This window comes from Schistocerca nitens, chromosome 9 (assembly GCF_023898315.1).
Source record: "Schistocerca nitens isolate TAMUIC-IGC-003100 chromosome 9, iqSchNite1.1, whole genome shotgun sequence".
Classification (NCBI taxonomy): domain Eukaryota; kingdom Metazoa; phylum Arthropoda; class Insecta; order Orthoptera; family Acrididae; genus Schistocerca; species Schistocerca nitens.
In genome coordinates, this window is record NC_064622.1 from 482,857,338 (window position 1) to 482,929,426 (window position 72,089).

A 72,089-nucleotide genomic window follows, 5' to 3' on the forward strand; every position below is an offset into this window, starting at 1 on the left:
GAAATTTATTTGAAAACTCTAGGAACTCATCGTTGTAATAACTCAGACAACGTTAAGCTGGACATGTTGTGGCATATTGCTTCTGCTGGAATGAACACAGAACGAATTAAAGAGAGGAAAGATTCAAAAAAGGGGGAGAAGCTGGCCGCAGTAACTATGACTCTCTTAAAATAGCCAAATGCCTCGTTATCCGGCGAAGTACATTTGCTAACTCGAGAAACTCGTAGTGGGAGTAACTGTGACGACGTTCAGATGGACATATAGTGGCATATCGGGTCTGTAGGACTGGCCATAGCAAGAATGATAAAGGCCTAGCCATAGTAAGAATGATAAAGGCCTAAAGATGTGGGAGCTGCAGACACGAGTAACTATGACACTCTTAAGGTAGCCAAATGCCTCGTCACTCTGCGAAATTTATTTGAAAACTCGAAGATATCGTCGTTGCAGTAACTCAGACAACGTTAACGTGGACATGTTGTAGCATTTCGCTTCTGCACGAGTGGCCATAGCAAGAAGGATATAGAGAAAGGGCTTAAAAAAGTGGGAGCAGCTGCAGGAGTAACTATGTCTCGCTTAAAGTGATCAAATGCCTCGTCGCTCCGCGAAATTTTTTGAAATCTCGTGGAGCTTGTCGTTGGAATAATTGAGACAACGTTAAGGTGGACATGTAGTGGCATATCCCTTCTGAAGGACTGCCACAGTACGAATTAAAGAAAGGAAAATTTCAAAGAAGGGGAAGCAGCCGACAGCAGTAACTTTGACCCTCTTAAGGTACCCTAATGCCTCGTCACGCCGTGAAATTTATTTGAAAACTCTAGGAACTCATCGTTGTAATAACTCAGACAACGTTAAGCTGGACATGTTGTGGCATTTTGCCTGTGCTGGAATGAACACAGAACGAATTAAAGAGAGGAAAGATTCAAAGAAGGGGGAGAAGCTGGCCGCAGTAACTATGACTCTCTTAAGGTAGCCATATGCCTCGTTATCCGGCGAAGTACATTTGCTAACTCGAGAAACTCGTAGTGGGAGTAACTGTGACGACGTTCAGGTGGACATATAGTGGCATATCGGGTCTGTAGGACTGGCCATAGCAAGAATGATAAAGGCCTAGCCATAGTAAGAATGATAAAGGCCTAAAGATGTGGGAGCAGCCGACACGAGTAACTATGACTCTCTTAAGGTAGCCAAATGCCTCGTCACTCTGCGAAATTTATTTGAAAACTCGAGGATATCGTCGTTGCAGTAATTCAGACAACGTTAACGTGGACATGTTGTAGCATTTCGCTTCTGCACGAGTGGCCATAGCAAGAAGGATATAGAGAAAGGGCTTAAAAAAGTGGGAGCAGCTGCAGGAGTAACTATGTCTCGCTTAAAGTGATCAAATGCCTCGTCGCTCCGCGAAATTTATTTGAAATCTCGTGGAGCTTGTCGTTGGAATAATTGAGACAACGTTAAGGTGGACATGTAGTGGCATATCCCTTCTGAAGGACTGCCACAGTACGAATTAAAGAAAGGAAAATTTCAAAGAAGGGGAAGGAACCGACAGCAGTAACTTTGACCCTCTTAAGGTACCCTAATGCCTCGTCACGCCGTGAAATTTATTTGAAAACTCTAGGAACTCATCGTTGTAATAACTCAGACAACGTTAAGCTGGACATGTTGTGGCATATTGCCTCTGCTGGAATGAACACAGAACGAATTAAAGAGAGGAAAGATGGAAAGAAGGGGGAGAAGCTGGCCGCAGTAACTATGACTCTCTTAAGGTAGCCAAATGCCTCGTCACTCTGCGAAATTTATTTGAAAACTCGAGGATATCGTCGTTGCAGTAACTCAGACAACGTTAACGTGGACATGTTGTAGCATTTCGCTTCTGCACGAGTGGCCATAGCAAGAAGGATATAGAGAAAGGGCTTAAAAAAGTGGGAGCAGCTGCAGGAGTAACTATGTCTCGCTTAAAGTGATCAAATGCCTCGTCGCTCCGCGAAATTTATTTGAAATCTCGTGGAGCTTGTCGTTGGAATAATTGAGACAACGTTAAGGTGGACATGTAGTGGCATATCCCTTCTGAAGGACTGCCACAGTACGAATTAAAGAAAGGAAAATTTCAAAGAAGGGGAAGCAGCCGACAGCAGTAACTTCGACCCTCTTAAGGTACCCTAATGCCTCGTCACGCCGTGAAATTTATTTGAAAACTCTAGGAACTCATCGTTGTAATAACTCAGACAACGTTAAGCTGGACATGTTGTGGCATATTGCTTCGGCTGGAATGAACACAGAACGAATTAAAGAGAGGAAAGATTCAAAGAAGGGGGAGAAGCTGGCCGCAGTAACTATGACTCTCTTAAGGTAGCCAAATGCCTCGTTATCCGGCGAAGTACATTTGCTAACTCGAGAAACTCGTAGTGGGAGTAACTGTGACGACGTTCAGGTGGACATATAGTGGCATATCGGGTCTGTAGGACTGGCCATAGCAAGAATGATAAAGGCCTAGCCATAGTAAGAATGATAAAGGCCTAAAGATGTGGGAGCAGCCGACACGAGTAACTATGACTCTCTTAAGGTAGCCAAATGCCTCGTCACTCTGCGAAATTTATTTGGAAACTCGAGGATATCGTCGTTGCAGTAACTCAGACAACGTTAACGTGGACATGTTGTAGCATTTCGCTTCTGCACGAGTGGCCATAGCAAGAAGGATATAGAGAAAGGGCTTAAAAAAGTGGGAGCAGCTGCAGGAGTAACTATGTCTCGCTTAAAGTGATCAAATGCCTCGTTGCTCCGCGAAATTTATTTGAAATCTCGTGGAGCTTGTCGTTGGAATAATTGAGACAACGTTAAGGTGGACATGTAGTGGCATATCCCTTCTGAAGGACTGCCACAGTACGAATTAAAGAAAGGAAAATTTCAAAGAAGGGGAAGGAACCGACAGCAGTAACTTTGACCCTCTTAAGGTACCCTAATGCCTCGTCACGCCGTGAAATTTATTTGAAAACTCTAGGAACTCATCGTTGTAATAACTCAGACAACGTTAAGCTGGACATGTTGTGGCATATTGCCTCTGCTGGAATGAACACAGAACGAATTAAAGAGAGGAAAGATGCAAAGAAGGGGGAGAAGCTGGCCGCAGTAACTATGACTCTCTTAAGGTAGCCAAATGCCTCGTTATCCGGCGAAGTACATTTGCTAACTCGAGAAACTCGTAGTGGGAGTAACTGTGACGACGTTCAGATGGACATATAGTGGCATATCGGGTCTGTAGGACTGGCCATAGCAAGAATGATAAAGGCCTAGCCATAGTAAGAATGATAAAGGCCTAAAGATGTGGGAGCAGCAGACACGAGTAACTATGACTCTCTTAAGGTAGCCAAATGCCTCGTCACTCTGCGGAATTTATTTGAAAACTCGAGGATATCGTAGTTGCAGTAACTCAGACAACGTTAACGTGGACATGTTGTAGCATTTCGCTTCTGCACGAGTGGCCATAGCAAGAAGGATATAGAGAAAGGGCTTAAAAAAGTGGGAGCAGCTGCAGGAGTAACTATGTCTCGCTTAAAGTGATCAAATGCCTCGTCGCTCCGCGAAATTTATTTGAAATCTCGTGGAGCTTGTCGTTGGAATAATTGAGACAACGTTAAGGTGGACATGTAGTGGCATATCCCTTCTGAAGGACTGCCACAGTACGAATTAAAGAAAGGAAAATTTCAAAGAAGGGGAAGCAGCCGACAGCAGTAACTTTGACCCTCAAGGTACCCTAATGCCTCGTCACGCCGTGAAATTTATTTGAAAACTCTAGGAACTCATCGTTGTAATAACTCAGACAACGTTAAGCTGGACATGTTGTGGCATATTGCTTCTGCTGGAATGAACACAGAACGAATTAAAGAGAGGAAAGATTCAAAGAAGGGGGAGAAGCTGGCCGCAGTAACTATGACTCTCTTAAGGTAGCCAAATGCCTCGTTATCCGGCGAAGTACATTTGCTAACTCGAGAAACTCGTAGTGGGAGTAACTGTGACGACGTTCAGGTGGACATATAGTGGCATATCGGGTCTGTAGGACTGGCCATAGCAAGAATGATAAAGGCCTAGCCATAGTAAGAATGATAAAGGCCTAAAGATGTGGGAGCTGCAGACACGAGTAACTATGACACTCTTAAGGTAGCCAAATGCCTCGTCACTCTGCGAAATTTATTTGAAAACTCGAGGATATCGTCGTTGCAGTAACTCAGACAACGTTAACGTGGACATGTTGTAGCATTTCGCTTCTGCACGAGTGGCCATAGCAAGAAGGATATAGAGAAAGGGCTTAAAAAAGTGGGAGCAGCTGCAGGAGTAACTATGTCTCGCTTAAAGTGATCAAATGCCTCGTCGCTCCGCGAAATTTATTTGAAATCTCGTGGAGCTTGTCGTTGGAATAATTGAGACAACGTTAAGGTGGACATGTAGTGGCATATCCCTTCTGAAGGACTGCCACAGTACGAATTAAAGAAAGGAAAATTTCAAAGAAGGGGAAGGAACCGACAGCAGTAACTTTGACCCTCTTAAGGTACCCTAATGCCTCGTCACGCCGTGAAATTTATTTGAAAACTCTAGGGACTCATCGTTGTAATAACTCAGACAACGTTAAGCTGGACATGTTGTGGCATATTGCCTCTGCTGGAATGAACACAGAACGAATTAAAGAGAGGAAAGATGGAAAGAAGGGGGAGAAGCTGGCCGCAGTAACTATGACTCTCTTAAGGTAGCCAAATGCCTCGTCACTCTGCGAAATTTATTTGAAAACTCGAGGATATCGTCGTTGCAGTAACTCAGACAACGTTAACGTGGACATGTTGTAGCATTTCGCTTCTGCACGAGTGGCCATAGCAAGAAGGATATAGAGAAAGGGCTTAAAAAAGTGGGAGCAGCTGCAGGAGTAACTATGTCTCGCTTAAAGTGATCAAATGCCTCGTCGCTCCGCGAAATTTATTTGAAATCTCGTGGAGCTTGTCGTTGGAATAATTGAGACAACGTTAAGGTGGACATGTAGTGGCATATCCCTTCTGAAGGACTGCCACAGTACGAATTAAAGAAAGGAAAATTTCAAAGAAGGGGAAGCAGCCGACAGCAGTAACTTCGACCCTCTTAAGGTACCCTAATGCCTCGTCACGCCGTGAAATTTATTTGAAAACTCTAGGAACTCATCGTTGTAATAACTTAGACAACGTTAAGCTGGACATGTTGTGGCATATTGCTTCGGCTGGAATGAACACAGAACGAATTAAAGAGAGGAAAGATTCAAAGAAGGGGGAGAAGCTGGCCGCAGTAACTATGACTCTCTTAAGGTAGCCAAATGCCTCGTTATCCGGCGAAGTACATTTGCTAACTCGAGAAACTCGTAGTGGGAGTAACTGTGACGACGTTCAGGTGGACATATAGTGGCATATCGGGTCTGTAGGACTGGCCATAGCAAGAATGATAAAGGCCTAGCCATAGTAAGAATGATAAAGGCCTAAAGATGTGGGAGCAGCCGACACGAGTAACTATGACTCTCTTAAGGTAGCCAAATGCCTCGTCACTCTGCGAAATTTATTTGGAAACTCGAGGATATCGTCGTTGCAGTAACTCAGACAACGTTAACGTGGACATGTTGTAGCATTTCGCTTCTGCACGAGTGGCCATAGCAAGAAGGATATAGAGAAAGGGCTTAAAAAAGTGGGAGCAGCTGCAGGAGTAACTATGTCTCGCTTAAAGTGATCAAATGCCTCGTTGCTCCGCGAAATTTATTTGAAATCTCGTGGAGCTTGTCGTTGGAATAATTGAGACAACGTTAAGGTGGACATGTAGTGGCATATCCCTTCTGAAGGACTGCCACAGTACGAATTAAAGAAAGGAAAATTTCAAAGAAGGGGAAGGAACCGACAGCAGTAACTTTGACCCTCTTAAGGTACCCTAATGCCTCGTCACGCCGTGAAATTTATTTGAAAACTCTAGGAACTCATCGTTGTAATAACTCAGACAACGTTAAGCTGGACATGTTGTGGCATATTGCCTCTGCTGGAATGAACACAGAACGAATTAAAGAGAGGAAAGATGCAAAGAAGGGGGAGAAGCTGGCCGCAGTAACTATGACTCTCTTAAGGTAGCCAAATGCCTCGTTATCCGGCGAAGTACATTTGCTAACTCGAGAAACTCGTAGTGGGAGTAACTGTGACGACGTTCAGATGGACATATAGTGGCATATCGGGTCTGTAGGACTGGCCATAGCAAGAATGATAAAGGCCTAGCCATAGTAAGAATGATAAAGGCCTAAAGAATTGGGAGCAGCAGACACGAGTAACTATGACTCTCTTAAGGTAGCCAAATGCCTCGTCACTCTGCGGAATTTATTTGAAAACTCGAGGATATCGTAGTTGCAGTAACTCAGACAACGTTAACGTGGACATGTTGTAGCATTTCGCTTCTGCACGAGTGGCCATAGCAAGAAGGATATAGAGAAAGGGCTTAAAAAAGTGGGAGCAGCTGCAGGAGTAACTATGTCTCGCTTAAAGTGATCAAATGCCTCGTCGCTCCGCGAAATTTATTTGAAATCTCGTGCAGCTTGTCGTTGGAATAATTGAGACAACGTTAAGGTGGACATGTAGTGGCATATCCCTTCTGAAGGACTGCCACAGTACGAATTAAAGAAAGGAAAATTTCAAAGAAGGGGAAGCAGCCGACAGCAGTAACTTTGACCCTCTTAAGGTACCCTAATGCCTCGTCACGCCGTGAAATTTATTTGAAAACTCTAGGAACTCATCGTTGTAATAACTCAGACAACGTTAAGCTGGACATGTTGTGGCATTTTGCCTCTGCTGGAATGAACACAGAACGAATTAAAGAGAGGAAAGATTCAAAGAAGGGGGAGAAGCTGGCCGCAGTAACTATGACTCTCTTAAGGTAGCCAAATGCCTCGTTATCCGGCGAAGTACATTTGCTAACTCGAGAAACTCGTAGTGGGAGTAACTGTGACGACGTTCAGGTGGACATATAGTGGCATATCGGGTCTGTAGGACTGGCCATAGCAAGAATGATAAAGGCCTAGCCATAGTAAGAATGATAAAGGCCTAAAGAATTGGGAGCAGCAGACACGAGTAACTATGACTCTCTTAAGGTAGCCAAATGCCTCGTCACTCTGCGGAATTTATTTGAAAACTCGAGGATATCGTAGTTGCAGTAACTCAGACAACGTTAACGTGGACATGTTGTAGCATTTCGCTTCTGCACGAGTGGCCATAGCAAGAAGGATATAGAGAAAGGGCTTAAAAAAGTGGGAGCAGCTGCAGGAGTAACTATGTCTCGCTTAAAGTGATCAAATGCCTCGTCGCTCCGCGAAATTTATTTGAAATCTCGTGCAGCTTGTCGTTGGAATAATTGAGACAACGTTAAGGTGGACATGTAGTGGCATATCCCTTCTGAAGGACTGCCACAGTACGAATTAAAGAAAGGAAAATTTCAAAGAAGGGGAAGCAGCCGACAGCAGTAACTTTGACCCTCTTAAGGTACCCTAATGCCTCGTCACGCCGTGAAATTTATTTGAAAACTCTAGGAACTCATCGTTGTAATAACTCAGACAACGTTAAGCTGGACATGTTGTGGCATTTTGCCTCTGCTGGAATGAACACAGAACGAATTAAAGAGAGGAAAGATTCAAAGAAGGGGGAGAAGCTGGCCGCAGTAACTATGACTCTCTTAAGGTAGCCAAATGCCTCGTTATCCGGCGAAGTACATTTGCTAACTCGAGAAACTCGTAGTGGGAGTAACTGTGACGACGTTCAGGTGGACATATAGTGGCATATCGGGTCTGTAGGACTGGCCATAGCAAGAATGATAAAGGCCTAGCCATAGTAAGAATGATAAAGGCCTAAAGATGTGGGAGCAGCAGACACGAGTAACTATGACTCTCTTAAGGTAGCCAAATGCCTCTTCACTCTGCGAAATTTATTTGAAAACTCGAGGATATCGTCGTTGCAGTAACTCAGACAACGTTAACGTGGACATGTTGTAGCATTTCGCTTCCGCACGAGTGGCCATAGCAAGAAGGATATAGAGAAAGGGCTTAAAAAAGTGGGAGCAGCTGCAGGAGTAACTATGTCTCGCTTAAAGTGATCAAATGCCTCGTCGCTCCGCGAAATTTATTTGAAATCTCGTGGAGCTTGTCGTTGGAATAATTGAGACAACGTTAAGGTGGACATGTAGTGGCATATCCCTTCTGAAGGACTGCCACAGTACGAATTAAAGAAAGGAAAATTTCAAAGAAGGGGAAGCAGCCGACAGCAGTAACTTTGACCCTCTTAAGGTACCCTAATGCCTCGTCACGCCGTGAAATTTATTTGAAAACTCTAGGAACTCATCGTTGTAATAACTCAGACAACGTTAAGCTGGACATGTTGTGGCATATTGCCTCTGCTGGAATGAACACAGAACGAATTAAAGAGAGGAAAGATTCAAAGAAGGGGGAGAAGCTGGCCGCAGTAACTATGACTCTCTTAAGGTAGCCAAATGCCTCGTTATCCGGCGAAGAACATTTGCTAACTCGAGAAACTCGTAGTGGGAGTAACTGTGACGACGTTCAGGTGGACATATAGTGGCATATCGGGTCTGTAGGACTGGCCATAGCAAGAATGATAAAGGCCTAGCCATAGTAAGAATGATAAAGGCCTAAAGATGTGGGAGCAGCCGACACGAGTAACTATGACTCTCTTAAGGTAGCCAAATGCCTCGTCACTCTGCGAAATTTATTTGAAAACTCGAGGATATCGTCGTTGCAGTAACTCAGACAACGTTAACGTGGACATGTTGTAGCATTTCGCTTCTGCACGAGTGGCCATAGCAAGAAGGATATAGAGAAAGGGCTTAAAAAAGTGGGAGCAGCTGCAGGAGTAACTATGTCTCGCTTAAAGTGATCAAATGCCTCGTCGCTCCGCGAAATTTATTTGAAATCTCGTGGAGCTTGTCGTTGGAATAATTGAGACAACGTTAAGGTGGACATGTAGTGGCATATCCCTTCTGAAGGACTGCCACAGTACGAATTAAAGAAAGGAAAATTTCAAAGAAGGGGAAGGAACCGACAGCAGTAACTTTGACCCTCTTAAGGTACCCTAATGCCTCGTCACGCCGTGAAATTTATTTGAAAACTCTAGGAACTCATCGTTGTAATAACTCAGACAACGTTAAGCTGGACATGTTGTGGCATTTTGCCTCTGCTGGAATGAACACAGAACGAATTAAAGAGAGGAAAGATTCAAAGAAGGGGGAGAAGCTGGCCGCAGTAACTATGACTCCCTTAAGGTAGCCAAATGCCTCGTTATCCGGCGAAGTACATTTGCTAACTCGAGAAACTCGTAGTGGGAGTAACTGTGACGACGTTCAGGTGGACATATAGTGGCATATCGGGTCTGTAGGACTGGCCATAGCAAGAATGATAAAGGCCTAGCCATAGTAAGAATGATAAAGGCCTAAAGATGTGGGAGCAGCAGACACGAGTAACTATGACTCTCTTAAGGTAGCCAAATGCCTCTTCACTCTGCGAAATTTATTTGAAAACTCGAGGATATCGTCGTTGCAGTAACTCAGACAACGTTAACGTGGACATGTTGTAGCATTTCGCTTCCGCACGAGTGGCCATAGCAAGAAGGATATAGAGAAAGGGCTTAAAAAAGTGGGAGCAGCTGCAGGAGTAACTATGTCTCGCTTAAAGTGATCAAATGCCTCTTCGCTCCGCGAAATTTATTTGAAATCTCGTGGAGCTTGTCGTTGGAATAATTGAGACAACGTTAAGGTGGACATGTAGTGGCATATCCCTTCTGAAGGACTGCCACAGTACGAATTAAAGAAAGGAAAATTTCAAAGAAGGGGAAGCAGCCGACAGCAGTAACTTTGACCCTCTTAAGGTACCCTAATGCCTCGTCACGCCGTGAAATTTATTTGAAAACTCTAGGAACTCATCGTTGTAATAACTCAGACAACGTTAAGCTGGACATGTTGTGGCATATTGCCCTGCTGGAATGAACACAGAACGAATTAAGGAGAGGAAAGATTCAAAGAAGGGGGAGAAGCTGGCCGCAGTAACTATGACTCTCTTAAGGTAGCCAAATGCCTCGTTATCCGGCGAAGAACATTTTCTAACTCGAGAAACTCGTAGTGGGAGTAACTGTGACGACGTTCAGGTGGACATATAGTGGCATATCGGGTCTGTAGGACTGACCATAGCAAGAATGATAAAGGCCTAGCCATAGTAAGAATGATAAAGGCCTAAAGATGTGGGAGCAGCCGACACGAGTAACTATGACTCTCTTAAGGTAGACAAATGCCTCGTCACTCTGCGAAATTTATTTGAAAACTCGAGGATATCGTCGTTGCAGTAACTCAGACAACGTTAACGTGGACATGTTGTAGCATTTCGCTTCCGCAAGAGTGGCCATAGCAAGAAGGATATAGAGAAAGGGCTTAAAAAAGTGGGAGCAGCTGCAGGAGTAACTATGTCTCGCTTAAAGTGATCAAATGCCTCGTCGCTCCGCGAAATTTATTTGAAATCTCGTGGAGCTTGTCGTTGGAATAATTGAGACAACGTTAAGGTGGACATGTAGTGGCATATCCCTTCTGAAGGACTGCCACAGTACGAATTAAAGAAAGGAAAATTTCAAAGAAGGGGAAGGAACCGACAGCAGTAACTTTGACCCTCTTAAGGTACCCTAATGCCTCGTCACGCCGTGAAATTTATTTGAAAACTCTAGGAACTCATCGTTGTAATAACTCAGACAACGTTAAGCTGGACATGTTGTGGCATATTGCTTCTGCTGGAATGAACACAGAACGAATTAAAGAGAGGAAAGATTCAAAGAAGGGGGAGAAGCTGGCCGCAGTAACTATGACTCTCTTAAGGTAGCCAAATGCCTCGTTATCCGGCGAAGAACATTTGCTAACTCGAGAAACTCGTAGTGGGAGTAACTGTGACGACGTTCAGGTGGACATATAGTGGCATATCGGGTCTGTAGGACTGGCCATAGCAAGAATGATAAAGGCCTAGCCATAGTAAGAATGATAAAGGCCTAAAGATGTGGGAGCAGCCGACACGAGTAACTATGACTCTCTTAAGGTAGCCAAATGCCTCGTCACTCTGCGAAATTTATTTGAAAACTCGAGGATATCGTCGTTGCAGTAACTCAGACAACGTTAACGTGGACATGTTGTAGCATTTCGCTTCCGCAAGAGTGGCCATAGCAAGAAGGATATAGAGAAAGGGCTTAAAAAAGTGGGAGCAGCTGCAGGAGTAACTATGTCTCGCTTAAAGTGATCAAATGCCTCGTCGCTCCGCGAAATTTATTTGAAATCTCGTGGAGCTTGTCGTTGGAATAATTGAGACAACGTTAAGGTGGACATGTAGTGGCATATCCCTTCTGAAGGACTGCCACAGTACGAATTAAAGAAAGGAAAATTTCAAAGAAGGGGAAGCAGCCGACAGCAGTAACTTTGACCCTCTTAAGGTACCCTAATGCCTCGTCACGCCGTGAAATTTATTTGAAAACTCTAGGAACTCATCGTTGTAATAACTCAGACAACGTTAAGCTGGACATGTTGTGGCATTTTGCCTCTGCTGGAATGAACACAGAACGAATTAAAGAGAGGAAAGATTCAAAGAAGGGGGAGAAGCTGGCCGCAGTAACTATGACTCTCTTAAGGTAGCCAAATGCCTCGTTATCCGGCGAAGTACATTTGCTAACTCGAGAAACTCGTAGTGGGAGTAACTGTGACGACGTTCAGGTGGACATATAGTGGCATATCGGGTCTGTAGGACTGGCCATAGCAAGAATGATAAAGGCCTAGCCATAGTAAGAATGATAAAGGCCTAAAGATGTGGGAGCAGCAGACACGAGTAACTATGACTCTCTTAAGGTAGCCAAATGCCTCTTCACTCTGCGAAATTTATTTGAAAACTCGAGGATATCGTCGTTGCAGTAACTCAGACAACGTTAACGTGGACATGTTGTAGCATTTCGCTTCCGCACGAGTGGCCATAGCAAGAAGGATATAGAGAAAGGGCTTAAAAAAGTGGGAGCAGCTGCAGGAGTAACTATGTCTCGCTTAAAGTGATCAAATGCCTCTTCGCTCCGCGAAATTTATTTGAAATCTCGTGGAGCTTGTCGTTGGAATAATTGAGACAACGTTAAGGTGGACATGTAGTGGCATATCCCTTCTGAAGGACTGCCACAGTACGAATTAAAGAAAGGAAAATTTCAAAGAAGGGGAAGCAGCCGACAGCAGTAACTTTGACCCTCTTAAGGTACCCTAATGCCTCGTCACGCCGTGAAATTTATTTGAAAACTCTAGGAACTCATCGTTGTAATAACTCAGACAACGTTAAGCTGGACATGTTGTGGCATATTGCTTCTGCTGGAATGAACACAGAACGAATTAAAGAGAGGAAAGATTCAAAGAAGGGGGAGAAGCTGGCCGCAGTAACTATGACTCTCTTAAGGTAGCCAAATGCCTCGTTATCCGGCGAAGAACATTTGCTAACTCGAGAAACTCGTAGTGGGAGTAACTGTGACGACGTTCAGGTGGACATATAGTGGCATATCGGGTCTGTAGGACTGGCCATAGCAAGAATGATAAAGGCCTAGCCATAGTAAGAATGATAAAGGCCTAAAGATGTGGGAGCAGCCGACACGAGTAACTATGACTCTCTTAAGGTAGCCAAATGCCTCGTCACTCTGCGAAATTTATTTGAAAACTCGAGGATATCGTCGTTGCAGTAACTCAGACAACGTTAACGTGGACATGTTGTAGCATTTCGCTTCCGCAAGAGTGGCCATAGCAAGAAGGATATAGAGAAAGGGCTTAAAAAAGTGGGAGCAGCTGCAGGAGTAACTATGTCTCGCTTAAAGTGATCAAATGCCTCGTCGCTCCGCGAAATTTATTTGAAATCTCGTGCAGCTTGTCGTTGGAATAATTGAGACAACGTTAAGGTGGACATGTAGTGGCATATCCCTTCTGAAGGACTGCCACAGTACGAATTAAAGAAAGGAAAATTTCAAAGAAGGGGAAGCAGCCGACAGCAGTAACTTTGACCCTCTTAAGGTACCCTAATGCCTCGTCACGCCGTGAAATTTATTTGAAAACTCTAGGAACTCATCGTTGTAATAACTCAGACAACGTTAAGCTGGACATGTTGTGGCATTTTGCCTCTGCTGGAATGAACACAGAACGAATTAAAGAGAGGAAAGATTCAAAGAAGGGGGAGAAGCTGGCCGCAGTAACTATGACTCTCTTAAGGTAGCCAAATGCCTCGTTATCCGGCGAAGTACATTTGCTAACTCGAGAAACTCGTAGTGGGAGTAACTGTGACGACGTTCAGGTGGACATATAGTGGCATATCGGGTCTGTAGGACTGGCCATAGCAAGAATGATAAAGGCCTAGCCATAGTAAGAATGATAAAGGCCTAAAGATGTGGGAGCAGCAGACACGAGTAACTATGACTCTCTTAAGGTAGCCAAATGCCTCTTCACTCTGCGAAATTTATTTGAAAACTCGAGGATATCGTCGTTGCAGTAACTCAGACAACGTTAACGTGGACATGTTGTAGCATTTCGCTTCCGCACGAGTGGCCATAGCAAGAAGGATATAGAGAAAGGGCTTAAAAAAGTGGGAGCAGCTGCAGGAGTAACTATGTCTCGCTTAAAGTGATCAAATGCCTCGTCGCTCCGCGAAATTTATTTGAAATCTCGTGGAGCTTGTCGTTGGAATAATTGAGACAACGTTAAGGTGGACATGTAGTGGCATATCCCTTCTGAAGGACTGCCACAGTACGAATTAAAGAAAGGAAAATTTCAAAGAAGGGGAAGGAACCGACAGCAGTAACTTTGACCCTCTTAAGGTACCCTAATGCCTCGTCACGCCGTGAAATTTATTTGAAAACTCTAGGAACTCATCGTTGTAATAACTCAGACAACGTTAAGCTGGACATGTTGTGGCATTTTGCCTCTGCTGGAATGAACACAGAACGAATTAAAGAGAGGAAAGATTCAAAGAAGGGGGAGAAGCTGGCCGCAGTAACTATGACTCCCTTAAGGTAGCCAAATGCCTCGTTATCCGGCGAAGTACATTTGCTAACTCGAGAAACTCGTAGTGGGAGTAACTGTGACGACGTTCAGGTGGACATATAGTGGCATATCGGGTCTGTAGGACTGGCCATAGCAAGAATGATAAAGGCCTAGCCATAGTAAGAATGATAAAGGCCTAAAGATGTGGGAGCAGCAGACACGAGTAACTATGACTCTCTTAAGGTAGCCAAATGCCTCTTCACTCTGCGAAATTTATTTGAAAACTCGAGGATATCGTCGTTGCAGTAACTCAGACAACGTTAACGTGGACATGTTGTAGCATTTCGCTTCCGCACGAGTGGCCATAGCAAGAAGGATATAGAGAAAGGGCTTAAAAAAGTGGGAGCAGCTGCAGGAGTAACTATGTCTCGCTTAAAGTGATCAAATGCCTCTTCGCTCCGCGAAATTTATTTGAAATCTCGTGGAGCTTGTCGTTGGAATAATTGAGACAACGTTAAGGTGGACATGTAGTGGCATATCCCTTCTGAAGGACTGCCACAGTACGAATTAAAGAAAGGAAAATTTCAAAGAAGGGGAAGCAGCCGACAGCAGTAACTTTGACCCTCTTAAGGTACCCTAATGCCTCGTCACGCCGTGAAATTTATTTGAAAACTCTAGGAACTCATCGTTGTAATAACTCAGACAACGTTAAGCTGGACATGTTGTGGCATATTGCTTCTGCTGGAATGAACACAGAACGAATTAAGGAGAGGAAAGATTCAAAGAAGGGGGAGAAGCTGGCCGCAGTAACTATGACTCTCTTAAGGTAGCCAAATGCCTCGTTATCCGGCGAAGAACATTTGCTAACTCGAGAAACTCGTAGTGGGAGTAACTGTGACGACGTTCAGGTGGACATATAGTGGCATATCGGGTCTGTAGGACTGGCCATAGCAAGAATGATAAAGGCCTAGCCATAGTAAGAATGATAAAGGCCTAAAGATGTGGGAGCAGCCGACACGAGTAACTATGACTCTCTTAAGGTAGACAAATGCCTCGTCACTCTGCGAAATTTATTTGAAAACTCGAGGATATCGTCGTTGCAGTAACTCAGACAACGTTAACGTGGACATGTTGTAGCATTTCGCTTCCGCAAGAGTGGCCATAGCAAGAAGGATATAGAGAAAGGGCTTAAAAAAGTGGGAGCAGCTGCAGGAGTAACTATGTCTCGCTTAAAGTGATCAAATGCCTCGTCGCTCCGCGAAATTTATTTGAAATCTCGTGCAGCTTGTCGTTGGAATAATTGAGACAACGTTAAGGTGGACATGTAGTGGCATATCCCTTCTGAAGGACTGCCACAGTACGAATTAAAGAAAGGAAAATTTCAAAGAAGGGGAAGGAACCGACAGCAGTAACTTTGACCCTCTTAAGGTACCCTAATGCCTCGTCACGCCGTGAAATTTATTTGAAAACTCTAGGAACTCATCGTTGTAATAACTCAGACAACGTTAAGCTGGACATGTTGTGGCATATTGCTTCTGCTGGAATGAACACAGAACGAATTAAAGAGAGGAAAGATTCAAAGAAGGGGGAGAAGCTGGCCGCAGTAACTATGACTCTCTTAAGGTAGCCAAATGCCTCGTTATCCGGCGAAGAACATTTGCTAACTCGAGAAACTCGTAGTGGGAGTAACTGTGACGACGTTCAGGTGGACATATAGTGGCATATCGGGTCTGTAGGACTGGCCATAGCAAGAATGATAAAGGCCTAGCCATAGTAAGAATGATAAAGGCCTAAAGATGTGGGAGCAGCCGACACGAGTAACTATGACTCTCTTAAGGTAGCCAAATGCCTCGTCACTCTGCGAAATTTATTTGAAAACTCGAGGATATCGTCGTTGCAGTAACTCAGACAACGTTAACGTGGACATGTTGTAGCATTTCGCTTCCGCAAGAGTGGCCATAGCAAGAAGGATATAGAGAAAGGGCTTAAAAAAGTGGGAGCAGCTGCAGGAGTAACTATGTCTCGCTTAAAGTGATCAAATGCCTCGTCGCTCCGCGAAATTTATTTGAAATCTCGTGGAGCTTGTCGTTGGAATAATTGAGACAACGTTAAGGTGGACATGTAGTGGCATATCCCTTCTGAAGGACTGCCACAGTACGAATTAAAGAAAGGAAAATTTCAAAGAAGGGGAAGCAGCCGACAGCAGTAACTTTGACCCTCTTAAGGTACCCTAATGCCTCGTCACGCCGTGAAATTTATTTGAAAACTCTAGGAACTCATCGTTGTAATAACTCAGACAACGTTAAGCTGGACATGTTGTGGCATTTTGCCTCTGCTGGAATGAACACAGAACGAATTAAAGAGAGGAAAGATTCAAAGAAGGGGGAGAAGCTGGCCGCAGTAACTATGACTCTCTTAAGGTAGCCAAATGCCTCGTTATCCGGCGAAGTACATTTGCTAACTCGAGAAACTCGTAGTGGGAGTAACTGTGACGACGTTCAGGTGGACATATAGTGGCATATCGGGTCTGTAGGACTGGCCATAGCAAGAATGATAAAGGCCTAGCCATAGTAAGAATGATAAAGGCCTAAAGATGTGGGAGCAGCAGACACGAGTAACTATGACTCTCTTAAGGTAGCCAAATGCCTCTTCACTCTGCGAAATTTATTTGAAAACTCGAGGATATCGTCGTTGCAGTAACTCAGACAACGTTAACGTGGACATGTTGTAGCATTTCGCTTCCGCACGAGTGGCCATAGCAAGAAGGATATAGAGAAAGGGCTTAAAAAAGTGGGAGCAGCTGCAGGAGTAACTATGTCTCGCTTAAAGTGATCAAATGCCTCTTCGCTCCGCGAAATTTATTTGAAATCTCGTGGAGCTTGTCGTTGGAATAATTGAGACAACGTTAAGGTGGACATGTAGTGGCATATCCCTTCTGAAGGACTGCCACAGTACGAATTAAAGAAAGGAAAATTTCAAAGAAGGGGAAGCAGCCGACAGCAGTAACTTTGACCCTCTTAAGGTACCCTAATGCCTCGTCACGCCGTGAAATTTATTTGAAAACTCTAGGAACTCATCGTTGTAATAACTCAGACAACGTTAAGCTGGACATGTTGTGGCATATTGCTTCCGCTGGAATGAACACAGAACGAATTAAAGAGAGGAAAGATTCAAAGAAGGGGGAGAAGCTGGCCGCAGTAACTATGACTCTCTTAAGGTAGCCAAATGCCTCGTTATCCGGCGAAGAACATTTGCTAACTCGAGAAACTCGTAGTGGGAGTAACTGTGACGACGTTCAGGTGGACATATAGTGGCATATCGGGTCTGTAGGACTGGCCATAGCAAGAATGATAAAGGCCTAGCCATAGTAAGAATGATAAAGGCCTAAAGATGTGGGAGCAGCCGACACGAGTAACTATGACTCTCTTAAGGTAGCCAAATGCCTCGTCACTCTGCGAAATTTATTTGAAAACTCGAGGATATCGTCGTTGCAGTAACTCAGACAACGTTAACGTGGACATGTTGTAGCATTTCGCTTCCGCAAGAGTGGCCATAGCAAGAAGGATATAGAGAAAGGGCTTAAAAAAGTGGGAGCAGCTGCAGGAGTAACTATGTCTCGCTTAAAGTGATCAAATGCCTCGTCGCTATGCGAAATTTATTTGAAATCTCGTGCAGCTTGTCGTTGGAATAATTGAGACAACGTTAAGGTGGACATGTAGTGGCATATCCCTTCTGAAGGACTGCCACAGTACGAATTAAAGAAAGGAAAATTTCAAAGAAGGGGAAGCAGCCGACAGCAGTAACTTTGACCCTCTTAAGGTACCCTAATGCCTCGTCACGCCGTGAAATTTATTTGAAAACTCTAGGAACTCATCGTTGTAATAACTCAGACAACGTTAAGCTGGACATGTTGTGGCATTTTGCCTCTGCTGGAATGAACACAGAACGAATTAAAGAGAGGAAAGATTCAAAGAAGGGGGAGAAGCTGGCCGCAGTAACTATGACTCTCTTAAGGTAGCCAAATGCCTCGTTATCCGGCGAAGTACATTTGCTAACTCGAGAAACTCGTAGTGGGAGTAACTGTGACGACGTTCAGGTGGACATATAGTGGCATATCGGGTCTGTAGGACTGGCCATAGCAAGAATGATAAAGGCCTAGCCATAGTAAGAATGATAAAGGCCTAAAGATGTGGGAGCAGCAGACACGAGTAACTATGACTCTCTTAAGGTAGCCAAATGCCTCTTCACTCTGCGAAATTTATTTGAAAACTCGAGGATATCGTCGTTGCAGTAACTCAGACAACGTTAACGTGGACATGTTGTAGCATTTCGCTTCCGCACGAGTGGCCATAGCAAGAAGGATATAGAGAAAGGGCTTAAAAAAGTGGGAGCAGCTGCAGGAGTAACTATGTCTCGCTTAAAGTGATCAAATGCCTCTTCGCTCCGCGAAATTTATTTGAAATCTCGTGGAGCTTGTCGTTGGAATAATTGAGACAACGTTAAGGTGGACATGTAGTGGCATATCCCTTCTGAAGGACTGCCACAGTACGAATTAAAGAAAGGAAAATTTCAAAGAAGGGGAAGCAGCCGACAGCAGTAACTTTGACCCTCTTAAGGTACCCTAATGCCTCGTCACGCCGTGAAATTTATTTGAAAACTCTAGGAACTCATCGTTGTAATAACTCAGACAACGTTAAGCTGGACATGTTGTGGCATATTGCTTCCGCTGGAATGAACACAGAACGAATTAAAGAGAGGAAAGATTCAAAGAAGGGGGAGAAGCTGGCCGCAGTAACTATGACTCTCTTAAGGTAGCCAAATGCCTCGTTATCCGGCGAAGAACATTTGCTAACTCGAGAAACTCGTAGTGGGAGTAACTGTGACGACGTGCAGGTGGACATATAGTGGCATATCGGGTCTGTAGGACTGGCCATAGCAAGAATGATAAAGGCCTAGCCATAGTAAGAATGATAAAGGCCTAAAGATGTGGGAGCAGCCGACACGAGTAACTATGACTCTCTTAAGGTAGCCAAATGCCTCGTCACTCTGCGAAATTTATTTGAAAACTCGAGGATATCGTCGTTGCAGTAACTCAGACAACGTTAACGTGGACATGTTGTAGCATTTCGCTTCCGTAAGAGTGGCCATAGCAAGAAGGATATAGAGAAAGGGCTTAAAAAAGTGGGAGCAGCTGCAGGAGTAACTATGTCTCGCTTAAAGTGATCAAATGCCTCGTCGCTATGCGAAATTTATTTGAAATCTCGTGCAGCTTGTCGTTGGAATAATTGAGACAACGTTAAGGTGGACATGTAGTGGCATATCCCTTCTGAAGGACTGCCACAGTACGAATTAAAGAAAGGAAAATTTCAAAGAAGGGGAAGCAGCCGACAGCAGTAACTTTGACCCTCTTAAGGTACCCTAATGCCTCGTCACGCCGTGAAATTTATTTGAAAACTCTAGGAACTCATCGTTGTAATAACTCAGACAACGTTAAGCTGGACATGTTGTGGCATTTTGCCTCTGCTGGAATGAACACAGAACGAATTAAAGAGAGGAAAGATTCAAAGAAGGGGGAGAAGCTGGCCGCAGTAACTATGACTCTCTTAAGGTAGCCAAATGCCTCGTTATCCGGCGAAGTACATTTGCTAACTCGAGAAACTCGTAGTGGGAGTAACTGTGACGACGTTCAGGTGGACATATAGTGGCATATCGGGTCTGTAGGACTGGCCATAGCAAGAATGATAAAGGCCTAGCCATAGTAAGAATGATAAAGGCCTAAAGATGTGGGAGCAGCAGACACGAGTAACTATGACTCTCTTAAGGTAGCCAAATGCCTCTTCACTCTGCGAAATTTATTTGAAAACTCGAGGATATCGTCGTTGCAGTAACTCAGACAACGTTAACGTGGACATGTTGTAGCATTTCGCTTCCGCACGAGTGGCCATAGCAAGAAGGATATAGAGAAAGGGCTTAAAAAAGTGGGAGCAGCTGCAGGAGTAACTATGTCTCGCTTAAAGTGATCAAATGCCTCTTCGCTCCGCGAAATTTATTTGAAATCTCGTGGAGCTTGTCGTTGGAATAATTGAGACAACGTTAAGGTGGACATGTAGTGGCATATCCCTTCTGAAGGACTGCCACAGTACGAATTAAAGAAAGGAAAATTTCAAAGAAGGGGAAGCAGCCGACAGCAGTAACTTTGACCCTCTTAAGGTACCCTAATGCCTCGTCACGCCGTGAAATTTATTTGAAAACTCTAGGAACTCATCGTTGTAATAACTCAGACAACGTTAAGCTGGACATGTTGTGGCATATTGCTTCTGCTGGAATGAACACAGAACGAATTAAAGAGAGGAAAGATTCAAAGAAGGGGGAGAAGCTGGCCGCAGTAACTATGACTCTCTTAAGGTAGCCAAATGCCTCGTTATCCGGCGAAGAACATTTGCTAACTCGAGAAACTCGTAGTGGGAGTAACTGTGACGACGTTCAGGTGGACATATAGTGGCATATCGGGTCTGTAGGACTGGCCATAGCAAGAATGATAAAGGCCTAGCCATAGTAAGAATGATAAAGGCCTAAAGATGTGGGAGCAGCCGACACGAGTAACTATGACTCTCTTAAGGTAGCCAAATGCCTCGTCACTCTGCGAAATTTATTTGAAAACTCGAGGATATCGTCGTTGCAGTAACTCAGACAACGTTAACGTGGACATGTTGTAGCATTTCGCTTCCGCAAGAGTGGCCATAGCAAGAAGGATATAGAGAAAGGGCTTAAAAAAGTGGGAGCAGCTGCAGGAGTAACTATGTCTCGCTTAAAGTGATCAAATGCCTCGTCGCTCCGCGAAATTTATTTGAAATCTCGTGCAGCTTGTCGTTGGAATAATTGAGACAACGTTAAGGTGGACATGTAGTGGCATATCCCTTCTGAAGGACTGCCACAGTACGAATTAAAGAAAGGAAAATTTCAAAGAAGGGGAAGCAGCCGACAGCAGTAACTTTGACCCTCTTAAGGTACCCTAATGCCTCGTCACGCCGTGAAATTTATTTGAAAACTCTAGGAACTCATCGTTGTAATAACTCAGACAACGTTAAGCTGGACATGTTGTGGCATTTTGCCTCTGCTGGAATGAACACAGAACGAATTAAAGAGAGGAAAGATTCAAAGAAGGGGGAGAAGCTGGCCGCAGTAACTATGACTCTCTTAAGGTAGCCAAATGCCTCGTTATCCGGCGAAGTACATTTGCTAACTCGAGAAACTCGTAGTGGGAGTAACTGTGACGACGTTCAGGTGGACATATAGTGGCATATCGGGTCTGTAGGACTGGCCATAGCAAGAATGATAAAGGCCTAGCCATAGTAAGAATGATAAAGGCCTAAAGATGTGGGAGCAGCAGACACGAGTAACTATGACTCTCTTAAGGTAGCCAAATGCCTCTTCACTCTGCGAAATTTATTTGAAAACTCGAGGATATCGTCGTTGCAGTAACTCAGACAACGTTAACGTGGACATGTTGTAGCATTTCGCTTCCGCACGAGTGGCCATAGCAAGAAGGATATAGAGAAAGGGCTTAAAAAAGTGGGAGCAGCTGCAGGAGTAACTATGTCTCGCTTAAAGTGATCAAATGCCTCGTCGCTCCGCGAAATTTATTTGAAATCTCGTGGAGCTTGTCGTTGGAATAATTGAGACAACGTTAAGGTGGACATGTAGTGGCATATCCCTTCTGAAGGACTGCCACAGTACGAATTAAAGAAAGGAAAATTTCAAAGAAGGGGAAGGAACCGACAGCAGTAACTTTGACCCTCTTAAGGTACCCTAATGCCTCGTCACGCCGTGAAATTTATTTGAAAACTCTAGGAACTCATCGTTGTAATAACTCAGACAACGTTAAGCTGGACATGTTGTGGCATTTTGCCTCTGCTGGAATGAACACAGAACGAATTAAAGAGAGGAAAGATTCAAAGAAGGGGGAGAAGCTGGCCGCAGTAACTATGACTCCCTTAAGGTAGCCAAATGCCTCGTTATCCGGCGAAGTACATTTGCTAACTCGAGAAACTCGTAGTGGGAGTAACTGTGACGACGTTCAGGTGGACATATAGTGGCATATCGGGTCTGTAGGACTGGCCATAGCAAGAATGATAAAGGCCTAGCCATAGTAAGAATGATAAAGGCCTAAAGATGTGGGAGCAGCAGACACGAGTAACTATGACTCTCTTAAGGTAGCCAAATGCCTCTTCACTCTGCGAAATTTATTTGAAAACTCGAGGATATCGTCGTTGCAGTAACTCAGACAACGTTAACGTGGACATGTTGTAGCATTTCGCTTCCGCACGAGTGGCCATAGCAAGAAGGATATAGAGAAAGGGCTTAAAAAAGTGGGAGCAGCTGCAGGAGTAACTATGTCTCGCTTAAAGTGATCAAATGCCTCTTCGCTCCGCGAAATTTATTTGAAATCTCGTGGAGCTTGTCGTTGGAATAATTGAGACAACGTTAAGGTGGACATGTAGTGGCATATCCCTTCTGAAGGACTGCCACAGTACGAATTAAAGAAAGGAAAATTTCAAAGAAGGGGAAGCAGCCGACAGCAGTAACTTTGACCCTCTTAAGGTACCCTAATGCCTCGTCACGCCGTGAAATTTATTTGAAAACTCTAGGAACTCATCGTTGTAATAACTCAGACAACGTTAAGCTGGACATGTTGTGGCATATTGCTTCTGCTGGAATGAACACAGAACGAATTAAGGAGAGGAAAGATTCAAAGAAGGGGGAGAAGCTGGCCGCAGTAACTATGACTCTCTTAAGGTAGCCAAATGCCTCGTTATCCGGCGAAGAACATTTGCTAACTCGAGAAACTCGTAGTGGGAGTAACTGTGACGACGTTCAGGTGGACATATAGTGGCATATCGGGTCTGTAGGACTGGCCATAGCAAGAATGATAAAGGCCTAGCCATAGTAAGAATGATAAAGGCCTAAAGATGTGGGAGCAGCCGACACGAGTAACTATGACTCTCTTAAGGTAGACAAATGCCTCGTCACTCTGCGAAATTTATTTGAAAACTCGAGGATATCGTCGTTGCAGTAACTCAGACAACGTTAACGTGGACATGTTGTAGCATTTCGCTTCCGCAAGAGTGGCCATAGCAAGAAGGATATAGAGAAAGGGCTTAAAAAAGTGGGAGCAGCTGCAGGAGTAACTATGTCTCGCTTAAAGTGATCAAATGCCTCGTCGCTCCGCGAAATTTATTTGAAATCTCGTGCAGCTTGTCGTTGGAATAATTGAGACAACGTTAAGGTGGACATGTAGTGGCATATCCCTTCTGAAGGACTGCCACAGTACGAATTAAAGAAAGGAAAATTTCAAAGAAGGGGAAGGAACCGACAGCAGTAACTTTGACCCTCTTAAGGTACCCTAATGCCTCGTCACGCCGTGAAATTTATTTGAAAACTCTAGGAACTCATCGTTGTAATAACTCAGACAACGTTAAGCTGGACATGTTGTGGCATATTGCTTCTGCTGGAATGAACACAGAACGAATTAAAGAGAGGAAAGATTCAAAGAAGGGGGAGAAGCTGGCCGCAGTAACTATGACTCTCTTAAGGTAGCCAAATGCCTCGTTATCCGGCGAAGAACATTTGCTAACTCGAGAAACTCGTAGTGGGAGTAACTGTGACGACGTTCAGGTGGACATATAGTGGCATATCGGGTCTGTAGGACTGGCCATAGCAAGAATGATAAAGGCCTAGCCATAGTAAGAATGATAAAGGCCTAAAGATGTGGGAGCAGCCGACACGAGTAACTATGACTCTCTTAAGGTAGCCAAATGCCTCGTCACTCTGCGAAATTTATTTGAAAACTCGAGGATATCGTCGTTGCAGTAACTCAGACAACGTTAACGTGGACATGTTGTAGCATTTCGCTTCCGCAAGAGTGGCCATAGCAAGAAGGATATAGAGAAAGGGCTTAAAAAAGTGGGAGCAGCTGCAGGAGTAACTATGTCTCGCTTAAAGTGATCAAATGCCTCGTCGCTCCGCGAAATTTATTTGAAATCTCGTGGAGCTTGTCGTTGGAATAATTGAGACAACGTTAAGGTGGACATGTAGTGGCATATCCCTTCTGAAGGACTGCCACAGTACGAATTAAAGAAAGGAAAATTTCAAAGAAGGGGAAGCAGCCGACAGCAGTAACTTTGACCCTCTTAAGGTACCCTAATGCCTCGTCACGCCGTGAAATTTATTTGAAAACTCTAGGAACTCATCGTTGTAATAACTCAGACAACGTTAAGCTGGACATGTTGTGGCATTTTGCCTCTGCTGGAATGAACACAGAACGAATTAAAGAGAGGAAAGATTCAAAGAAGGGGGAGAAGCTGGCCGCAGTAACTATGACTCTCTTAAGGTAGCCAAATGCCTCGTTATCCGGCGAAGTACATTTGCTAACTCGAGAAACTCGTAGTGGGAGTAACTGTGACGACGTTCAGGTGGACATATAGTGGCATATCGGGTCTGTAGGACTGGCCATAGCAAGAATGATAAAGGCCTAGCCATAGTAAGAATGATAAAGGCCTAAAGATGTGGGAGCAGCAGACACGAGTAACTATGACTCTCTTAAGGTAGCCAAATGCCTCTTCACTCTGCGAAATTTATTTGAAAACTCGAGGATATCGTCGTTGCAGTAACTCAGACAACGTTAACGTGGACATGTTGTAGCATTTCGCTTCCGCACGAGTGGCCATAGCAAGAAGGATATAGAGAAAGGGCTTAAAAAAGTGGGAGCAGCTGCAGGAGTAACTATGTCTCGCTTAAAGTGATCAAATGCCTCTTCGCTCCGCGAAATTTATTTGAAATCTCGTGGAGCTTGTCGTTGGAATAATTGAGACAACGTTAAGGTGGACATGTAGTGGCATATCCCTTCTGAAGGACTGCCACAGTACGAATTAAAGAAAGGAAAATTTCAAAGAAGGGGAAGCAGCCGACAGCAGTAACTTTGACCCTCTTAAGGTACCCTAATGCCTCGTCACGCCGTGAAATTTATTTGAAAACTCTAGGAACTCATCGTTGTAATAACTCAGACAACGTTAAGCTGGACATGTTGTGGCATATTGCTTCCGCTGGAATGAACACAGAACGAATTAAAGAGAGGAAAGATTCAAAGAAGGGGGAGAAGCTGGCCGCAGTAACTATGACTCTCTTAAGGTAGCCAAATGCCTCGTTATCCGGCGAAGAACATTTGCTAACTCGAGAAACTCGTAGTGGGAGTAACTGTGACGACGTTCAGGTGGACATATAGTGGCATATCGGGTCTGTAGGACTGGCCATAGCAAGAATGATAAAGGCCTAGCCATAGTAAGAATGATAAAGGCCTAAAGATGTGGGAGCAGCCGACACGAGTAACTATGACTCTCTTAAGGTAGCCAAATGCCTCGTCACTCTGCGAAATTTATTTGAAAACTCGAGGATATCGTCGTTGCAGTAACTCAGACAACGTTAACGTGGACATGTTGTAGCATTTCGCTTCCGCAAGAGTGGCCATAGCAAGAAGGATATAGAGAAAGGGCTTAAAAAAGTGGGAGCAGCTGCAGGAGTAACTATGTCTCGCTTAAAGTGATCAAATGCCTCGTCGCTATGCGAAATTTATTTGAAATCTCGTGCAGCTTGTCGTTGGAATAATTGAGACAACGTTAAGGTGGACATGTAGTGGCATATCCCTTCTGAAGGACTGCCACAGTACGAATTAAAGAAAGGAAAATTTCAAAGAAGGGGAAGCAGCCGACAGCAGTAACTTTGACCCTCTTAAGGTACCCTAATGCCTCGTCACGCCGTGAAATTTATTTGAAAACTCTAGGAACTCATCGTTGTAATAACTCAGACAACGTTAAGCTGGACATGTTGTGGCATTTTGCCTCTGCTGGAATGAACACAGAACGAATTAAAGAGAGGAAAGATTCAAAGAAGGGGGAGAAGCTGGCCGCAGTAACTATGACTCTCTTAAGGTAGCCAAATGCCTCGTTATCCGGCGAAGTACATTTGCTAACTCGAGAAACTCGTAGTGGGAGTAACTGTGACGACGTTCAGGTGGACATATAGTGGCATATCGGGTCTGTAGGACTGGCCATAGCAAGAATGATAAAGGCCTAGCCATAGTAAGAATGATAAAGGCCTAAAGATGTGGGAGCAGCAGACACGAGTAACTATGACTCTCTTAAGGTAGCCAAATGCCTCTTCACTCTGCGAAATTTATTTGAAAACTCGAGGATATCGTCGTTGCAGTAACTCAGACAACGTTAACGTGGACATGTTGTAGCATTTCGCTTCCGCACGAGTGGCCATAGCAAGAAGGATATAGAGAAAGGGCTTAAAAAAGTGGGAGCAGCTGCAGGAGTAACTATGTCTCGCTTAAAGTGATCAAATGCCTCGTCGCTCCGCGAAATTTATTTGAAATCTCGTGGAGCTTGTCGTTGGAATAATTGAGACAACGTTAAGGTGGACATGTAGTGGCATATCCCTTCTGAAGGACTGCCACAGTACGAATTAAAGAAAGGAAAATTTCAAAGAAGGGGAAGCAGCCGACAGCAGTAACTTTGACCCTCTTAAGGTACCCTAATGCCTCGTCACGCCGTGAAATTTATTTGAAAACTCTAGGAACTCATCGTTGTAATAACTCAGACAACGTTAAGCTGGACATGTTGTGGCATATTGCTTCTGCTGGAATGAACACAGAACGAATTAAAGAGAGGAAAGATTCAAAGAAGGGGGAGAAGCTGGCCGCAGTAACTATGACTCTCTTAAGGTAGCCAAATGCCTCGTTATCCGGCGAAGAACATTTGCTAACTCGAGAAACTCGTAGTGGGAGTAACTGTGACGACGTTCAGGTGGACATATAGTGGCATATCGGGTCTGTAGGACTGGCCATAGCAAGAATGATAAAGGCCTAGCCATAGTAAGAATGATAAAGGCCTAAAGATGTGGGAGCAGCCGACACGAGTAACTATGACTCTCTTAAGGTAGCCAAATGCCTCGTCACTCTGCGAAATTTATTTGAAAACTCGAGGATATCGTCGTTGCAGTAACTCAGACAACGTTAACGTGGACATGTTGTAGCATTTCGCTTCCGCAAGAGTGGCCATAGCAAGAAGGATATAGAGAAAGGGCTTAAAAAAGTGGGAGCAGCTGCAGGAGTAACTATGTCTCGCTTAAAGTGATCAAATGCCTCGTCGCTCCGCGAAATTTATTTGAAATCTCGTGCAGCTTGTCGTTGGAATAATTGAGACAACGTTAAGGTGGACATGTAGTGGCATATCCCTTCTGAAGGACTGCCACAGTACGAATTAAAGAAAGGAAAATTTCAAAGAAGGGGAAGGAACCGACAGCAGTAACTTTGACCCTCTTAAGGTACCCTAATGCCTCGTCACGCCGTGAAATTTATTTGAAAACTCTAGGAACTCATCGTTGTAATAACTCAGACAACGTTAAGCTGGACATGTTGTGGCATATTGCTTCTGCTGGAATGAACACAGAACGAATTAAAGAGAGGAAAGATTCAAAGAAGGGGGAGAAGCTGGCCGCAGTAACTATGACTCTCTTAAGGTAGCCAAATGCCTCGTTATCCGGCGAAGAACATTTGCTAACTCGAGAAACTCGTAGTGGGAGTAACTGTGACGACGTTCAGGTGGACATATAGTGGCATATCGGGTCTGTAGGACTGGCCATAGCAAGAATGATAAAGGCCTAGCCATAGTAAGAATGATAAAGGCCTAAAGATGTGGGAGCAGCCGACACGAGTAACTATGACTCTCTTAAGGTAGCCAAATGCCTCGTCACTCTGCGAAATTTATTTGAAAACTCGAGGATATCGTCGTTGCAGTAACTCAGACAACGTTAACGTGGACATGTTGTAGCATTTCGCTTCCGCAAGAGTGGCCATAGCAAGAAGGATATAGAGAAAGGGCTTAAAAAAGTGGGAGCAGCTGCAGGAGTAACTATGTCTCGCTTAAAGTGATCAAATGCCTCGTCGCTCCGCGAAATTTATTTGAAATCTCGTGGAGCTTGTCGTTGGAATAATTGAGACAACGTTAAGGTGGACATGTAGTGGCATATCCCTTCTGAAGGACTGCCACAGTACGAATTAAAGAAAGGAAAATTTCAAAGAAGGGGAAGCAGCCGACAGCAGTAACTTTGACCCTCTTAAGGTACCCTAATGCCTCGTCACGCCGTGAAATTTATTTGAAAACTCTAGGAACTCATCGTTGTAATAACTCAGACAACGTTAAGCTGGACATGTTGTGGCATTTTGCCTCTGCTGGAATGAACACAGAACGAATTAAAGAGAGGAAAGATTCAAAGAAGGGGGAGAAGCTGGCCGCAGTAACTATGACTCTCTTAAGGTAGCCAAATGCCTCGTTATCCGGCGAAGTACATTTGCTAACTCGAGAAACTCGTAGTGGGAGTAACTGTGACGACGTTCAGGTGGACATATAGTGGCATATCGGGTCTGTAGGACTGGCCATAGCAAGAATGATAAAGGCCTAGCCATAGTAAGAATGATAAAGGCCTAAAGATGTGGGAGCAGCAGACACGAGTAACTATGACTCTCTTAAGGTAGCCAAATGCCTCTTCACTCTGCGAAATTTATTTGAAAACTCGAGGATATCGTCGTTGCAGTAACTCAGACAACGTTAACGTGGACATGTTGTAGCATTTCGCTTCCGCACGAGTGGCCATAGCAAGAAGGATATAGAGAAAGGGCTTAAAAAAGTGGGAGCAGCTGCAGGAGTAACTATGTCTCGCTTAAAGTGATCAAATGCCTCTTCGCTCCGCGAAATTTATTTGAAATCTCGTGGAGCTTGTCGTTGGAATAATTGAGACAACGTTAAGGTGGACATGTAGTGGCATATCCCTTCTGAAGGACTGCCACAGTACGAATTAAAGAAAGGAAAATTTCAAAGAAGGGGAAGCAGCCGACAGCAGTAACTTTGACCCTCTTAAGGTACCCTAATGCCTCGTCACGCCGTGAAATTTATTTGAAAACTCTAGGAACTCATCGTTGTAATAACTCAGACAACGTTAAGCTGGACATGTTGTGGCATATTGCTTCCGCTGGAATGAACACAGAACGAATTAAAGAGAGGAAAGATTCAAAGAAGGGGGAGAAGCTGGCCGCAGTAACTATGACTCTCTTAAGGTAGCCAAATGCCTCGTTATCCGGCGAAGAACATTTGCTAACTCGAGAAACTCGTAGTGGGAGTAACTGTGACGACGTTCAGGTGGACATATAGTGGCATATCGGGTCTGTAGGACTGGCCATAGCAAGAATGATAAAGGCCTAGCCATAGTAAGAATGATAAAGGCCTAAAGATGTGGGAGCAGCCGACACGAGTAACTATGACTCTCTTAAGGTAGCCAAATGCCTCGTCACTCTGCGAAATTTATTTGAAAACTCGAGGATATCGTCGTTGCAGTAACTCAGACAACGTTAACGTGGACATGTTGTAGCATTTCGCTTCCGCAAGAGTGGCCATAGCAAGAAGGATATAGAGAAAGGGCTTAAAAAAGTGGGAGCAGCTGCAGGAGTAACTATGTCTCGCTTAAAGTGATCAAATGCCTCGTCGCTATGCGAAATTTATTTGAAATCTCGTGCAGCTTGTCGTTGGAATAATTGAGACAACGTTAAGGTGGACATGTAGTGGCATATCCCTTCTGAAGGACTGCCACAGTACGAATTAAAGAAAGGAAAATTTCAAAGAAGGGGAAGCAGCCGACAGCAGTAACTTTGACCCTCTTAAGGTACCCTAATGCCTCGTCACGCCGTGAAATTTATTTGAAAACTCTAGGAACTCATCGTTGTAATAACTCAGACAACGTTAAGCTGGACATGTTGTGGCATTTTGCCTCTGCTGGAATGAACACAGAACGAATTAAAGAGAGGAAAGATTCAAAGAAGGGGGAGAAGCTGGCCGCAGTAACTATGACTCTCTTAAGGTAGCCAAATGCCTCGTTATCCGGCGAAGTACATTTGCTAACTCGAGAAACTCGTAGTGGGAGTAACTGTGACGACGTTCAGGTGGACATATAGTGGCATATCGGGTCTGTAGGACTGGCCATAGCAAGAATGATAAAGGCCTAGCCATAGTAAGAATGATAAAGGCCTAAAGATGTGGGAGCAGCAGACACGAGTAACTATGACTCTCTTAAGGTAGCCAAATGCCTCTTCACTCTGCGAAATTTATTTGAAAACTCGAGGATATCGTCGTTGCAGTAACTCAGACAACGTTAACGTGGACATGTTGTAGCATTTCGCTTCCGCACGAGTGGCCATAGCAAGAAGGATATAGAGAAAGGGCTTAAAAAAGTGGGAGCAGCTGCAGGAGTAACTATGTCTCGCTTAAAGTGATCAAATGCCTCGTCGCTCCGCGAAATTTATTTGAAATCTCGTGGAGCTTGTCGTTGGAATAATTGAGACAACGTTAAGGTGGACATGTAGTGGCATATCCCTTCTGAAGGACTGCCACAGTACGAATTAAAGAAAGGAAAATTTCAAAGAAGGGGAAGCAGCCGACAGCAGTAACTTTGACCCTCTTAAGGTACCCTAATGCCTCGTCACGCCGTGAAATTTATTTGAAAACTCTAGGAACTCATCGTTGTAATAACTCAGACAACGTTAAGCTGGACATGTTGTGGCATTTTGCCTCTGCTGGAATGAACACAGAACGAATTAAAGAGAGGAAAGATTCAAAGAAGGGGGAGAAGCTGGCCGCAGTAACTATGACTCTCTTAAGGTAGCCAAATGCCTCGTTATCCGGCGAAGAACATTTGCTAACTCGAGAAACTCGTAGTGGGAGTAACTGTGACGACGTTCAGGTGGACATATAGTGGCATATCGGGTCTGTAGGACTGGCCATAGCAAGAATGATAAAGGCCTAGCCATAGTAAGAATGATAAAGGCCTAAAGATGTGGGAGCAGCCGACACGAGTAACTATGACTCTCTTAAGGTAGCCAAATGCCTCGTCACTCTGCGAAATTTATTTGAAAACTCGAGGATATCGTCGTTGCAGTAACTCAGACAACGTTAACGTGGACATGTTGTAGCATTTCGCTTCCGCACGAGTGGCCATAGCAAGAAGGATATAGAGAAAGGGCTTAAAAAAGTGGGAGCAGCTGCAGGAGTAACTATGTCTCGCTTAAAGTGATCAAATGCCTCGTCGCTCCGCGAAATTTATTTGAAATCTCGTGGAGCTTGTCGTTGGAATAATTGAGACAACGTTAAGGTGGACATGTAGTGGCATATCCCTTCTGAAGGACTGCCACAGTACGAATTAAAGAAAGGAAAATTTCAAAGAAGGGGAAGGAACCGACAGCAGTAACTTTGACCCTCTTAAGGTACCCTAATGCCTCGTCACGCCGTGAAATTTATTTGAAAACTCTAGGAACTCATCGTTGTAATAACTCAGACAACGTTAAGCTGGACATGTTGTGGCATTTTGCCTCTGCTGGAATGAACACAGAACGAATTAAAGAGAGGAAAGATTCAAAGAAGGGGGAGAAGCTGGCCGCAGTAACTATGACTCTCTTAAGGTAGCCAAATGCCTCGTTATCCGGCGAAGAACATTTGCTAACTCGAGAAACTCGTAGTGGGAGTAACTGTGACGACGTTCAGGTGGACATATAGTGGCATATCGGGTCTGTAGGACTGGCCATAGCAAGAATGATAAAGGCCTAGCCATAGTAAGAATGATAAAGGCCTAAAGATGTGGGAGCAGCCGACACGAGTAACTATGACTCTCTTAAGGTAACCAAATGCCTCGTCACTCTGCGAAATTTATTTGAAAACTCGAGGATATCGTCGTTGCAGTAACTCAGACAACGTTAACGTGGACATGTTGTAGCATTTCGCTTCCGCAAGAGTGGCCATAGCAAGAAGGATATAGAGAAAGGGCTTAAAAAAGTGGGAGCAGCTGCAGGAGTAACTATGTCTCGCTTAAAGTGATCAAATGCCTCGTCGCTATGCGAAATTTATTTGAAATCTCGTGCAGCTTGTCGTTGGAATAATTGAGACAACGTTAAGGTGGACATGTAGTGGCATATCCCTTCTGAAGGACTGCCACAGTACGAATTAAAGAAAGGAAAATTTCAAAGAAGGGGAAGCAGCCGACAGCAGTAACTTTGACCCTCTTAAGGTACCCTAATGCCTCGTCACGCCGTGAAATTTATTTGAAAACTCTAGGAACTCATCGTTGTAATAACTCAGACAACGTTAAGCTGGACATGTTGTGGCATTTTGCCTCTGCTGGAATGAACACAGAACGAATTAAAGAGAGGAAAGATTCAAAGAAGGGGGAGAAGCTGGCCGCAGTAACTATGACTCTCTTAAGGTAGCCAAATGCCTCGTTATCCGGCGAAGTACATTTGCTAACTCGAGAAACTCGTAGTGGGAGTAACTGTGACGACGTTCAGGTGGACATATAGTGGCATATCGGGTCTGTAGGACTGGCCATAGCAAGAATGATAAAGGCCTAGCCATAGTAAGAATGATAAAGGCCTAAAGATGTGGGAGCAGCAGACACGAGTAACTATGACTCTCTTAAGGTAGCCAAATGCCTCTTCACTCTGCGAAATTTATTTGAAAACTCGAGGATATCGTCGTTGCAGTAACTCAGACAACGTTAACGTGGACATGTTGTAGCATTTCGCTTCCGCACGAGTGGCCATAGCAAGAAGGATATAGAGAAAGGGCTTAAAAAAGTGGGAGCAGCTGCAGGAGTAACTATGTCTCGCTTAAAGTGATCAAATGCCTCGTCGCTCCGCGAAATTTATTTGAAATCTCGTGGAGCTTGTCGTTGGAATAATTGAGACAACGTTAAGGTGGACATGTAGTGGCATATCCCTTCTGAAGGACTGCCACAGTACGAATTAAAGAAAGGAAAATTTCAAAGAAGGGGAAGCAGCCGACAGCAGTAACTTTGACCCTCTTAAGGTACCCTAATGCCTCGTCACGCCGTGAAATTTATTTGAAAACTCTAGGAACTCATCGTTGTAATAACTCAGACAACGTTAAGCTGGACATGTTGTGGCATATTGCTTCTGCTGGAATGAACACAGAACGAATTAAAGAGAGGAAAGATTCAAAGAAGGGGGAGAAGCTGGCCGCAGTAACTATGACTCTCTTAAGGTAGCCAAATGCCTCGTTATCCGGCGAAGAACATTTGCTAACTCGAGAAACTCGTAGTGGGAGTAACTGTGACGACGTTCAGGTGGACATATAGTGGCATATCGGGTCTGTAGGACTGGCCATAGCAAGAATGATAAAGGCCTAGCCATAGTAAGAATGATAAAGGCCTAAAGATGTGGGAGCAGCCGACACGAGTAACTATGACTCTCTTAAGGTAGCCAAATGCCTCGTCACTCTGCGATATTTATTTGAAAACTCGAGGATATCGTCGTTGCAGTAACTCAGACAACGTTAACGTGGACATGTTGTAGCATTTCGCTTCCGCAAGAGTGGCCATAGCAAGAAGGATATAGAGAAAGGGCTTAAAAAAGTGGGAGCAGCTGCAGGAGTAACTATGTCTCGCTTAAAGTGATCAAATGCCTCGTCGCTCCGCGAAATTTATTTGAAATCTCGTGCAGCTTGTCGTTGGAATAATTGAGACAACGTTAAGGTGGACATGTAGTGGCATATCCCTTCTGAAGGACTGCCACAGTACGAATTAAAGAAAGGAAAATTTCAAAGAAGGGGAAGCAGCCGACAGCAGTAACTTTGACCCTCTTAAGGTACCCTAATGCCTCGTCACGCCGTGAAATTTATTTGAAAACTCTAGGAACTCATCGTTGTAATAACTCAGACAACGTTAAGCTGGACATGTTGTGGCATTTTGCCTCTGCTGGAATGAACACAGAACGAATTAAAGAGAGGAAAGATTCAAAGAAGGGGGAGAAGCTGGCCGCAGTAACTATGACTCTCTTAAGGTAGCCAAATGGCTCGTTATCCGGCGAAGTACATTTGCTAACTCGAGAAACTCGTAGTGGGAGTAACTGTGACGACGTTCAGGTGGACATATAGTGGCATATCGGGTCTGTAGGACTGGCCATAGCAAGAATGATAAAGGCCTAGCCATAGTAAGAATGATAAAGGCCTAAAGATGTGGGAGCAGCAGACACGAGTAACTATGACTCTCTTAAGGTAGCCAAATGCCTCTTCACTCTGCGAAATTTATTTGAAAACTCGAGGATATCGTCGTTGCAGTAACTCAGACAACGTTAACGTGGACATGTTGTAGCATTTCGCTTCCGCACGAGTGGCCATAGCAAGAAGGATATAGAGAAAGGGCTTAAAAAAGTGGGAGCAGCTGCAGGAGTAACTATGTCTCGCTTAAAGTGATCAAATGCCTCGTCGCTCCGCGAAATTTATTTGAAATCTCGTGGAGCTTGTCGTTGGAATAATTGAGACAACGTTAAGGTGGACATGTAGTGGCATATCCCTTCTGAAGGACTGCCACAGTACGAATTAAAGAAAGGAAAATTTCAAAGAAGGGGAAGGAACCGACAGCAGTAACTTTGACCCTCTTAAGGTACCCTAATGCCTCGTCACGCCGTGAAATTTATTTGAAAACTCTAGGAACTCATCGTTGTAATAACTCAGACAACATTAAGCTGGACATGTTGTGGCATTTTGCCTCTGCTGGAATGAACACAGAACGAATTAAAGAGAGGAAAGATTCAAAGAAGGGGGAGAAGCTGGCCGCAGTAACTATGACTCCCTTAAGGTAGCCAAATGCCTCGTTATCCGGCGAAGTACATTTGCTAACTCGAGAAACTCGTAGTGGGAGTAACTGTGACGACGTTCAGGTGGACATATAGTGGCATATCGGGTCTGTAGGACTGGCCATAGCAAGAATGATAAAGGCCTAGCCATAGTAAGAATGATAAAGGCCTAAAGATGTGGGAGCAGCAGACACGAGTAACTATGACTCTCTTAAGGTAGCCAAATGCCTCTTCACTCTGCGAAATTTATTTGAAAACTCGAGGATATCGTCGTTGCAGTAACTCAGACAACGTTAACGTGGACATGTTGTAGCATTTCGCTTCCGCACGAGTGGCCATAGCAAGAAGGATATAGAGAAAGGGCTTAAAAAAGTGGGAGCAGCTGCAGGAGTAACTATGTCTCGCTTAAAGTGATCAAATGCCTCGTCGCTCCGCGAAATTTATTTGAAATCTCGTGCAGCTTGTCGTTGGAATAATTGAGACAACGTTAAGGTGGACATGTAGTGGCATATCCCTTCTGAAGGACTGCCACAGTACGAATTAAAGAAAGGAAAATTTCAAAGAAGGGGAAGGAACCGACAGCAGTAACTTTGACCCTCTTAAGGTACCCTAATGCCTCGTCACGCCGTGAAATTTATTTGAAAACTCTAGGAACTCATCGTTGTAATAACTCAGACAACGTTAGGCTGGACATGTTGTGGCATATTGCTTCTGCTGGAATGAACACAGAACGAATTAAAGAGAGGAAAGATTCAAAGAAGGGGGAGAAGCTGGCCGCAGTAACTATGACTCTCTTAAGGTAGCCAAATGCCTCGTTATCCGGCGAAGAACATTTGCTAACTCGAGAAACTCGTAGTGGGAGTAACTGTGACGACGTTCAGGTGGACATATAGTGGCATATCGGGTCTGTAGGACTGGCCATAGCAAGAATGATAAAGGCCTAGCCATAGTAAGAATGATAAAGGCCTAAAGATGTGGGAGCAGCCGACACGAGTAACTATGACTCTCTTAAGGTAGCCAAATGCCTCGTCACTCTGCGAAATTTATTTGAAAACTCGAGGATATCGTCGTTGCAGTAACTCAGACAACGTTAACGTGGACATGTTGTAGCATTTCGCTTCCGCAAGAGTGGCCATAGCAAGAAGGATATAGAGAAAGGGCTTAAAAAAGTGGGAGCAGCTGCAGGAGTAACTATGTCTCGCTTAAAGTGATCAAATGCCTCGTCGCTCCGCGAAATTTATTTGAAATCTCGTGGAGCTTGTCGTTGGAATAATTGAGACAACGTTAAGGTGGACATGTAGTGGCATATCCCTTCTGAAGGACTGCCACAGTACGAATTAAAGAAAGGAAAATTTCAAAGAAGGGGAAGCAGCCGACAGCAGTAACTTTGACCCTCTTAAGGTACCCTAATGCCTCGTCACGCCGTGAAATTTATTTGAAAACTCTAGGAACTCATCGTTGTAATAACTCAGACAACGTTAAGCTGGACATGTTGTGGCATTTTGCCTCTGCTGGAATGAACACAGAACGAATTAAAGAGAGGAAAGATTCAAAGAAGGGGGAGAAGCTGGCCGCAGTAACTATGACTCTCTTAAGGTAGCCAAATGCCTCGTTATCCGGCGAAGTACATTTGCTAACTCGAGAAACTCGTAGTGGGAGTAACTGTGACGACGTTCAGGTGGACATATAGTGGCATATCGGGTCTGTAGGACTGGCCATAGCAAGAATGATAAAGGCCTAGCCATAGTAAGAATGATAAAGGCCTAAAGATGTGGGAGCAGCAGACACGAGTAACTATGACTCTCTTAAGGTAGCCAAATGCCTCTTCACTCTGCGAAATTTATTTGAAAACTCGAGGATATCGTCGTTGCAGTAACTCAGACAACGTTAACGTGGACATGTTGTAGCATTTCGCTTCCGCACGAGTGGCCATAGCAAGAAGGATATAGAGAAAGGGCTTAAAAAAGTGGGAGCAGCTGCAGGAGTAACTATGTCTCGCTTAAAGTGATCAAATGCCTCTTCGCTCCGCGAAATTTATTTGAAATCTCGTGGAGCTTGTCGTTGGAATAATTGAGACAACGTTAAGGTGGACATGTAGTGGCATATCCCTTCTGAAGGACTGCCACAGTACGAATTAAAGAAAGGAAAATTTCAAAGAAGGGGAAGCAGCCGACAGCAGTAACTTTGACCCTCTTAAGGTACCCTAATGCCTCGTCACGCCGTGAAATTTATTTGAAAACTCTAGGAACTCATCGTTGTAATAACTCAGACAACGTTAAGCTGGACATGTTGTGGCATATTGCTTCCGCTGGAATGAACACAGAACGAATTAAAGAGAGGAAAGATTCAAAGAAGGGGGAGAAGCTGGCCGCAGTAACTATGACTCTCTTAAGGTAGCCAAATGCCTCGTTATCCGGCGAAGAACATTTGCTAACTCGAGAAACTCGTAGTGGGAGTAACTGTGACGACGTTCAGGTGGACATATAGTGGCATATCGGGTCTGTAGGACTGGCCATAGCAAGAATGATAAAGGCCTAGCCATAGTAAGAATGATAAAGGCCTAAAGATGTGGGAGCAGCCGACACGAGTAACTATGACTCTCTTAAGGTAGCCAAATGCCTCGTCACTCTGCGAAATTTATTTGAAAACTCGAGGATATCGTCGTTGCAGTAACTCAGACAACGTTAACGTGGACATGTTGTAGCATTTCGCTTCCGCAAGAGTGGCCATAGCAAGAAGGATATAGAGAAAGGGCTTAAAAAAGTGGGAGCAGCTGCAGGAGTAACTATGTCTCGCTTAAAGTGATCAAATGCCTCGTCGCTATGCGAAATTTATTTGAAATCTCGTGCAGCTTGTCGTTGGAATAATTGAGACAACGTTAAGGTGGACATGTAGTGGCATATCCCTTCTGAAGGACTGCCACAGTACGAATTAAAGAAAGGAAAATTTCAAAGAAGGGGAAGCAGCCGACAGCAGTAACTTTGACCCTCTTAAGGTACCCTAATGCCTCGTCACGCCGTGAAATTTATTTGAAAACTCTAGGAACTCATCGTTGTAATAACTCAGACAACGTTAAGCTGGACATGTTGTGGCATATTGCTTCTGCTGGAATGAACACAGAACGAATTAAAGAGAGGAAAGATTCAAAGAAGGGGGAGAAGCTGGCCGCAGTAACTATGACTCTCTTAAGGTAGCCAAATGCCTCGTTATCCGGCGAAGTACATTTGCTAACTCGAGAAACTCGTAGTGGGAGTAACTGTGACGACGTTCAGGTGGACATATAGTGGCATATCGGGTCTGTAGGACTGGCCATAGCAAGAATGATAAAGGCCTAGCCATAGTAAGAATGATAAAGGCCTAAAGATGTGGGAGCAGCCGACACGAGTAACTATGACTCTCTTAAGGTAGCCAAATGCCTCGTCACTCTGCGAAATTTATTTGAAAACTCGAGGATATCGTCGTTGCAGTAACTCAGACAACGTTAACGTGGACATGTTGTAGCATTTCGCTTCTGCACGAGTGGCCATAGCAAGAAGGATATAGAGAAAGGGCTTAAAAAAGTGGGAGCAGCTGCAGGAGTAACTATGTCTCGCTTAAAGTGATCAAATGCCTCGTCGCTCCGCGAAATTTATTTGAAATCTCGTGGAGCTTGTCTTTGGAATAATTGAGACAACGTTAAGGTGGACATGTAGTGGCATATCCCTTCTGAAGGACTGCCACAGTACGAATTAAAGAAAGGAAAATTTCAAAGAAGGGGAAGCAGCCGACAGCAGTAACTTTGACCCTCTTAAGGTACCCTAATGCCTCGTCACGCCGTGAAATTTATTGAAAACTCTAGGAACTCATCGTTGTAATAACTCAGACAACGTTAAGCTGGACATGTTGTGGCATATTGCCTCTGCTGGAATGAACACAGAACGAATTAAAGAGAGGAAAGATTCAAAGAAGGGGGAGAAGCTGGCCGCAGTAACTATGACTCTCTTAAGGTAGCCAAATGCCTCGTTATCCGGCGAAGTACATTTGCTAACTCGAGAAACTCGTAGTGGGAGTAACTGTGACGACGTTCAGGTGGACATATAGTGGCATATCGGGTCTGTAGGACTGGCCATAGCAAGAATGATAAAGGCCTAGCCATAGTAAGAATGATAAAGGCCTAAAGATGTGGGAGCAGCCGACACGAGTAACTATGACTCTCTTAAGGTAGTCAAATGCCTCGTCACTCTTCGAAATTTATTTGAAAACTCGAGGATATCGTCGTTGCAGTAACTCAGACAACGTTAACGTGGACATGTTGTAGCATTTCGCTTCTGCACGAGTGGCCATAGCAAGAAGGATATAGAGAAAGGGCTTAAAAAAGTGGGAGCAGCTGCAGGAGTAACTATGTCTCGCTTAAAGTGATCAAATGCCTCGTCGCTCCGCGAAAATAATTTGAAATCTCGTGGAGCTTGTCGTTGGAATAATTGAGACAACGTTAAGGTGGACATGTAGTGGCATATCCCTTCTGAAGGACTGCCACAGTACGAATTAAAGAAAGGAAAATTTCAAAGAAGGGGAAGCAGCCGACAGCAGTAACTTTGACCCTCTTAAGGTACCCTAATGCCTCGTCACGCCGTGAAATTTATTGAAAACTCTAGGAACTCATCGTTGTAATAACTCAGACAACGTTAAGCTGGACATGTTGTGGCATATTGCCTCTGCTGGAATGAACACAGAACGAATTAAAGAGAGGAAAGATTCAAAGAAGGGGGAGAAGCTGGCCGCAGTAACTATGACTCTCTTAAGGTAGCCAAATGCCTCGTTATCCGGCGAAGTACATTTGCTAACTCGAGAAACTCGTAGTGGGAGTAACTGTGACGACGTTCAGGAGGACATATAGTGGCATATCGGGTCTGTAGGACTGGCCATAGCAAGAATGATAAAGGCCTAGCCATAGTAAGAATGATAAAGGCCTAAAGATGTGGGAGCAGCAGACACGAGTAACTATGACTCTCTTAAGGTAGCCAAATGCCTCGTCACTCTGCGAAATTTATTTGGAAACTCGAGGATATCGTCGTTGCAGTAACTCAGACAACGTTAACGTGGACATGTTGTAGCATTTCGCTTCTGCACGAGTGGCCATAGCAAGAAGGATATAGAGAAAGGGCTTAAAAAATGGGAGCAGCTGCAGGAGTAACTATGTCTCGCTTAAAGTGATCAAATGCCTCGTCGCTCTGCGAAATTTATTTGAAATCTCGTGGAGCTTGTCGTTGGAATAATTGAGACAACGTTAAGGTGGACATGTAGTGGCATATCCCTTCTGAAGGACTGACACAGTACGAATTAAAGAAAGGAAAATTTCAAAGAAGGGGAAGCAGCCGACAGCAGTAACTTTGACCCTCTTAAGGTACCCTAATGCCTCGTCACGCCGTGAAATTTATTGAAAACTCTAGGAACTCATCGTTGTAATAACTCAGACAACGTTAAGCTGGACATGTTGTGGCATATTGCCTCTGCTGGAATGAACACAGAACGAATTAAAGAGAGGAAAGATTCAAAGAAGGGGGAGAAGCTGGCCGCAGTAACTATGACTCTCTTAAGGTAGCCAAATGCCTCGTTATCCGGCGAAGTACATTTGCTAACTCGAGAAACTCGTAGTGGGAGTAACTGTGACGACGTTCAGGTGGACATATAGTGGCATATCGGGTCTGTAGGACTGGCCATAGCAAGAATGATAAAGGCCTAGCCATAGTAAGAATGATAAAGGCCTAAAGATGTGGGAGCAGCCGACACGAGTAACTATGACTCTCTTAAGGTAGCCAAATGCCTCGTCACTCTGCGAAATTTATTTGAAAACTCGAGGATATCGTCGTTGCAGTAACTCAGACAACGTTAACGTGGACATGTTGTAGCATTTCGCTTCTGCACGAGTGGCCATAGCAAGAAGGATATAGAGAAAGGGCTTAAAAAAGTGGGAGCAGCTGCAGGAGTAACTATGTCTGACTTAAAGTGATCAAATGCCTCGTCGCTCCGCGAAATTTATTTGAAATCTCGTGGAGCTTGTCGTTGGAATAATTGAGACAACGTTAAGGTGGACATGTAGTGGCATATCCCTTCTGAAGGACTGCCACAGTACGAATTAAAGAAAGGAAAATTTCAAAGAAGGGGAAGCAGCCGACAGCAGTAACTTTGACCCTCTTAAGGTACCCTAATGCCTCGTCACGCCGTGAAATTTATTGAAAACTCTAGGAACTCATCGTTGTAATAACTCAGACAACGTTAAGCTGGACATGTTGTGGCATATTGCCTCTGCTGGAATGAACACAGAACGAATTAAAGAGAGGAAAGATTCAAAGAAGGGGGAGAAGCTGGCCGCAGTAACTATGACTCTCTTAAAGTAGCCAAATGCCTCGTTATCCGGCGAAGTACATTTGCTAACTCGAGAAACTCGTAGTGGGAGTAACTGTGACGACGTTCAGGTGGACATATAGTGGCATATCGGGTCTGTAGGACTGGCCATAGCAAGAATGATAAAGGCCTAGCCATAGTAAGAATGATAAAGGCCTAAAGATGTGGGAGCAGCCGACACGAGTAACTATGACTCTCTTAAGGTAGCCAAATGCCTCGTCACTCTGCGAAATTTATTTGAAAACTCGAGGATATCGTCGTTGCAGTAACTCAGACAACGTTAACGTGGACATGTTGTAGCATTTCGCTTCTGCACGAGTGGCCATAGCAAGAAGGATATAGAGAAAGGGCTTAAAAAAGTGGGAGCAGCTGCAGGAGTAACTATGTCTCGCTTAAAGTGATCAAATGCCTCGTCGCTCCGCGAAATTTATTTGAAATCTCGTGGAGCTTGTCGTTGGAATAATTGAGACAACGTTAAGGTGGACATGTAGTGGCATATCCCTTCTGAAGGACTGCCACAGTACGAATCAAAGAAAGGAAAATTTCAAAGAAGGGGAAGCAGCCGACAGCAGTAACTTTGACCCTCTTAAGGTACCCTAATGCCTCGTCACGCCGTGAAATTTATTGAAAACTCTAGGAACTCATCGTTGTAATAACTCAGACAACGTTAAGCTGGACATGTTGTGGCATATTGCTTCTGCTGGAATGAACACAGAACGAATTAAAGAGAGGAAAGATTCAAAGAAGGGGGAGAAGCTGGCCGCAGTAACTATGACTCTCTTAAGGTAGCCAAATGCCTCGTTATCCGGCGAAGTACATTTGCTAACTCGAGAAACTCGTAGTGGGAGTAACTGTGACGACGTTCAGGTGGACATATAGTGGCATATCGGGTCTGTAGGACTGGCCATAGCAAGAATGATAAAGGCCTAGCCATAGTAAGAATGATAAAGGCCTAAAGATGTGGGAGCAGCCGACACGAGTAACTATGACTCTCTTAAGGTAGCCAAATGCCTCGTCACTCTGCGAAATTTATTTGAAAACTCGAGGATATCGTCGTTGCAGTAACTCAGACAACGTTAACGTGGACATGTTGTAGCATTTCGCTTCTGCACGAGTGGCCATAGCAAGAAGGATATAGAGAAAGGGCTTAAAAAAGTGGGAGCAGCTGCAGGAGTAACTATGTCTCGCTTAAAGTGATCAAATGCCTCGTCGCTCCGCGAAATTTATTTGAAATCTCGTGGAGCTTGTCTTTGGAATAATTGAGACAACGTTAAGGTGGACATGTAGTGGCATATCCCTTCTGAAGGACTGCCACAGTACGAATTAAAGAAAGGAAAATTTCAAAGAAGGGGAAGCAGCCGACAGCAGTAACTTTGACCCTCTTAAGGTACCCTAATGCCTCGTCACGCCGTGAAATTTATTGAAAACTCTAGGAACTCATCGTTGTAATAACTCAGACAACGTTAAGCTGGACATGTTGTGGCATATTGCCTCTGCTGGAATGAACACAGAACGAATTAAAGAGAGGAAAGATTCAAAGAAGGGGGAGAAGCTGGCCGCAGTAACTATGACTCTCTTAAGGTAGCCAAATGCCTCGTTATCCGGCGAAGTACATTTGCTAACTCGAGAAACTCGTAGTGGGAGTAACTGTGACGACGTTCAGGTGGACATATAGTGGCATATCGGGTCTGTAGGACTGGCCATAGCAAGAATGATAAAGGCCTAGCCATAGTAAGAATGATAAAGGCCTAAAGATGTGGGAGCAGCCGACACGAGTAACTATGACTCTCTTAAGGTAGTCAAATGCCTCGTCACTCTTCGAAATTTATTTGAAAACTCGAGGATATCGTCGTTGCAGTAACTCAGACAACGTTAACGTGGACATGTTGTAGCATTTCGCTTCTGCACGAGTGGCCATAGCAAGAAGGATATAGAGAAAGGGCTTAAAAAAGTGGGAGCAGCTGCAGGAGTAACTATGTCTCGCTTAAAGTGATCAAATGCCTCGTCGCTCCGCGAAAATAATTTGAAATCTCGTGGAGCTTGTCGTTGGAATAATTGAGACAACGTTAAGGTGGACATGTAGTGGCATATCCCTTCTGAAGGACTGCCACAGTACGAATTAAAGAAAGGAAAATTTCAAAGAAGGGGAAGCAGCCGACAGCAGTAACTTTGACCCTCTTAAGGTACCCTAATGCCTCGTCACGCCGTGAAATTTATTGAAAACTCTAGGAACTCATCGTTGTAATAACTCAGACAACGTTAAGCTGGACATGTTGTGGCATATTGCCTCTGCTGGAATGAACACAGAACGAATTAAAGAGAGGAAAGATTCAAAGAAGGGGGAGAAGCTGGCCGCAGTAACTATGACTCTCTTATGGTAGCCAAATGCCTCGTTATCCGGCGAAGTACATTTGCTAACTCGAGAAACTCGTAGTGGGAGTAACTGTGACGACGTTCAGGTGGACATATAGTGGCATATCGGGTCTGTAGGACTGGCCATAGCAAGAATGATAAAGGCCTAGCCATAGTAAGAATGATAAAGGCCTAAAGATGTGGGAGCAGCAGACACGAGTAACTATGACTCTCTTAAGGTAGCCAAATGCCTCGTCACTCTGCGAAATTTATTTGGAAACTCGAGGATATCGTCGTTGCAGTAACTCAGACAACGTTAACGTGGACATGTTGTAGCATTTCGCTTCTGCACGAGTGGCCATAGCAAGAAGGATATAGAGAAAGGGCTTAAAAAATGGGAGCAGCTGCAGGAGTAACTATGTCTCGCTTAAAGTGATCAAATGCCTCGTCGCTCTGCGAAATTTATTTGAAATCTCGTGGAGCTTGTCGTTGGAATAATTGAGACAACGTTAAGGTGGACATGTAGTGGCATATCCCTTCTGAAGGACTGACACAGTACGAATTAAAGAAAGGAAAATTTCAAAGAAGGGGAAGCAGCCGACAGCAGTAACTTTGACCCTCTTAAGGTACCCTAATGCCTCGTCACGCCGTGAAATTTATTGAAAACTCTAGGAACTCATCGTTGTAATAACTCAGACAACGTTAAGCTGGACATGTTGTGGCATATTGCCTCTGCTGGAATGAACACAGAACGAATTAAAGAGAGGAAAGATTCAAAGAAGGGGGAGAAGCTGGCCGCAGTAACTATGACTCTCTTAAGGTAGCCAAATGCCTCGTTATCCGGCGAAGTACATTTGCTAACTCGAGAAACTCGTAGTGGGAGTAACTGTGACGACGTTCAGGTGGACATATAGTGGCATATCGGGTCTGTAGGACTGGCCATAGCAAGAATGATAAAGGCCTAGCCATAGTAAGAATGATGAAGGCCTAAAGATGTGGGAGCAGCCGACACGAGTAACTATGACTCTCTTAAGGTACCCAAATGCCTCGTCACTCTGCGAAATTTATTTGAAAACTCGAGGATATCGTCGTTGCAGTAACTCAGACAACGTTAACGTGGACATGTTGTAGCATTTCGCTTCTGCACGAGTGGCCATAGCAAGAAGGATATAGAGAAAGGGCTTAAAAAAGTGGGAGCAGCTGCAGGAGTAACTATGTCTGACTTAAAGTGATCAAATGCCTCGTCGCTCCGCGAAATTTATTTGAAATCTCGTGGAGCTTGTCGTTGGAATAATTGAGACAACGTTAAGGTGGACATGTAGTGGCATATCCCTTCTGAAGGACTGCCACAGTACGAATTAAAGAAAGGAAAATTTCAAAGAAGGGGAAGCAGCCGACAGCAGTAACTTTGACCCTCTTAAGGTACCCTAATGCCTCGTCACGCCGTGAAATTTATTGAAAACTCTAGGAACTCATCGTTGTAATAACTCAGACAACGTTAAGCTGGACATGTTGTGGCATATTGCCTCTGCTGGAATGAACACAGAACGAATTAAAGAGAGGAAAGATTCAAAGAAGGGGGAGAAGCTGGCCGCAGTAACTATGACTCTCTTAAGGTAGCCAAATGCCTCGTTATCCGGCGAAGTACATTTGCTAACTCGAGAAACTCGTAGTGGGAGTAACTGTGACGACGTTCAGGTGGACATATAGTGGCATATCGGGTCTGTAGGACTGGCCATAGCAAGAATGATAAAGGCCTAGCCATAGTAAGAATGATAAAGGCCTAAAGATGTGGGAGCAGCCGACACGAGTAACTATGACTCTCTTAAGGTAGCCAAATGCCTCGTCACTCTGCGAAATTTATTTGAAAACTCGAGGATATCGTCGTTGCAGTAACTCAGACAACGTTAACGTGGACATGTTGTAGCATTTCGCTTCTGCACGAGTGGCCATAGCAAGAAGGATATAGAGAAAGGGCTTAAAAAAGTGGGAGCAGCTGCAGGAGTAACTATGTCTCGCTTAAAGTGATCAAATGCCTCGTCGCTCCGCGAAATTTATTTGAAATCTCGTGGAGCTTGTCGTTGGAATAATTGAGACAACGTTAAGGTGGACATGTAGTGGCATATCCCTTCTGAAGGACTGCCACAGTACGAATCAAAGAAAGGAAAATTTCAAAGAAGGGGAAGCAGCCGACAGCAGTAACTTTGACCCTCTTAAGGTACCCTAATGCCTCGTCACGCCGTGAAATTTATTGAAAACTCTACGAACTCATCGTTGTAATAACTCAGACAACGTTAAGCTGGACATGTTGTGGCATATTGCTTCTGCTGGAATGAACACAGAACGAATTAAAGAGAGGAAAGATTCAAAGAAGGGGGAGAAGCTGGCCGCAGTAACTATGACTCTCTTAAGGTAGCCAAATGCCTCGTTATCCGGCGAAGTACATTTGCTAACTCGAGAAACTCGTAGTGGGAGTAACTGTGACGACGTTCAGGTGGACATATAGTGGCATATCGGGTCTGTAGGACTGGCCATAGCAAGGATGATAAAGGCCTAGCCATAGTAAGAATGATAAAGGCCTAAAGATGTGGGAGCAGCCGACACGAGTAACTATGACTCTCTTAAGGTAGCCAAATGCCTCGTCACTCTGCGAAATTTATTTGAAAACTCGAGGATATCGTCGTTGCAGTAACTCAGACAACGTTAACGTGGACATGTTGTAGCATTTCGCTTCTGCACGAGTGGCCATAGCAAGAAGGATATAGAGAAAGGGCTTAAAAAAGTGGGAGCAGCTGCAGGAGTAACTATGTCTCGCTTAAAGTGATCAAATGCCTCGTCGCTCCGCGAAATTTATTTGAAATCTCGTGGAGCTTGTCGTTGGAATAATTGAGACAACGTTAAGGTGGACATGTAGTGGCATATCCCTTCTGAAGGACTGCCACAGTACGAATTAAAGAAAGGAAAATTTCAAAGAAGGGGAAGCAGCCGACAGCAGTAACTTTGACCCTCTTAAGGTACCCTAATGCCTCGTCACGCCGTGAAATTTATTGAAAACTCTAGGAACTCATCGTTGTAATAACTCAGACAACGTTAAGCTGGACATGTTGTGGCATATTGCCTCTGCTGGAATGAACACAGAACGAATTAAAGAGAGGAAAGATTCAAAGAAGGGGGAGAAGCTGGCCGCAGTAACTATGACTCTCTTAAGGTAGCCAAATGGCTCGTTATCCGGCGAAGTACATTTGCTAACTCGAGAAACTCGTAGTGGGAGTAACTGTGACGACGTTCAGGTGGACATATAGTGGCATATCGGGTCTGTAGGACTGGCCATAGCAAGAATGATAAAGGCCTAGCCATAGTAAGAATGATAAAGGCCTAAAGATGTGGGAGCAGCCGACACGAGTAACTATGACTCTCTTAAGGTAGCCAAATGCCTCGTCACTCTGCGAAATTTATATGAAAACTCGAGGATATCGTCGTTGCAGTAACTCAGACAACGTTAACGTGGACATGTTGTAGCATTTCGCTTCTGCACGAGTGGCCATAGCAAGAAGGATATAGAGAAAGGGCTTAAAAAATGGGAGCAGTTGCAGGAGTAACTATGTCTGACTTAAAGTGATCAAATGCCTCGTCGCTCCGCGAAATTTATTTGAAATCTCGTGGAGCTTGTCGTTGGAATAATTGAGACAACGTTAAGGTGGACATGTAGTGGCATATCCCTTCTGAAGGACTGCCACAGTACGAATTAAAGAAAGGAAAATTTCAAAGAAGGGGAAGCAGCCGACAGCAGTAACTTTGACCCTCTTAAGGTACCCTAATGCCTCGTCACGCCGTGAAATTTATTTGAAAACTCTAGGAACTCATCGTTGTAATAACTCAGACAACGTTAAGCTGGACATGTTGTGGCATATTGCTTCTGCTGGAATGAACACAGAACGAATTAAAGAGAGGAAAGATTCAAAGAAGGGGGAGAAGCTGGCCGCAGTAACTATGACTCTCTTAAGGTAGCCAAATGCCTCGTTATCCGGCGAAGTACATTTGCTAACTCGAGAAACTCGTAGTGGGAGTAACTGTGACGACGTTCAGGTGGACATATAGTGGCATATCGGGTCTGTAGGACTGGCCATAGCAAGAATGATAAAGGCCTAGCCATAGTAAGAATGATAAAGGCCTAAAGATGTGGGAGCAGCAGACACGAGTAACTATGACTCTCTTAAGGTAGCCAAATGCCTCGTCACTCTGCGAAATTTATTTGAAAACTCGAGGATATCGTCGTTGCAGTAACTCAGACAACGTTAACGTGGACATGTTGTAGCATTTCGCTTCTGCACGAGTGGCCATAGCAAGAAGGATATAGAGAAAGGGCTTAAAAAAGTGGGAGCAGCTGCAGGAGTAACTATGTCTCGCTTAAAGTGATCAAATGCCTCGTCGCTCCGCGAAATTTATTTGAAATCTCGTGGAGCTTGTCTTTGGAATAATTGAGACAACGTTAAGGTGGACATGTAGTGGCATATCCCTTCTGAAGGACTGACACAGTACGAATTAAAGAAAGGAAAATTTCAAAGAAGGGGAAGCAGCCGACAGCAGTAACTTTGACCCTCTTAAGGTACCCTAATGCCTCGTCACGCCGTGAAATTTATTGAAAACTCTAGGAACTCATCGTTGTAATAACTCAGACAACGTTAAGCTGGACATGTTGTGGCATTTTGCCTCTGCTGGAATGAACACAGAACGAATTAAAGAGAGGAAAGATTCAAAGAAGGGGGAGAAGCTGGCCGCAGTAACTATGACTCTCTTAAGGTAGCCAAATGCCTCGTTATCCGGCGAAGTACATTTGCTAACTCGAGAAACTCGTAGTGGGAGTAACTGTGACGACGTTCAGGTGGACATATAGTGGCATATCGGGTCTGTAGGACTGGCCATAGCAAGAATGATAAAGGCCTAGCCATAGTAAGAATGATAAAGGCCTAAAGATGTGGGAGCAGCCGACACGAGTAACTATGACTCTCTTAAGGTAGTCAAATGCCTCGTCACTCTTCGAAATTTATTTGAAAACTCGAGGATATCGTCGTTGCAGTAACTCAGACAACGTTAACGTGGACATGTTGTAGCATTTCGCTTCTGCACGAGTGGCCATAGCAAGAAGGATATAGAGAAAGGGCTTAAAAAAGTGGGAGCAGCTGCAGGAGTAACTATGTCTCGCTTAAAGTGATCAAATGCCTCGTCGCTCCGCGAAAATAATTTGAAATCTCGTGGAGCTTGTCGTTGGAATAATTGAGACAACGTTAAGGTGGACATGTAGTGGCATATCCCTTCTGAAGGACTGACACAGTACGAATTAAAGAAAGGAAAATTTCAAAGAAGGGGAAGCAGCCGACAGCAGTAACTTTGACCCTCTTAAGGTACCCTAATGCCTCGTCACGCCGTGAAATTTATTGAAAACTCTAGGAACTCATCGTTGTAATAACTCAGACAACGTTAAGCTGGACATGTTGTGGCATATTGCCTCTGCTGGAATGAACACAGAACGAATTAAAGAGAGGAAAGATTCAAAGAAGGGGGAGAAGCTGGCCGCAGTAACTATGACTCTCTTAAGGTAGCCAAATGCCTCGTTATCCGGCGAAGTACATATGGTAACTCGAGAAACTCGTAGTGGGAGTAACTGTGACGACGTTCAGGTGGACATATAGTGGCATATCGGGTCTGTAGGACTGGCCATAGCAAGAATGATAAAGGCCTAGCCATAGTAAGAATGATAAAGGCCTAAAGATGTGGGAGCAGCCGACACGAGTAACTATGACTCTCTTAAGGTAGCCAAATGCCTCGTCACTCTGCGAAATTTATTTGAAAACTCGAGGATATCGTCGTTGCAGTAACTCAGACAACGTTAACGTGGACATGTTGTAGCATTTCGCTTCTGCACGAGTGGCCATAGCAAGAAGGATATAGAGAAAGGGCTTAAAAAAGTGGGAGCAGCTGCAGGAGTAACTATGTCTCGCTTAAAGTGATCAAATGCCTCGTCGCTCCGCGAAATTTATTTGAAATCTCGTGGAGCTTGTCGTTGGAATAATTGAGACAACGTTAAGGTGGACATGTAGTGGCATATCCCTTCTGAAGGACTGCCACAGTACGAATCAAAGAAAGGAAAATTTCAAAGAAGGGGAAGCAGCCGACAGCAGTAACTTTGACCCTCTTAAGGTACCCTAATGCCTCGTCACGCCGTGAAATTTATTGAAAACTCTAGGAACTCATCGTTGTAATAACTCAGACAACGTTAAGCTGGACATGTTGTGGCATATTGCTTCTGCTGGAATGAACACAGAACGAATTAAAGAGAGGAAAGATTCAAAGAAGGGGGAGAAGCTGGCCGCAGTAACTATGACTCTCTTAAGGTAGCCAAATGCCTCGTTATCCGGCGAAGTACATTTGCTAACTCGAGAAACTCGTAGTGGGAGTAACTGTGACGACGTTCAGGTGGACATATAGTGGCATATCGGGTCTGTAGGACTGGCCATAGCAAGAATGATAAAGGCCTAGCCATAGTAAGAATGATAAAGGCCTAAAGATGTGGGAGCAGCCGACACGAGTAACTATGACTCTCTTAAGGTAGCCAAATGCCTCGTCACTCTGCGAAATTTATTTGAAAACTCGAGGATATCGTCGTTGCAGTAACTCAGACAACGTTAACGTGGACATGTTGTAGCATTTCGCTTCTGCACGAGTGGCCATAGCAAGAAGGATATAGAGAAAGGGCTTAAAAAAGTGGGAGCAGCTGCAGGAGTAACTATGTCTCGCTTAAAGTGATCAAATGCCTCGTCGCTCCGCGAAATTTATTTGAAATCTCGTGGAGCTTGTCGTTGGAATAATTGAGACAACGTTAAGGTGGACATGTAGTGGCATATCCCTTCTGAAGGACTGCCACAGTACGAATTAAAGAAAGGAAAATTTCAAAGAAGGGGAAGCAGCCGACAGCAGTAACTTTGACCCTCTTAAGGTACCCTAATGCCTCGTCACGCCGTGAAATTTATTTGAAAACTCTAGGAACTCATCGTTGTAATAACTCAGACAACGTTAAGCTGGACATGTTGTGGCATATTGCCTCTGCTGGAATGAACACAGAACGAATTAAAGAGAGGAAAGATTCAAAGAAGGGGGAGAAGCTGGCCGCAGTAACTATGACTCTCTTAAGGTAGCCAAATGCCTCGTTATCCGGCGAAGTACATTTGCTAACTCGAGAAACTCGTAGTGGGAGTAACTGTGACGACGTTCAGGTGGACATATAGTGGCATATCGGGTCTGTAGGACTGGCCATAGCAAGAATGATAAAGGCCTAGCCATAGTAAGAATGATAAAGGCCTAAAGATGTGGGAGCAGCCGACACGAGTAACAATGACTCTCTTAAGGTAGCCAAATGCCTCGTCACTCTGCGAAATTTATTTGAAAACTCGAGGATATCGTCGTTGCAGTAACTCAGACAACGTTAACGTGGACATGTTGTAGCATTTCGCTTCTGCACGAGTGGCCATAGCAAGAAGGATATAGAGAAAGGGCTTAAAAAATGGGAGCAGCTGCAGGAGTAACTATGTCTGACTTAAAGTGATCAAATGCCTCGTCGCTCCGCGAAATTTATTTGAAATCTCGTGGAGCTTGTCGTTGGAATAATTGAGACAACGTTAAGGTGGACATGTAGTGGCATATCCCTTCTGAAGGACTGCCACAGTACGAATTAAAGAAAGGAAAATTTCAAAGAAGGGGAAGCAGCCGACAGCAGTAACTTTGACCCTCTTAAGGTACCCTAATGCCTCGTCACGCCGTGAAATTTATTTTAAAACTCTAGGAACTCATCGTTGTAATGACTCAGACAACGTTAAGCTGGACATGTTGTGGCATATTGCTTCTGCTGGAATGAACACAGAACGAATTAAAGAGAGGAAAGATTCAAAGAAGGGGGAGAAGCTGGCCGCAGTAACTATGACTCTCTTAAGGTAGCCAAATGCCTCGTTATCCGGCGAAGTACATTTGCTAACTCGAGAAACTCGTAGTGGGAGTAACTGTGACGACGTTCAGGTGGACATATAGTGGCATATCGGGTCTGTAGGACTGGCCATAGCAAGAATGATAAAGGCCTAGCCATAGTAAGAATGATAAAGGCCTAAAGATGTGGGAGCAGCCGACACGAGTAACTATGACTCTCTTAAGGTAGCCAAATGCCTCGTCACTCTGCGAAATTTATTTGAAAACTCGAGGATATCGTCGTTGCAGTAACTCAGACAACGTTAACGTGGACATGTTGTAGCATTTCGCTTCTGCACGAGTGGCCATAGAAAGAAGGATATAGAGAAAGGGCTTAAAAAAGTGGGAGCAGCTGCAGGAGTAACTATGTCTCGCTTAAAGTGATCAAATGCCTCGTCGCTCCGCGAAATTTATTTGAAATCTCGTGGAGCTTGTCTTTGGAATAATTGAGACAACGTTAAGGTGGACATGTAGTGGCATATCCCTTCTGAAGGACTGCCACAGTACGAATTAAAGAAAGGAAAATTTCAAAGAAGGGGAAGCAGCCGACAGCAGTAACTTTGACCCTCTTAAGGTACCCTAATGCCTCGTCACGCCGTGAAATTTATTGAAAACTCTAGGAACTCATCGTTGTAATAACTCAGACAACGTTAAGCTGGACATGTTGTGGCATATTGCCTCTGCTGGAATGAACACAGAACGAATTAAAGAGAGGAAAGATTCAAAGAAGGGGGAGAAGCTGGCCGCAGTAACTATGACTCTCTTAAGGTAGCCAAATGCCTCGTTATCCGGCGAAGTACATTTGCTAACTCGAGAAACTCGTAGTGGGAGTAACTGTGACGACGTTCAGGTGGACATATAGTGGCATATCGGGTCTGTAGGACTGGCCATAGCAAGAATGATAAAGGCCTAGCCATAGTAAGAATGATAAAGGCCTAAAGATGTGGGAGCAGCCGACACGAGTAACTATGACTCTCTTAAGGTAGTCAAATGCCTCGTCACTCTTCGAAATTTATTTGAAAACTCGAGGATATCGTCGTTGCAGTAACTCAGACAACGTTAACGTGGACATGTTGTAGCATTTCGCTTCTGCACGAGTGGCCATAGCAAGAAGGATATAGAGAAAGGGCTTAAAAAAGTGGGAGCAGCTGCAGGAGTAACTATGTCTCGCTTAAAGTGATCAAATGCCTCGTCGCTCCGCGAAAATAATTTGAAATCTCGTGGAGCTTGTCGTTGGAATAATTGAGACAACGTTAAGGTGGACATGTAGTGGCATATCCCTTCTGAAGGACTGCCACAGTACGAATTAAAGAAAGGAAAATTTCAAAGAAGGGGAAGCAGCCGACAGCAGTAACTTTGACCCTCTTAAGGTACCCTAATGCCTCGTCACGCCGTGAAATTTATTGAAAACTCTAGGAACTCATCGTTGTAATAACTCAGACAACGTTAAGCTGGACATGTTGTGGCATATTGCCTCTGCTGGAATGAACACAGAACGAATTAAAGAGAGGAAAGATTCAAAGAAGGGGGAGAAGCTGGCCGCAGTAACTATGACTCTCTTAAGGTAGCCAAATGCCTCGTTATCCGGCGAAGTACATTTGCTAACTCGAGAAACTCGTAGTGGGAGTAACTGTGACGACGTTCAGGTGGACATATAGTGGCATATCGGGTCTGTAGGACTGGCCATAGCAAGAATGATAAAGGCCTAGCCATAGTAAGAATGATAAAGGCCTAAAGATGTGGGAGCAGCAGACACGAGTAACTATGACTCTCTTAAGGTAGCCAAATGCCTCGTCACTCTGCGAAATTTATTTGGAAACTCGAGGATATCGTCGTTGCAGTAACTCAGACAACGTTAACGTGGACATGTTGTAGCATTTCGCTTCTGCACGAGTGGCCATAGCAAGAAGGATATAGAGAAAGGGCTTAAAAAATGGGAGCAGCTGCAGGAGTAACTATGTCTCGCTTAAAGTGATCAAATGCCTCGTCGCTCTGCGAAATTTATTTGAAATCTCGTGGAGCTTGTCGTTGGAATAATTGAGACAACGTTAAGGTGGACATGTAGTGGCATATCCCTTCTGAAGGACTGACACAGTACGAATTAAAGAAAGGAAAATTTCAAAGAAGGGGAAGCAGCCGACAGCAGTAACTTTGACCCTCTTAAGGTACCCTAATGCCTCGTCACGCCGTGAAATTTATTGAAAACTCTAGGAACTCATCGTTGTAATAACTCAGACAACGTTAAGCTGGACATGTTGTGGCATATTGCCTCTGCTGGAATGAACACAGAACGAATTAAAGAGAGGAAAGATTCAAAGAAGGGGGAGAAGCTGGCCGCAGTAACTATGACTCTCTTAAGGTAGCCAAATGCCTCGTTATCCGGCGAAGTACATTTGCTAACTCGAGAAACTCGTAGTGGGAGTAACTGTGACGACGTTCAGGTGGACATATAGTGGCATATCGGGTCTGTAGGACTGGCCATAGCAAGAATGATAAAGGCCTAGCCATAGTAAGAATGATAAAGGCCTAAAGATGTGGGAGCAGCCGACACGAGTAACTATGACTCTCTTAAGGTAGCCAAATGCCTCGTCACTCTGCGAAATTTATTTGAAAACTCGAGGATATCGTCGTTGCAGTAACTCAGACAACGTTAACGTGGACATGTTGTAGCATTTCGCTTCTGCACGAGTGGCCATAGCAAGAAGGATATAGAGAAAGGGCTTAAAAAAGTGGGAGCAGCTGCAGGAGTAACTATGTCTGACTTAAAGTGATCAAATGCCTCGTCGCTCCGCGAAATTTATTTGAAATCTCGTGGAGCTTGTCGTTGGAATAATTGAGACAACGTTAAGGTGGACATGTAGTGGCATATCCCTTCTGAAGGACTGCCACAGTACGAATTAAAGAAAGGAAAATTTCAAAGAAGGGGAAGCAGCCGACAGCAGTAACTTTGACCCTCTTAAGGTACCCTAATGCCTCGTCACGCCGTGAAATTTATTGAAAACTCTAGGAACTCATCGTTGTAATAACTCAGACAACGTTAAGCTGGACATGTTGTGGCATATTGCCTCTGCTGGAATGAACACAGAACGAATTAAAGAGAGGAAAGATTCAAAGAAGGGGGAGAAGCTGGCCGCAGTAACTATGACTCTCTTAAAGTAGCCAAATGCCTCGTTATCCGGCGAAGTACATTTGCTAACTCGAGAAACTCGTAGTGGGAGTAACTGTGACGACGTTCAGGTGGACATATAGTGGCATATCGGGTCTGTAGGACTGGCCATAGCAAGAATGATAAAGGCCTAGCCATAATAAGAATGATAAAGGCCTAAAGATGTGGGAGCAGCCGACACGAGTAACTATGACTCTCTTAAGGTAGCCAAATGCCTCGTCACTCTGCGAAATTTATTTGAAAACTCGAGGATATCGTCGTTGCAGTAACTCAGACAACGTTAACGTGGACATGTTGTAGCATTTCGCTTCTGCACGAGTGGCCATAGCAAGAAGGATATAGAGAAAGGGCTTAAAAAAGTGGGAGCAGCTGCAGGAGTAACTATGTCTCGCTTAAAGTGATCAAATGCCTCGTCGCTCCGCGAAATTTATTTGAAATCTCGTGGAGCTTGTCGTTGGAATAATTGAGACAACGTTAAGGTGGACATGTAGTGGCATATCCCTTCTGAAGGACTGCCACAGTACGAATCAAAGAAAGGAAAATTTCAAAGAAGGGGAAGCAGCCGACAGCAGTAACTTTGACCCTCTTAAGGTACCCTAATGCCTCGTCACGCCGTGAAATTTATTGAAAACTCTAGGAACTCATCGTTGTAATAACTCAGACAACGTTAAGCTGGACATGTTGTGGCATATTGCTTCTGCTGGAATGAACACAGAACGAATTAAAGAGAGGAAAGATTCAAAGAAGGGGGAGAAGCTGGCCGCAGTAACTATGACTCTCTTAAGGTAGCCAAATGCCTCGTTATCCGGCGAAGTACATTTGCTAACTCGAGAAACTCGTAGTGGGAGTAACTGTGACGACGTTCAGGTGGACATATAGTGGCATATCGGGTCTGTAGGACTGGCCATAGCAAGAATGATAAAGGCCTAGCCATAGTAAGAATGATAAAGGCCTAAAGATGTGGGAGCAGCCGACACGAGTAACTATGACTCTCTTAAGGTAGCCAAATGCCTCGTCACTCTGCGAAATTTATTTGAAAACTCGAGGATATCGTCGTTGCAGTAACTCAGACAACGTTAACGTGGACATGTTGTAGCATTTCGCTTCTGCACGAGTGGCCATAGCAAGAAGGATATAGAGAAAGGGCTTAAAAAAGTGGGAGCAGCTGCAGGAGTAACTATGTCTCGCTTAAAGTGATCAAATGCCTCGTCGCTCCGCGAAATTTATTTGAAATCTCGTGGAGCTTGTCGTTGGAATAATTGAGACAACGTTAAGGTGGACATGTAGTGGCATATCCCTTCTGAAGGACTGCCACAGTACGAATTAAAGAAAGGAAAATTTCAAAGAAGGGGAAGGAACCGACAGCAGTAACTTTGACCCTCTTAAGGTACCCTAATGCCTCGTCACGCCGTGAAATTTATTTGAAAACTCTAGGAACTCATCGTTGTAATAACTCAGACAACGTTAAGCTGGACATGTTGTGGCATATTGCCTCTGCTGGAATGAACACAGAACGAATTAAAGAGAGGAAAGATTCAAAGAAGGGGGAGAAGCTGGCCGCAGTAACTATGACTCTCTTAAGGTAGCCAAATGCCTCGTTATCCGGCGAAGTACATTTGCTAACTCGAGAAACTCGTAGTGGGAGTAACTGTGACGACGTTCAGGTGGACATATAGTGGCATATCGGGTCTGTAGGACTGGCCATAGCAAGAATGATAAAGGCCTAGCCATAGTAAGAATGATAAAGGCCTAAAGATGTGGGAGCAGCCGACACGAGTAACAATGACTCTCTTAAGGTAGCCAAATGCCTCGTCACTCTGCGAAATTTATTTGAAAACTCGAGGATATCGTCGTTGCAGTAACTCAGACAACGTTAACGTGGACATGTTGTAGCATTTCGCTTCTGCACGAGTGGCCATAGCAAGAAGGATATAGAGAAAGGGCTCAAAAAAGTGGGAGCAGCTGCAGGAGTAACTATGTCTGACTTAAAGTGATCAAATGCCTCGTCGCTCCGCGAAATTTATTTGAAATCTCGTGGAGCTTGTCGTTGGAATAATTGAGACAACGTTAAGGTGGACATGTAGTGGCATATCCCTTCTGAAGGACTGCCACAGTACGAATTAAAGAAAGGAAAATTTCAAAGAAGGGGAAGCAGCCGACAGCAGTAACTTTGACCGTCTTAAGGTACCCTAATGCCTCGTCACGCCGTGAAATTTATTGAAAACTCTAGGAACTCATCGTTGTAATAACTCAGACAACGTTAAGCTGGACATGTTGTGGCATATTGCCTCTGCTGGAATGAACACAGAACGAATTAAAGAGAGGAAAGATTCAAAGAAGGGAGAGAAGCTGGCCGCAGTAACTATGACTCTCTTAAAGTAGCCAAATGCCTCGTTATCCGGCGAAGTACATTTGCTAACTCGAGAAACTCGTAGTGGGAGTAACTGTGACGACGTTCAGGTGGACATATAGTGGCATATCGGGTCTGTAGGACTGGCCATAGCAAGAATGATAAAGGCCTAGCCATAGTAAGAATGATAAAGGCCTAAAGATGTGGGAGCAGCCGACACGAGTAACTATGACTCTCTTAAGGTAGCCAAATGCCTCGTCACTCTGCGAAATTTATTTGAAAACTCGAGGATATCGTCGTTGCAGTAACTCAGACAACGTTAACGTGGACATGTTGTAGCATTTCGCTTCTGCACGAGTGGCCATAGCAAGAAGGATATAGAGAAAGGGCTTAAAAAAGTGGGAGCAGCTGCAGGAGTAACTATGTCTCGCTTAAAGTGATCAAATGCCTCGTCGCTCCGCGAAATTTATTTGAAATCTCGTGGAGCTTGTCGTTGGAATAATTGAGACAACGTTAAGGTGGACATGTAGTGGCATATCCCTTCTGAAGGACTGCCACAGTACGAATCAAAGAAAGGAAAATTTCAAAGAAGGGGAAGCAGCCGACAGCAGTAACTTTGACCCTCTTAAGGTACCCTAATGCCTCGTCACGCCGTGAAATTTATTGAAAACTCTAGGAACTCATCGTTGTAATAACTCAGACAACGTTAAGCTGGACATGTTGTGGCATATTGCTTCTGCTGGAATGAACACAGAACGAATTAAAGAGAGGAAAGATTCAAAGAAGGGGGAGAAGCTGGCCGCAGTAACTATGACTCTCTTAAGGTAGCCAAATGCCTCGTTATCCGGCGAAGTACATTTGCTAACTCGAGAAACTCGTAGTGGGAGTAACTGTGACGACGTTCAGGTGGACATATAGTGGCATATCGGGTCTGTAGGACTGGCCATAGCAAGAATGATAAAGGCCTAGCCATAGTAAGAATGATAAAGGCCTAAAGATGTGGGAGCAGCCGACACGAGTAACTATGACTCTCTTAAGGTAGCCAAATGCCTCGTCACTCTGCGAAATTTATTTGAAAACTCGAGGATATCGTCGTTGCAGTAACTCAGACAACGTTAACGTGGACATGTTGTAGCATTTCGCTTCTGCACGAGTGGCCATAGCAAGAAGGATATAGAGAAAGGGCTTAAAAAAGTGGGAGCAGCTGCAGGAGTAACTATGTCTCGCTTAAAGTGATCAAATGCCTCGTCGCTCCGCGAAATTTATTTGAAATCTCGTGGAGCTTGTCGTTGGAATAATTGAGACAACGTTAAGGTGGACATGTAGTGGCATATCCCTTCTGAAGGACTGCCACAGTACGAATTAAAGAAAGGAAAATTTCAAAGAAGGGGAAGCAGCCGACAGCAGTAACTTTGACCCTCTTAAGGTACCCTAATGCCTCGTCACGCCGTGAAATTTATTTGAAAACTCTAGGAACTCATCGTTGTAATAACTCAGACAACGTTAAGCTGGACATGTTGTGGCATATTGCTTCTGCTGGAATGAACACAGAACGAATTAAAGAGAGGAAAGATTCAAAGAAGGGGGAGAAGCTGGCCGCAGTAACTATGACTCTCTTAAGGTAGCCAAATGCCTCGTTATCCGGCGAAGAACATTTGCTAACTCGAGAAACTCGTAGTGGGAGTAACTGTGACGACGTTCAGGTGGACATATAGTGGCATATCGGGTCTGTAGGACTGGCCATAGCAAGAATGATAAAGGCCTAGCCATAGTAAGAATGATAAAGGCCTAAAGATGTGGGAGCAGCCGACCCGAGTAACTATGACTCTCTTAAGGTAGCCAAATGCCTCGTCACTCTGCGAAATTTATTTGAAAACTCGAGGATATCGTCGTTGCAGTAACTCAGACAACGTTAACGTGGACATGTTGTAGCATTTCGCTTCTGCACGAGTGGCCATAGCAAGAAGGATATAGAGAAAGGGCTTAAAAAAGTGGGAGCAGCTGCAGGAGTAACTATGTCTCGCTTAAAGTGATCAAATGCCTCGTCGCTCCGCGAAATTTATTTGAAATCTCGTGGAGCTTGTCGTTGGAATAATTGAGACAACGTTAAGGTGGACATGTAGTGGCATATCCCTTCTGAAGGACTGCCACAGTACGAATTAAAGAAAGGAAAATTTCAAAGAAGGGGAAGGAACCGACAGCAGTAACTTTGACCCTCTTAAGGTACCCTAATGCCTCGTCACGCCGTGAAATTTATTTGAAAACTCTAGGAACTCATCGTTGTAATAACTCAGACAACGTTAAGCTGGACATGTTGTGGCATATTGCCTCTGCTGGAATGAACACAGAACGAATTAAAGAGAGGAAAGATTCAAAGAAGGGGGAGAAGCTGGCCGCAGTAACTATGACTCTCTTAAGGTAGCCAAATGGCTCGTTATCCGGCGAAGTACATTTGCTAACTCGAGAAACTCGTAGTGGGAGTAACTGTGACGACGTTCAGGTGGACATATAGTGGCAAATCGGGTCTGTAGGACTGGCCATAGCAAGAATGATAAAGGCCTAGCCATAGTAAGAATGATAAAGGCCTAAAGATGTGGGAGCAGCCGACACGAGTAACAATGACTCTCTTAAGGTAGCCAAATGCCTCGTCACTCTGCGAAATTTATTTGAAAACTCGAGGATATCGTCGTTGCAGTAACTCAGACAACGTTAACGTGGACATGTTGTAGCATTTCGCTTCTGCACGAGTGGCCATAGCAAGAAGGATATAGAGAAAGGGCTTAAAAAAGTGGGAGCAGCTGCAGGAGTAACTATGTCTGACTTAAAGTGATCAAATGCCTCGTCGCTCCGCGAAATTTATTTGAAATCTCGTGGAGCTTGTCGTTGGAATAATTGAGACAACGTTAAGGTGGACATGTAGTGGCATATCCCTTCTGAAGGACTGCCACAGTACGAATTAAAGAAAGGAAAATTTCAAAGAAGGGGAAGCAGCCGACAGCAGTAACTTTGACCGTCTTAAGGTACCCTAATGCCTCGTCACGCCGTGAAATTTATTGAAAACTCTAGGAACTCATCGTTGTAATAACTCAGACAACGTTAAGCTGGACATGTTGTGGCATATTGCCTCTGCTGGAATGAACACAGAACGAATTAAAGAGAGGAAAGATTCAAAGAAGGGGGAGAAGCTGGCCGCAGTAACTATGACTCTCTTAAAGTAGACAAATGCCTCGTTATCCGGCGAAGTACATTTGCTAACTCGAGAAACTCGTAGTGGGAGTAACTGTGTCGACGTTCAGGTGGACATATAGTGGCATATCGGGTCTGTAGGACTGGCCGTAGCAAGAATGATAAAGGCCTAGCCATAGTAAGAATGATAAAGGCCTAAAGATGTGGGAGCAGCCGACACGAGTAACTATGACTCTCTTAAGGTAGCCAAATGCCTCGTCACTCTGCGAAATTTATTTGAAAACTCGAGGATATCGTCGTTGCAGTAACTCAGACAACGTTAACGTGGACATGTTGTAGCATTTCGCTTCTGCACGAGTGGCCATAGCAAGAAGGATATAGAGAAAGGGCTTAAAAAAGTGGGAGCAGCTGCAGGAGTAACTATGTCTCGCTTAAAGTGATCAAATGCCTCGTCGCTCCGCGAAATTTATTTGAAATCTCGTGGAGCTTGTCGTTGGAATAATTGAGACAACGTTAAGGTGGACATGTAGTGGCATATCCCTTCTGAAGGACTGCCACAGTACGAATCAAAGAAAGGAAAATTTCAAAGAAGGGGAAGCAGCCGACAGCAGTAACTTTGACCCTCTTAAGGTACCCTAATGCCTCGTCACGCCGTGAAATTTATTGAAAACTCTAGGAACTCATCGTTGTAATAACTCAGACAACGTTAAGCTGGACATGTTGTGGCATATTGCTTCTGCTGGAATGAACACAGAACGAATTAAAGAGAGGAAAGATTCAAAGAAGGGGGAGAAGCTGGCCGCAGTAACTATGACTCTCTTAAGGTAGCCAAATGCCTCGTTATCCGGCGAAGTACATTTGCTAACTCGAGAAACTCGTAGTGGGAGTAACTGTGACGACGTTCAGGTGGACATATAGTGGCATATCGGGTCTGTAGGACTGGCCATAGCAAGAATGATAAAGGCCTAGCCATAGTAAGAATGATAAAGGCCTAAAGATGTGGGAGCAGCCGACACGAGTAACTATGACTCTCTTAAGGTAGCCAAATGCCTCGTCACTCTGCGAAATTTATTTGAAAACTCGAGGATATCGTCGTTGCAGTAACTCAGACAACGTTAACGTGGACATGTTGTAGCATTTCGCTTCTGCACGAGTGGCCATAGCAAGAAGGATATAGAGAAAGGGCTTAAAAAAGTGGGAGCAGCTGCAGGAGTAACTATGTCTCGCTTAAAGTGATCAAATGCCTCGTCGCTCCGCGAAATTTATTTGAAATCTCGTGGAGCTTGTCGTTGGAATAATTGAGACAACGTTAAGGTGGACATGTAGTGGCATATCCCTTCTGAAGGACTGCCACAGTACGAATTAAAGAAAGGAAAATTTCAAAGAAGGGGAAGGAACCGACAGCAGTAACTTTGACCCTCTTAAGGTACCCTAATGCCTCGTCACGCCGTGAAATTTATTTGAAAACTCTAGGAACTCATCGTTGTAATAACTCAGACAACGTTAAGCTGGACATGTTGTGGCATATTGCTTCTGCTGGAATGAACACAGAACGAATTAAAGAAAGGAAAGATTCAAAGAAGGGGGAGAAGCTGGCCGCAGTAACTATGACTCTCTTAAGGTAGCCAAATGCCTCGTTATCCGGCGAAGAACATTTGCTAACTCGAGAAACTCGTAGTGGGAGTAACTGTGACGACGTTCAGGTGGACATATAGTGGCATATCGGGTCTGTAGGACTGGCCATAGCAAGAATGATAAAGGCCTAGCCATAGTAAGAATGATAAAGGCCTAAAGATGTGGGAGCAGCCGACACGAGTAACTATGACTCTCTTAAGGTAGCCAAATGCCTCGTCACTCTGCGAAATTTATTTGAAAACTCGAGGATATCGTCGTTGCAGTAACTCAGACAACGTTAACGTGGACATGTTGTAGCATTTCGCTTCCGCAAGAGTGGCCATAGCAAGAAGGATATAGAGAAAGGGCTTAAAAAAGTGGGAGCAGCTGCAGGAGTAACTATGTCTCGCTTAAAGTGATCAAATGCCTCGTCGCTCCGCGAAATTTATTTGAAATCTCGTGGAGCTTGTCGTTGGAATAATTGAGACAACGTTAAGGTGGACATGTAGTGGCATATCCCTTCTGAAGGACTGCCACAGTACGAATTAAAGAAAGGAAAATTTCAAAGAAGGGGAAGCAGCCGACAGCAGTAACTTTGACCCTCTTAAGGTACCCTAATGCCTCGTCACGCCGTGAAATTTATTTGAGAACTCTAGGAACTCATCGTTGTAATAACTCAGACAACGTTAAGCTGGACATGTTGTGGCATTTTGCCTCTGCTGGAATGAACACAGAACGAATTAAAGAGAGGAAAGATTCAAAGAAGGGGGAGAAGCTGGCCGCAGTAACTATGACTCTCTTAAGGTAGCCAAATGGCTCGTTATCCGGCGAAGTACATTTGCTAACTCGAGAAACTCGTAGTGGGAGTAACTGTGACGACGTTCAGGTGGACATATAGTGGCATATCGGGTCTGTAGGACTGGCCATAGCAAGAATGATAAAGGCCTAGCCATAGTAAGAATGATAAAGGCCTAAAGATGTGGGAGCAGCAGACACGAGTAACTATGACTCTCTTAAGGTAGCCAAATGCCTCTTCACTCTGCGAAATTTATTTGAAAACTCGAGGATATCGTCGTTGCAGTAACTCAGACAACGTTAACGTGGACATGTTGTAGCATTTCGCTTCCGCACGAGTGGCCATAGCAAGAAGGATATAGAGAAAGGGCTTAAAAAAGTGGGAGCAGCTGCAGGAGTAACTATGTCTCGCTTAAAGTGATCAAATGCCTCTTCGCTCCGCGAAATTTATTTGAAATCTCGTGGAGCTTGTCGTTGGAATAATTGAGACAACGTTAAGGTGGACATGTAGTGGCATATCCCTTCTGAAGGACTGCCACAGTACGAATTAAAGAAAGGAAAATTTCAAAGAAGGGGAAGCAGCCGACAGCAGTAACTTTGACCCTCTTAAGGTACCCTAATGACTCGTCACGCCGTGAAATTTATTTGAAAACTCTAGGAACTCATCGTTGTAATAACTCAGACAACGTTAAGCTGGACATGTTGTGGCATATTGCTTCTGCTGGAATGAACACAGAACGAATTAAAGAGAGGAAAGATTCAAAGAAGGGGGAGAAGCTGGCCGCAGTAACTATGACTCTCTTAAGGTAGCCAAATGCCTCGTTATCCGGCGAAGAACATTTGCTAACTCGAGAAACTCGTAGTGGGAGTAACTGTGACGACGTTCAGGTGGACATATAGTGGCATATCGGGTCTGTAGGACTGGCCATAGCAAGAATGATAAAGGCCTAGCCATAGTAAGAATGATAAAGGCCTAAAGATGTGGGAGCAGCCGACACGAGTAACTATGACTCTCTTAAGGTAGCCAAATGCCTCGTCACTCTGCGAAATTTATTTGAAAACTCGAGGATATCGTCGTTGCAGTAACTCAGACAACGTTAACGTGGACATGTTGTAGCATTTCGCTTCCGCAAGAGTGGCCATAGCAAGAAGGATATAGAGAAAGGGCTTAAAAAAGTGGGAGCAGCTGCAGGAGTAACTATGTCTCGCTTAAAGTGATCAAATGCCTCGTCGCTCCGCGAAATTTATTTGAAATCTCGTGGAGCTTGTCGTTGGAATAATTGAGACAACGTTAAGGTGGACATGTAGTGGCATATCCCTTCTGAAGGACTGCCACAGTACGAATTAAAGAAAGGAAAATTTCAAAGAAGGGGAAGCAGCCGACAGCAGTAACTTTGACCCTCTTAAGGTACCCTAATGCCTCGTCACGCCGTGAAATTTATTGAAAACTCTAGGAACTCATCGTTGTAATAACTCAGACAACGTTAAGCTGGACATGTTGTGGCATATTGCTTCTGCTGGAATAAACACAGAACGAATTAAAGAGAGGAAAGATTCAAAGAAGGGGGAGAAGCTGGCCGCAGTAACTATGACTCTCTTAAGGTAGCCAAATGGCTCGTTATCCGGCGAAGTACATTTGCTAACTCGAGAAACTCGTAATGGGAGTAACTGTGACGACGTTCAGGTGGACATATAGTGGCATATCGGGTCTGTAGGACTGGCCATAGCAAGAATGATAAAGGCCTAGCCATAGTAAGAATGATAAAGGCCTAAAGATGTGGGAGCAGCCGACACGAGTAACTATGACACTCTTAAGGTAGCCAAATGCCTCGTCACTCTGCGAAATTTATTTGAAAACTCGAGGATATCGTCGTTGCAGTAACTCAGACAACGTTAACGTGGACATGTTGTAGCATTTCGCTTCTGCACGAGTGGCCATAGCAAGAAGGATATAGAGAAAGGGCTTAAAAAAGTGGGAGCAGCTGCAGGAGTAACTATGTCTCGCTTAAAGTGATCAAATGCCTCGTCGCTCCGCGAAATTTATTTGAAATCTCGTGGAGCTTGTCGTTGGAATAATTGAGACAACGTTAAGGTGGACATGTAGTGGCATATCCCTTCTGAAGGACTGCCACAGTACGAATTAAAGAAAGGAAAATTTCAAAGAAGGGGAAGCAGCCGACAGAAGTAACTTTGACCCTCTTAAGGTACCCTAATGCCTCGTCACGCCGTGAAATTTATTGAAAACTCTAGGAACTCATCGTTGTAATAACTCAGACAACGTTAAGCTGGACATGTTGTGGCATATTGCCTCTGCTGGAATGAACACAGAACGAATTAAAGAGAGGAAAGATTCTAAGAAGGGGGAGAAGCTGGCCGCAGTAACTATGACTCTCTTAAGGTAGCCAAATGCCTCGTTATCCGGCGAAGTACATTTGCTAACTCGAGAAACTCGTAGTGGGAGTAACTGTGACGACGTTCAGGTGGACATATAGTGGCATATCGGGTCTGTAGGACTGGCCATAGCAAGAATGATAAAGGTCTAGCCATAGTAAGAATGATAAAGGCCTAAAGATGTGGGAGCAGCCGACACGAGTAACTATGACTCTCTTAAGGTAGCCAAATGCCTCGTCACTCTGCGAAATTTATTTGAAAACTCGAGGATATCGTCGTTGCAGTAACTCAGACAACGTTAACGTGGACATGTTGTAGCATTTCGCTTCTGCACGAGTGGCCATAGCAAGAAGGATATAGAGAAAGGGCTTAAAAAAGTGGGAGCAGCTGCAGGAGTAACTATGTCTCGCTTAAAGTGATCAAATGCCTCGTCGCTCCGCGAAATTTATTTGAAATCTCGTGGAGCTTGTCGTTGGAATAATTGAGACAACGTTAAGGTGGACATGTAGTGGCATATCCCTTCTGAAGGACTGCCACAGTACGAATTAAAGAAAGGAAAATTTCAAAGAAGGGGAAGCAGCCGACAGCAGTAACTTTGACCCTCTTAAGGTACCCTAATGCCTCGTCACGCCGTGAAATTTATTGAAAACTCTAGGAACTCATCGTTGTAATAACTCAGACAACGTTAAGCTGGACATGTTGTGGCATATTGCCTCTGCTGGAATGAACACAGAACGAATTAAAGAGAGGAAAGATTCAAAGAAGGGGGAGAAGCTGGCCGCAGTAACTATGACTCTCTTAAGGTAGCCAAATGGCTCGTTATCCGGCGAAGTACATTTGCTAACTCGAGAAACTCGTAGTGGGAGTAACTGTGACGACGTTCAGGTGGACATATAGTGGCATATCGGGTCTGTAGGACTGGCCATAGCAAGAATGATAAAGGCCTAGCCATAGTAAGAATGATAAAGGCCTAAAGATGTGGGAGCAGCCGACACGAGTAACTATGACTCTCTTAAGGTAGCCAAATGCCTCGTCACTCTGCGAAATTTATTTGAAAACTCGAGGATATCGTCGTTGCAGTAACTCAGACAACGTTAACGTGGACATGTTGTAGCATTTCGCTTCTGCACGAGTGGCCATAGCAAGAAGGATATAGAGAAAGGGCTTAAAAAAGTGGGAGCAGCTGCAGGAGTAACTATGTCTCGCTTAAAGTGATCAAATGCCTCGTCGCTCCGCGAAAATTATTTGAAATCTCGTGGAGCTTGTCGTTGGAATAATTGAGACAACGTTAAGGTGGACATGTAGTGGCATATCCCTTCTGAAGGACTGCCACAGTACGAATTAAAGAAAGGAAAATTTCAAAGAAGGGGAAGCAGCCGACAGCAGTAACTTTGACCCTCTTAAGGTACCCTAATGCCTCGTCACGCCGTGAAATTTATTGAAAACTCTAGGAACTCATCGTTGTAATAACTCAGACAACGTTAAGCTGGACATGTTGTGGCATATTGCCTCTGCTGGAATGAACACAGAACGAATTAAAGAGAGGAAAGATTCAAAGAAGGGGGAGAAGCTGGCCGCAGTAACTATGACTCTCTTAAGGTAGCCAAATGCCTCGTTATCCGGCGAAGTACATTTGCTAACTCGAGAAACTCGTAGTGGGAGTAACTGTGACGACGTTCAGGTGTACATATAGTGGCATATCGGGTCTGTAGGACTGGCCATAGCAAGAATGATAAAGGCCTAGCCATAGTAAGAATGATAAAGACCTAAAGATGTGGGAGCAGCAGACACGAGTAACTATGACTCTCTTAAGGTAGCCAAATGCCTCGTCACTCTGCGAAATTTATTTGAAAACTCGAGGATATCGTCGTTGCAGTAACTCAGACAACGTTAACGTGGACATGTTGTAGCATTTCGCTTCTGCACGAGTGGCCATAGAAAGAAGGATATAGAGAAAGGGCTTAAAAAAGTGGGAGCAGCTGCAGGAGTAACTATGTCTCGCTTAAAGTGATCAAATGCCTCGTCGCTCCGCGAAATTTATTTGAAATCTCGTGGAGCTTGTCGTTGGAATAATTGAGACAACGTTAAGGTGGACATGTAGTGGCATATCCCTTCTGAAGGACTGCCACAGTACGAATTAAAGAAAGGAAAATTTCAAAGAAGGGGAAGCAGCCGACAGCAGTAACTTTGACCCTGTTAAGGTACCCTAATGCCTCGTCACGCCGTGAAATTTATTGAAAACTCTAGGAACTCATCGTTGTAATAACTCAGACAACGTTAAGCTGGACATGTTGTGGCATATTGCCTCTGCTGGAATGAACACAGAACGAATTAAAGAGAGGAAAGATTCAAAGAAGGGGGAGAAGCTGGCCGCAGTAACTATGACTCTCTTAAGGTAGCCAAATGGCTCGTTATCCGGCGAAGTACATTTGCTAACTCGAGAAACTCGTAGTGGGAGTAACTGTGACGACGTTCAGGTGGACATATAGTGGCATATCGGGTCTGTAGGACTGGCCATAGCAAGAATGATAAAGGCCTAGCCATAGTAAGAATGATAAAGGCCTAAAGATGTGGGAGCAGCCGACACGAGTAACTATGACTCTCTTAAGGTAGCCAAATGCCTCGTCACTCTGCGAAATTTATTTGAAAACACGAGGATATCGTCGTTGCAGTAACTCAGACAACGTTAACGTGGACATGTTGTAGCATTTCGCTTCTGCACGAGTGGCCATAGCAAGAAGGATATAGAGAAAGGGCTTAAAAAAGTGGGAGCAGCTGCAGGAGTAACTATGTCTCGCTTAAAGTGATCAAATGCCTCGTCGCTCCGCGAAATTTATTTGAAATCTCGTGGAGCTTGTCGTTGGAATAATTGAGACAACGTTAAGGTGGACATGTAGTGGCATATCCCTTCTGAAGGACTGCCACAGTACGAATTAAAGAAAGGAAAATTTCAAAGAAGGGGAAGCAGCCGACAGCAGTAACTTTGACCCTCTTAAGGTACCCTAATGCCTCGTCACGCCGTGAAATTTATTGAAAACTCTAGGAACTCATCGTTGTAATAACTCAGACAACGTTAAGCTGGACATGTTGTGGCATATTGCCTCTGCTGGAATGAACACAGAACGAATTAAAGAGAGGAAAGATTCAAAGAAGGGGGAGAAGCTGGCCGCAGTAACTATGACTCTCTTAAGGTAGCCAAATGCCTCGTTATCCGGCGAAGTACATTTGCTAACTCGAGAAACTCGTAGTGGGAGTAACTGTGACGACGTTCAGGTGGACATATAGTGGCATATCGGGTCTGTAGGACTGGCCATAGCAAGAATGATAAAGGCCTAGCCATAGTAAGAATGATAAAGGCCTAAAGATGTGGGAGCAGCCGACACGAGTAACTATGACTCTCTTAAGGTAGCCAAATGCCTCGTCACTCTGCGAAATTTATTTGAAAACTCTGGGATATCGTCGTTGCAGTAACTCAGACAACGTTAACGTGGACATGTTGTAGCATTTCGCTTCTGCACGAGTGGCCATAGCAAGAAGGATATAGAGAAAGGGCTTAAAAAAGTGGGAGCAGCTGCAGGAGTAACTATGTCTCGCTTAAAGTGATCAAATGCCTCGTCGCTCCGCGAAATTTATTTGAAATCTCGTGGAGCTTGTCGTTGGAATAATTGAGACAACGTTAAGGTGGACATGTAGTGGCATATCCCTTCTGAAGGACTGCCACAGTACGAATTAAAGAAAGGAAAATTTCAAAGAAGGGGAAGCAGCCGACAGCAGTAACTTTGACCCTCTTAAGGTACCCTAATGCCTCGTCACGCCGTGAAATTTATTGAAAACTCTAGGAACTCATCGTTGTAATAACTCAGACAACGTTAAGCTGGACATGTTGTGGCATATTGCCTCTGCTGGAATGAACACAGAACGAATTAAAGAGAGGAAAGATGCAAAGAAGGGGGAGAAGCTGGCCGCAGTAACTATGACTCTCTTAAGGTAGCCAAATGCCTCGTTATCCGGCGAAGTACATTTGCTAACTCGAGAAACTCGTAGTGGGAGTAACTGTGACGACGTTCAGGTGGACATATAGTGGCATATCGGGTCTGTAGGACTGGCCATAGCAAGAATGATAAAGGCCTAGCCATAGTAAGAATGATAAAGACCTAAAGATGTGGGAGCAGCAGACACGAGTAACTATGACTCTCTTAAGGTAGCCAAATGCCTCGTCACTCTGCGAAATTTATTTGAAAACTCGAGGATATCGTCGTTGCAGTAACTCAGACAACGTTAACGTGGACATGTTGTAGCATTTCGCTTCTGCACGAGTGGCCATAGAAAGAAGGATATAGAGAAAGGGCTTAAAAAAGTGGGAGCAGCTGCAGGAGTAACTATGTCTCGCTTAAAGTGATCAAATGCCTCGTCGCTCCGCGAAATTTATTTGAAATCTCGTGGAGCTTGTCGTTGGAATAATTGAGACAACGTTAAGGTGGACATGTAGTGGCATATCCCTTCTGAAGGACTGCCACAGTACGAATTAAAGAAAGGAAAATTTCAAAGAAGGGGAAGCAGCCGACAGCAGTAACTTTGACCCTCTTAAGGTACCCTAATGCCTCGTCACGCCGTGAAATTTATTGAAAACTCTAGGAACTCATCGTTGTAATAACTCAGACAACGTTAAGCTGGACATGTTGTGGCATATTGCCTCTGCTGGAATGAACACAGAACGAATTAAAGAGAGGAAAGATTCAAAGAAGGGGGAGAAGCTGGCCGCAGTAACTATGACTCTCTTAAGGTAGCCAAATGCCTCGTTATCCGGCGAAGTACATTTGCTAACTCGAGAAACTCGTAGTGGGAGTAACTGTGACGACGTTCAGGTGGACATATAGTGGCATATCGGGTCTGTAGGACTGGCCATAGCAAGAATGATAAAGGCCTAGCCATAGTAAGAATGATAAAGGCCTAAAGATGTGGGAGCAGCCGACACGAGTAACAATGACTCTCTTAAGGTAGCCAAATGCCTCGTCACTCTGCGAAATTTATTTGAAAACTCGAGGATATCGTCGTTGCAGTAACTCAGACAACGTTAACGTGGACATGTTGTAGCATTTCGCTTCTGCACGAGTGGCCATAGCAAGAAGGATATAGAGAAAGGGCTTAAAAAAGTGGGAGCAGCTGCAGGAGTAACTATGTCTCGCTTAAAGTGATCAAATGCCTCGTCGCTCCGCGAAATTTATTTGAAATCTCGTGGAGCTTGTCGTTGGAATAATTGAGACAACGTTAAGGTGGACATGTAGTGGCATATCCCTTCTGAAGGACTGCCACAGTACGAATTAAAGAAAGGAAAATTTCAAAGAAGGGGAAGCAGCCGACAGCAGTAACTTTGACCCTCTTAAGGTACCCTAATGCCTCGTCACGCCGTGAAATTTATTTGAAAACTCTAGGAACTCATCGTTGTAATAACTCAGACAACGTTAAGCTGGACATGTTGTGGCATATTGCCTCTGCTGGAATGAACACAGAACGAATTAAAGAGAGGAAAGATTCAAAGAAGGGGGAGAAGCTGGCCGCAGTAACTATGACTCTCTTAAGGTAGCCAAATGCCTCGTTATCCGGCGAAGTACATTTGCTAACTCGAGAAACTCGTAGTGGGAGTAACTGTGACGACGTTCAGGTGGATATATAGTGGCATATCGGGCCTGTAGGACTGGCCATAGCAAGAATGATAAAGGCCTAGCCATAGTAAGAATGATAAAGGCCTAAAGATGTGGGAGCAGCCGACACGAGTAACTATGACTCTCTTAAGGTAGCCAAATGCCTCGTCACTCTGCGAAATTTATTTGAAAACTCGAGGATATCGTCGTTGCAGTAACTCAGACAACGTTAACGTGGACATGTTGTAGCATTTCGCTTCTGCACGAGTGGCCATAGCAAGAAGGATATAGAGAAAGGGCTTAAAAAAGTGGGAGCAGCTGCAGGAGTAACTATGTCTCGCTTAAAGTGATCAAATGCCTCGTCGCTCCGCGAAATTTATTTGAAATCTCGTGGAGCTTGTCGTTGGAATAATTGAGACAACGTTAAGGTGGACATGTAGTGGCATATCCCTTCTGAAGGACTGCCACAGTACGAATTAAAGAAAGGAAAATTTCAAAGAAGGGGAAGCAGCCGACAGCAGTAACTTTGACCCTCTTAAGGTACCCTAATGCCTCGTCACGCCGTGAAATTTATTGAAAACTCTAGGAACTCATCGTTGTAATAACTCAGACAACGTTAAGCTGGACATGTTGTGGCATATTGCCTCTGCTGGAATGAACACAGAACGAATTAAAGAGAGGAAAGATTCAAAGAAGGGGGAGAAGCTGGCCGCAGTAACTATGACTCTCTTAAGGTAGCCAAATGCCTCGTTATCCGGCGAAGTACATTTGCTAACTCGAGAAACTCGTAGTGGGAGTAACTGTGACGACGTTCAGGTGGACATATAGTGGCATATCGGGTCTGTAGGACTGGCCATAGCAAGAATGATAAAGGCCTAGCCATAGTAAGAATGATAAAGGCCTAAAGATGTGGGAGCAGCCGACACGAGTAACTATGACTCTCTTAAGGTAGCCAAATGCCTCGTCACTCTGCGAAATTTATTTGAAAACTCTGGGATATCGTCGTTGCAGTAACTCAGACAACGTTAACGTGGACATGTTGTAGCATTTCGCTTCTGCACGAGTGGCCATAGCAAGAAGGATATAGAGAAAGGGCTTAAAAAAGTGGGAGCAGCTGCAGGAGTAACTATGTCTCGCTTAAAGTGATCAAATGCCTCGTCGCTCCGCGAAATTTATTTGAAATCTCGTGGAGCTTGTCGTTGGAATAATTGAGACAACGTTAAGGTGGACATGTAGTGGCATATCCCTTCTGAAGGACTGCCACAGTACGAATTAAAGAAAGGAAAATTTCAAAGAAGGGGAAGCAGCCGACAGCAGTAACTTTGACCCTGTTAAGGTACCCTAATGCCTCGTCACGCCGTGAAATTTATTGAAAACTCTAGGAACTCATCG